The sequence below is a fragment of the Centroberyx affinis genome, unplaced genomic scaffold (genome assembly GCF_046629955.1).
Source record: "Centroberyx affinis isolate AG114_WGS23_722 - 3 ecotype Tasmania unplaced genomic scaffold, CSIRO-AGI_Caff_v1 ptg001139l_1, whole genome shotgun sequence".
Lineage (NCBI taxonomy): Eukaryota > Metazoa > Chordata > Actinopteri > Beryciformes > Berycidae > Centroberyx > Centroberyx affinis.
The window spans coordinates 97,145-169,233 of NW_027279675.1; the positions used below are offsets into that span (position 1 = coordinate 97,145).

Below are 72,089 nucleotides of genomic sequence, written 5' to 3' on the forward strand. Positions count from 1 at the left end.
CCATCTTTTACAGCTTAGAGGCAAATTCCGTTGCAGGCGATGTGCTGTTATTCCTGCAGACATGCTCCCTGTGATGGAGGCTCTGGTTACAGGGAGCTGCTCCTGGATCACACACATAAACACACTCACACACACACTTACACATGCACAGTACACACACGCACGCACACACACACACATTCCTCATTTTACTCAAGGAAAGAGTAAAACGGAAAGAGATAATTGGTAAAATCTCCAGAATTCTAAAGCGATGAGATAATTGTGGAATTATTCCTCGCTAACCCACACTGTTTCTTCTCTCTGGCTCACTCTCTGGACCACAAATGCCTCTGTGGCATTCAAGTCTACTCAAGTCTCCGTAACGTCAAGCTTTCACATCGTAACACAGTGTATTTTCAAAGACTGGCAAAAAAATAACCATTAACTAGTGGACATCATTAAGCCGATTAGCGTTTTCCATCCCAACATACCTGCCTTTGAACCAGAGTTTGTATGATATTCAAGACTATAAGTGGAGCCTAACTGTTGTGTGAGGAGTTGTGTGTGTTAAGACTCTGCTCTCTGCTCTCTGCGCTCTGTGGTGAATTACAGCTGACCCATGAAGACCCTGGGCCCCGCTGCTCCTACCTATGGAAACCCCCGTCATCTGGATCACATCGGGCTCAAATGGAGAGCAGAAACCCTTTGTCTGACACGAGCAAAGAGGAGGCTGGAATGAGCGTCTACTGAGGTGTGTGTGTGTGTGTGGGGGGGGGGGGGGGGGGGGGGGCATTGAGGCTGGATGTGTCAGCATGCAACACAATACCCCCCTGTCTCTCTCTCTCACACACACACAAGAACATTTGGCTGGAGTAAATAAATTAATGAATAAATGAGGACATGGCACCTGTGGTCATGGCTGTCCATGTTGAGGAATGCTCTGGTGGCTCAAATGTCATTGGTGACCTTTGACCCTGGTATCTATAGCAACAAAGATTAGAGTAGGAAGGAAATTCACAAAACTTGATTTGCACCTCTCACTAACATAAATTCTAACTTAATTTCCTGAGCATGCAGTGACCAGAAAACAAAAAGCACATACTAATAACAATGTGCAGGATTTTTTTTATTTATTATACATTTCCCATACAATGTATTAGTGAGAAATCTGGAACAAATAATAGTAAACAATATATTTCTATAATCCAAATTACAATCATATAAATCTGTATGTGTGTGTGTGTGTGTGTGTGTGTGTGTGTGTGTGTGTGTGTGTGTGTGTGTGTGTGTGTGTGTGTGTGTGTGAGAGAGAGAGAGAGAGAGAGCACGTGTGTATGTGTGTTTTGTATTGTATCATGAGTTTAAAGGTGAAAACTGCTTTTTAATTCATTGGTTCCTTGTAAGTTGAGACCCTTAAAGAACTTATTGTGTGCATAGTTTCCACAAGCTGCTTTTCAAAACATATGACTAAGAGACCCAAGTCTGTCCTGCACTCTTCCTTTGCAAGATAAAAAAAACTGTGTGTGTGTTTCACTGGGTCATCTCATTTTAAAAATGCAGATTTCAGTAATTAATAAACATTTAGTTTGTAGCTAATTTATACTTTAATCGACTGTGGCCGTTGCCCCAGTCTCCCCCTTGTGCTGTAAATATCTGGCGTGCCAACATCAAATGAAATGTTGAATATTTCAAAATTGCTGCACTGTCACAAACATTTGTGGTATAGTAAATATGAGCAGAACATCCACAGGCTTGAGGCATAGCATCCACTGCAGCAAACAGCCTCAGCTCTTCTAACCTGGCAAGTTGCTGCCCCCTGCTGTAACACTGCATGCATGAAAGTTTTAAAATGCGTCCTAATGTGAAATATGTGGATACATTACTACAGTGACAGAGGTCATAAGTATCATGATCAGTATGCAGAAGAGTAGCACTGTTGTTTTAGAGGGTAAATCCCCCTTAGGAAGTGGCACATGAGAATCTAATTATCTTCTATCAATTGTAAACATGAGTAACTATATAGGTATAAACCCACAGCTATAACTTTTATGCTAAATGACATAAATGTGCCCCTATCCCCTGGGAAATTGCTTTGAGTAGACTTCTCTTGTTCTTCCATTCACACAGTTTTTCTTTTTTCAATGACATGGCATCCGTAGCTTGTTAATGCTCACGAATCTACAGATGTAACTGCTGGACATAGGAATAACAAAATATTTTCTTATTGATATGAATGTAGTTTTTATTCTGCATTTCAGTGATTTACAATGGTGCCAGACTTGTGTGATACATTGTTGAAAGAAAGAAAGAAAGAAAGAAAGAAAGAAATTTGACTAATCTAGGGCACTCAGATTACACTTTCCTTAACTCCAGCGGTATTCCTCCTCTGGGTTAAATACTCCTGATAGTTCAAACACAGAAACCACAAACAAAAAGAAAAGTACTTGACCGAATGAAATGAAACATAAATAGCCGATAAACACGATATAATCCCCATTATGTATTCTTACTGGAGTCTAGCTCCTTGAGACTGGAGCAGGCTGCGACAAAAGTGCTTTTCTGTTGAAGGAGGGCTGAGAGATTGCTAGTCACAGGTGTTGTAAACACATACTGCAGGACGCTGCATGCTATGAACATGCTGTGGCAGTAATCATGCTGCCGTATGATTACAGCAATCAGGAGAGTAAAGATGGTGTTTAGGGAAATGGCACTCCAGGAGCTGGCACTTCACATTGCCATAGAAATAAAATACCTTGTAACTTCCAGCTGGGTGCAGAAATCATTTTCCAGGGCGGGACTCCCATATAACTTTTATTTGCCATATGGACATTTTGAATGCTTGCCTGTGGGAATGAACAGTTACATGGATTTTTTCATCCTGGATTCCTGGGTGTTGCAATTTTTCATGGAAAAATTGAGAACAGAGACAACAAAACGTGTTTCCTTTATATCTGAAAGTAGTTTATTACATAGTAGGCGATTAGAAAAGCAATAAGTGTATAATGAAGACAACTGATTCAATCACAATAAGGTGTAAAACACCAGTGGTGTACATTTAATTCCTCTTAATGATAACAACCACACTTTGTATGGTTTGAGAAGTGCAAGGTTGATAGTTCTGCTGAGATAGGCAGTCTGGTGCTAAACTGGACCCATGTGGATTTGTGAATGAGGACCGCATTGCTATCCCATATTATTGTTTTAGAAAACACACAGAGACACTCATCCAAACTGAAATATTATTGAAGTTCACATAGGCACAAGCACAGATATATATATATCCACAAACTCACAAGCAATTGTATGCACACACACACACACACACACACATTCACTCACACACACACACACACACACACACATAGACACATACACACTCTCCCGCACACACATAGACACACAGAAACACTCACAATCACTCTGCTGTTTAAAACTTGTTCTGTTAGTGCATTCGTCATGTGATGCAACATCCTCCTGTTCAGGACAGGTTGCTCCACCAATTCTCTGTGACACTCAGCACAAAGTTAGTAATTTTAGTTAGTTTGTTAGATTATTAGTTCATTAGTAGGTTAGTTTGTTAGTGTGTGGGGAGCGATTAAAAGCTCCTCAGGTTAGTATCTGTTAATTTAACTTTAGAACATGTTAGTAGCTTGTTGAGGGAACAAGACTGTCTGGCTTGTTCACAGTGGTGGAAAAAGTACTCAAATCTTCTACTTAAGTAAAAGTAGCAATACCATAATGGAAAATACTCCAGTAAAAGTAAATGTCCTGCATTAAAAATTTTACTTGAGTTAAAGTATAGAAGTAAAATGAACTCAAGTTTCAAAAGTAAAAGTACTCATTCTGAAGAATCCCTTTCAGTGTTAAATTGAGGCATTAACCTGTAAGAAGTACTTTAATGTTGTAGGTGGTCCAGGTGGTGCTAAGTTTAACTACTCCATAAACCGTTGGGTAGTTTAACCTCTAACAATGCATCATATTTTATAAGCTTATTGTATGTTTTGCATGTAAAACCTTATTCTGCAAAGTAACTAGTAACTACAGCCTTCAGAGTAAAAGTATAAATGGAAATACTCAAGTAAAGTGCCAGTACCTCAAAATTGTACAGCACTTGAGTAAATGTACTTTCTTACTTTCCACCTCTGCTGGTTCATAATAACTGAAGAGAGTAATTTATTGCAATCATAATTTGTGGCCCTGTAGTTCAGTTGGTAGAGCATGTCACTGACACTAGCAGATTTATGGGGTTTGATTCTCACTAGGATACTCATGGTACTGTAATGCATTTTGGATAAAAGCATCCATGAAATGTCATATCATGCTCTGTTAATAAACAATGGTACCACTCATTATTACAGTGGTACCACACAGGGTATTACAGGACATGCTTTGCTCTGATCGAGGAGTAACAGAAAGAGACGTGTGATAAGTCTGTTACAGGTTATCAGGACTGAAATGTTTTAGTCGGAGAGAGAACGGAGATGTTAGTGAGAGCAGAAGTCGGGGTGGACTGGTACAGCCTCACCGTTGTTAGTATATTCACCACACCAAGTTAGTAGCGGAGACGGAGAGGTTTGCTTGGCTTGTGTCTTGCTGCACTGCCTGTGGCGACGACAAGCCAGGCACTCACCTTCAAAAGGTTGACCACACAGTGTGCAGGCAGAAGCACACATTTGGTCTCTGAGGAAACAAATCCGGCCTGTGAAGTGTGACATGGCATGGTAATACCGTTTGGAATCAGATAAATATCGAGGGGATTCTGCCAAACACAAGTATGTGGTCAACCCAGTTTGATATTGGCAGTCGTTTCTGCTCCTCTTTTTCATCTTGTGGTTAATAACATTTCCCATCCCAAGTCCTGAAACCCTTCTCACCATGCCCACTTACACATTTTGTATTTGCTTGTTTCTTTGTTGTTGTTGTTTTGTTTTTGTGAATGACACGTTCCCAACCAAACTTCAAGGTCAATCTGAATAGCCGATTTCTAGGAGAAGAAGGATTGCAGGATCATGAGAGAGGCTTCTGTGCATCGGACTGCGGGCATAAAGCAGAGGGTTAGTCAGGTCAGTGTGTTAGAAAGAACAAGGCCAGCCATCAGCATTCAGAGTACAGGTTAGTAATAATCCATCTGTTAGCAGACATTAGTACTGTTAGATATTAGTGAGATATTGTTAGTAATGATCCAGACCTGGGTAAAACACTGTTTACAAATAATTAGCAGCATTTGGTTCAACTTGCTGAAATATCACAGAGTGGGGTTTAATGCCAGCAGGTGTCAATCACAGAAAAGTATACTCCTTTACTTTTCAAATACATTCCTGTGATTCCTGTGTCTAGATCACAGGTATTGTTATATGTGGCAAACCCCACCCACCTGGTACTTCACTGAGGTTAAAACAAACGCTCAGAATCATTTGTCATCAGTATTCTGACCATTGTCCGTTACGTTCAGTAGATAAGGAATGCCAGAAGAACAGCTTAAGGCATTCTGTAGGTTTGCTCACTGAGGTAAAACAGATAGCAGCTCGGGGATAAGGCCCAGTACGATTCAAGTGCTGTCTGTCCACACACAAAAATATGTTTTATCAGACTTAAAACAGACAGGAACCCACACACACACATACAAACACAGACGCACGTACAGTACATATGCACGCACATGCACACACATACATGCATACACACACACACATACATACACACACACTACAGTCAAGTCAAACATTGCTGAAGAGCGGTATATAAAAAGTTGTCAGCAAACCAGAATTAGCAGGTATCGGAAAACAAAATGAACTAATAAACCACATATTCTCAAAATGTGACAAAACTACTTATTCTGGACATGAAAACAGACTTCTACTATTAAGACTGTGGCCTTAAATTGTCAGAGCATGGGATAGATATATGCTGGCCTAATGAGGAATTAACAGACAGGACTTTGCCATTAAAGCACCACTTGGAGTTAAGGTGTCAAATGTAGGGGGAGGTGAGCAAGGTGTTAGGCACAGTAACCAAGGTTACAGCATGAAGAGGACACAGCACACAGCACCAGAAGAGGCAGGAGAGAGGTGTTCGCTGACTGCAGTGTCAGTGCTTTCATCAGCCAAAAAGAGTGTGGGAGTGGATGAAGCTAGGTTAGTATTATTCACAGACGGGGGAAAAGACACCCCCCACTCACACAAATTTAAAGGGAGAAGGGAAAGACAAACACTGCGGCAAATCACTCTGGACTCCAACGGCACCCGTTTGCTATTTATGGCATGAAATGTGGTTCTATTTAGACGAGAGGGAAATGTCCGAGACGGCTCTCTGCTAGCAGCCGTGGTGGCGTTTGGAACACCTCAACTCCTGTTTGAGTAACACACAACGGCAGCAGAAGTCGTCTTTGCGGTACATAGCGGTCCGTCACACAGCGGGGGAAAGGTTGGTCCTTCATCGTCTCCATCTAAAAGCATGGCATCGGGCGTCAGTCACTGCAGGAGAAATGACATGCCGACTGTTACAGTCATGAGGAAACAGCAACTAAGAGAGAAATACTGAGCTGATTGATGATGTGATTTTTTCTGATTCCCATCACCAACAACTCCTCCTCAGCACTCTCGACATGAATACACTCCCACATTCCCTGTTATTTTTGTCCTCGCAACTCAACTGACAAACACTTTTTCAGGATAATCCTGCGTAATGTTGAGTAATGAACCTCAAAAGCAGATTATGCCAATCTGATTTGGTCACGGTCTCCACTTTCAGCTTGGTTTATCTCTCCTCTTAACCATAATTCTGGAAAGGTCTGCCGCAAATGTGGCAGAGATTTATGAATCAACACTTAACTAATCCCTTACGTTCTATCTGTCCACCCCCGTTTATCTGCACTCTCACCCAGCACAGAGGCTTTACACACATACACAGAGATCTGGACAAAAGGCAAGAGTCCTGTAAAATCTGGCACTGCCGGTATATTCATCCGGAGTTATATGACAAGTCACAGTAGAGTTAAAAGTGAATAGAAGGGAAATAAAAGTCACTGCGGTGTAAATCTACAGCATTGGGAGAAATACTGTACCAGTGTGTGAAGCAGCACAGCAGAGGGCAGCCTGTGAGTGATGTTGCCAGCAGTCCAGCCAGGTCCAATGAGAGCCCGGCTCTGCCTTTTCTTCAGCGTAACTGGAGAGGAACACACAACACAAAGCAGCAGAAAGTGGAACGCAACCCACCTGTCCTCCCAAGCTACCCAAGGATTGTTTGTTCTCACTGTTTTTGCTTATTCTTAAGGGCCTAGGTCAAAGACTATTAAATAACGGGTTGTGAATCTGAATCTGACACACTGAGACTCACTGCTTAAAGATGACCCACTTTAAATATATTCATATTATTCAGCTAACTGGTGAAACAATGCATTTAAATCCCCCTGCTGTATTTCATCTGATACTGGGTAACAGTGCAAATGTATCACCCTCTTGATTTTAATAAAGAAAATCCAGCCTGTACACATACCTGTCCTGCTCTAGTTTCCCATTTGGATCCTCCCAGTATCCTGACTGTTGATATGCCAGCTGGTCTGTAGGTGTATCCAGTGCGAAGTCCACCTAAAAACCAACAGCACATTGAGTAGTTGTCAAACAGATTGCAATCAATTATAAATATCTGTGGTTTCTGTTGATGTAGATGATTCACTGTGCTTTTGCTTGCTTTAGATGTTGTATTTTGCTTTACCGCACTCTAAAAACATAAAGGAAATACAATCATGGAATTAGCATAGGGATGTAACATCATAGCTCAGGATGACATTAAATCTGTTAATTAGACCTTTGATTTGTCTTGTTCAATCCAGAAATATCATGGCTGCAGCTCAAGCTATATAGGTCTACCTGACCTGGAGATGGACGACAATCTACAGCTTATATATATATATATATATATATATATATATACACACACACACACACACACACACACACACACACACACATAGCCTCTATTGTCAACAATGAAATGTAAACCTTAAGTCTAACCTGTATCCTAGAACATGATAAATAAGTTGTCTATATCAAATAAGCCTATATATCACAACATATAACCTACAACGATGTTAGGTTACAAGCAAAGACATTTGGCCCATTTATCGGGAGGCAGTTGAGCGAATCAATATTATTATTATTATTATTTGGTGATTTTTTATTTTTTTTTTACATAAAAATTGATCAAAATTGTTTTCTTCAAATGGTATGAAACGTTTTATGAAAAAACACAAAAACACAATAGTAGGAATTCGGATAGCCTAGATAGCCATTTTCCTACCAGTGATCTCCAGGTTCAGAATGCACCTGTCCCGCAGCATCAAATGGTGCGACGAGAGCGTTTGGTGCCACCATCAGACCTTCTTCCATGCTGAAGACAAAGCTGTCGAGCTTGCAAACAGACGCCGTCTGTGTGATTTTCGCCTTCAAAAAAGCGGGACCGCTCGCCTATACCCTGCATCCACGTTACGCACTAACATAAGCCGCGGTTAAGCGTCGTCTATGGCCGCCGAGCTGAGCCAAGCAGATCTGGGAGTGCCACAAACAGCTGCGCACTGACGAGTCCAGAGAAAATATAGGCTAAGTGGAGACGGAAGCTCCGGAACAAAGAAAAGTGTTTGGTTCGGAGGAATTAAAACAGTATACGCAGATGGCTTTGAGTAGGCAGGGCTACCTAGACTTGAATAGTCAATAGTCTCGGTCTCCAGCTGCCACAGGTTTACGGTCTTTTGTATGCGCCCTTCATCCACCATCTGTGTTCCCCGGGCAACCGAGCGGTGGGACTGCCTCCGGGCATCATCTCCACCAGGCACACAACTAACACACAGCACACAGGCTCTGCTAGAGAAATCACCACAATATTGCTGTAATATTAGTGTGTCTGTGATGCTCAGTTGTGAAGAGTTAATAGTGACCTCCTTATTGTACTTTATGGTATTTGTACGCTATGGTACATCACTATACTATTTCTATAGGGATTTGTAGTGTGTACTGAATTTATAGAGACTTTATCGTGGTTTGGGTTTTATTATCTACTATAATATCGCTGTGATATTCCTATAGCGACTTAAAAGTTTTGCTGTGATATTTGTGTAGAATATTCTTCTAAAATGCAGCCTTAGATGAGTAGCCTATACTTCTTTTTCATAAGGTATACACAGCTTATAGAGAGGACGAAGAAAGCTCGTCATAAGTCCACTAAAGTAGTCTCCATTTCGTTCAATCCATAAGCTGAGTAACAACAGGCTACAGGCTACAAGACAAGAGGTGGTCTGTGTGTTGGAGCTGTTTGGAAAAGAACTATAATCCTAGAATACATTTTAGAAATACATTATATGGTCCTAAATATAACAGCAAATCCATAAGCCTTAACTGGCCTATCATAGAGGAATAGCCTACATAGGAGATAAAAAGATATGATATACCATAAAGTCAGTAAGTCCACTGGCTGTCAGACACACTATGAGTCTCTACAAGAGGATAATAGGAAGTCCAGTCGAGTCGTCGTGTTGGCTACACTTGTAAATTATTTTTTGTGATTGATCAATAAAAGGTATAGGCTAGGCTTAATTAATAATAGTTAATCAATAGATTTAAATACTTAGTTAATAATAATAGCTATAATAGTTTAGGTTAGCTAGGCCTACTATAAAACTTCAGCTCTTAGATAGATAGATAGATAGATAGATAGATAGATAGATAGATAGATAGATAGAAAAGGGGAAATAAAAATATAAACTAAAGAAATATAAAAAAAATCACACTGAAAACGGGACATAAATAAATAGGCTAAATAAAATAAAAAAAAATCAATAAAAGTATAGACACATTGGGAAATAAATATATTAATGAACAAATAAATAACAAGATAAAAGTAATATAGTAATTTAATTCCTAACTTAGAGGAAACTATTTTTGTTATACACTAATACACATTAAATAGCCTATATTTATTTATTTTCCTTTCCCTTATGCTAATAAGATGAGTTGGTGGGTGTGGTCAGAGACTTAATTTTATTCACCATCTCTGACTGGTATTGTAGATTCAGGAGTAGAAGGCTAATCAAGCACCTTGAGATTTCGTTGTATTTTAAAGTGTGCTATATAAATAAAAATAAAATTATTATTATTTATTAAACCAACAAAGTCAGTGAAGATTCAGCCATTTACAAACACTTTCAGATGATTGTCCTGCAGCCAGAGCAGCTCGACCAAATTCTCAGCCAGTAGACTAACTTCATGGGAAAAAGCAAATAGCGACATTTATTTCAGCTTTGTTTGCCAAAGGACAAGTCTCTCTAGCTATCCTTTGCCTGTACCAAGTCATCACTTGTATCCTAGCTAACTAGTTTTGTATGTAAACAATATAAACAGTGAGAGCATGGTAAAGGCAATGATCTACACAGGCAGATACTGATCAACCGTGAGTCAGGTAGGACTATGGGTACAACCATGCCTGTATTACCGACCGGGCACATGCCTCGGGGCCCCAGACCACCAGGGGCCCCAAAATGTTCTGAGTCCCGAGGAACGGACATAGTCTTTTCAATAAATTTCAACATTTAACAATTTTTTTGGTCCTGCATTCCCACCACCTGTCACCTTGCCTTCTTAAAGCCACAACTTGCAATCCAAATGTAAACAAAGGGAAGCCCCACCACCTAAAACTAAAGCTTGCCTTGTTGTTGGACAAATTTTATCATTCTCAAATTGCGAAATATGCGAGCTCTAGATAGAAGGTATGGCAGTTTGTAATGGCTAAAAATGAGTTTCAGATGACTTTGAACCTGTAGAAGGTAAATGTTTGTATTGTTTGCGAACAGGCTGGTATCTTGAGTTACTATGTGTGGGTGTGTACTGAGAGGACGGGGGGGCCCCAATAGGACATGTGTGCCCAGGGGCCCTGTGGTTGGTTATCCGGCCCTGGGTACAACCAGTACAACCCACAAGGATTTAATTGACACACCCTCATTAGCATTATGTTGGAGATAAATAAACTCAAATGCAATAAAATAAATTCAATACATGCATGAAAAACAAACAAAACAATTATTAATCTTATAATCATATATTTCCTTTTATCTTTGTGCTTTAAATTTAATTAGGCTATTCATTTATTTCCCAATTTATTTATACTTGATAAATAAATTTAATTGATTTATTGATACATTTATTCACTTACTTCTTTTTCTCTGTGCTTTGACAGATTGATTGATTGGTTGATTGGTTGATATGGCGGACTTAAACCTCCACAGCTAGATTTGGTAATTGGTACAAAGGTTGTAGGTTTGTAGGTACAAACCTGTATACCTGTCTACTGTAGGTTGATGGCTACACAACTATAGCCACAATTCATAGGTCCATTTCTCTCATAATGTAATACTTCAAACCTATGACGATATTAATATTTTTTTTCTGCATGTTGCTGTAGACCCCCTACAAGTTCCTCAAGCATTTTGGGAACCACTGTTACAGTAGATAATAGGTAATCAGGAAACATATAAACAAACTTTCCAGTCCATGTATACACTATCCAGCTGGGGGCGATAGTGTACGTGAGCGCGTACTTAAGTTTGGCCTCGCCGAGTTGCCTTACAACAGTATTAACAGGCTGCTTGGCAAACGAGAGACAACATCACCACTGTGCCTCTGTGGTTCGTTACCTCCATGCGTTAGCTGCAGAGCGGCACACAAGCGGCTACTTTACATTCGTGAACTTGCAGTCACAGCACGCTGTGATGCTGCGTGTTGTGAGTGTAGTTTAGCTTCCTGCTAGTCTGCTACTTCATATTCACTAGCTGTCTGGCTACTGTGATTGAGGCAGCCGCACATGCTGTGTATGCATCAGTCGGGTCCTGCAACACTCTCTGGCTTGTGCCAAGTCACCGATCAACTCTACCTGAGTAACGGCAGGGCGGCTAACGATGCCTCCCTGGTATCTCGGTTCAACATAACCTGCATCATCAATGTGACCGAGACCCGGAGCGGCAGCGCGCCTCCTCCCGGGCTGGAGTACATCCACCTCCCGGTGGCCGACTCCCCGGCCTCTCCCCTCGGTGAGCACTTTGATGAAGTGGCACGTCAGATACAGCAGGTCGCGGAGCGCGGGGGCCGCACGCTGGTGCACTGCAACGCCGGCGTGAGCCGCTCCGCCACCCTCTGCATTGCATATCTGATGAAGCAGCGCCACATGACACTGCTGGACGCCTACAGATGGGTGAAGTCTTGTCGGCCCATGGTGCGGCCGAATATCGGTTTCTGGAAGCAGCTCATCCGATATGAGAGAGAGCTCCGCGGGTGCACCACGGTCCGAATGGTGGCCTCCTCCATGGGAGAAATACCGGACATCTATGAGGAGGAGGCCAGGAATATGCTGCCACTTTGAAGCGATATGCTGTCATTCATGTAGGAGAGTGGTTCCGAAAGTATGGGCCTTGAGGGGATTTTTGACATTGTGCACAGTTTAGGAATATATGGATGTGGCTGTTGTACTTGGTTCAGTTCTCCACCAAATATCATCACATTAAAAACTTTGGGACAAAATCATATCATATTGAGGACTTTGGTATGAAAAAGCTTGGGTAGCCTTGTTACCGAGGACGATTTTGTCTACTCAACTGAGGTCTTTCATGTTCGTGACAGCTTTTGATTGTGATGAGTCCGCTGTTTAGTCCTGTAAATTAATGACAGGCCCTAATCTATTCCCTGGTAAATTGTTATGGGCCTGCAGGATGACAGGCTCAGTGTACAGTGATTTACAGTATGAGGTGAGAACTCAGTAAAGTAATGAATCAGCTCTACAGCTGAAGCAGTTGTGACAGTGAGGGCAGTAAATGGAAACAAATCATTTGAGGCAGAAAGTTCAAAAGGCATTTATTTTAAAATCAATGTCGATCTTCAGTCCAGCATACACAAATGCAGTGTGCAAAACCACATCTACATTTGAATGACAGCAGGATAACGGATATGGATAGCCATTCCTATAAAGTAAAATAAATACCACTGAGCAAGCCACTAAATTGACTAAAGCCATTTAGTTATGAAAATGAAAACATCTAATAATTAATTTTACAGGTATGCAAGAACAATCTAACTTGTGTTATATATGGACTATGTTCTATTATTCTTTCAAATTTTTACCTTCTAGCAATTTCATTGGTGGAATGCTTCCCATGTTGAAGAATGTAAAATACTTTATACTAAGAGCTGTGTATTGTGAGAAATCAGATAATGGAAATTATTGTTTTGTTGCATATTTCATAATAAAAAAAAGAAAATGCTATATTTATTAACTTTCAGCAGAAACGGCTTTCCATAATATTACAACAATAGTGAACATTAAGCTCTGTAAGAAATGGAACTCCGGTAGAAATATAGTGGTGACTCAGGGAGCAGGCACGAGAGAAAATTACACTGACTCAGTTAAACCATTTGCAATTTGGCACAGGTCAGTTATCTCCTTGGGAAATGTTATCGCTGTGAACATAAACACACACAGCTATTGTAGGGTAAACATTTAATCAAATTCAATAGTGATCAACGTATGCCCACATCCATGATTTTTCCCCAATATTGCACTCTCAACTGTCAAAAAGTGCAACTGCTGGCCGGTTTCCCCAGACAAAACATAAGTTTTTGTTAAAAAAACAAAAAAAACAAAATCAACATTGGATCCTGGAGTTCCCTCATAAAACAGCAACTGATACAAGGCTTAATAAGGCTATAAATTAATCAGCTATAGAGATGTTGGACACCCATGTAGGAACCACACTGTCTCAGAGTTTACAGATAATTCAACATTTCAACCACACCAGTCCCAGCACATTGAATTGCACACAGATTATTGTGCTTAAAATGTTAATAATACAGTCTGGAGAAATAAGAGGACGTGTGCATGTGTGCCCAACACCCCACCAGTGGTTGAATCATCATTAAAATGTTTAATGTCAGTTTGAGAGTGGGCTTAATCTGTCTGTTAAATACAGAAAAACATGTCCCCGCCTTTCCTCCTTAGGGAGTTACAGTGGGTGAGCACTATGCTAGCCTCTCATTAGGAACACAGGTCACTATTACATTCATCTGGCCAACACCATTTGGTCGTGAAAGCAAGCAAACATCCCAACATTGTACTTCAGTAAATCCAAATGCAATTTTTATACTTGTAAAATAAATGCTAATTTTATCTGATACACATTAAGAAGATCCTTCGTCAATGGAATGGTGCAATGCCAATATCTTACAGTAATTCAAATGGCTTATTTGGGTACACAATGCAATCACTAGTGTACTGTACAAACAAGGTTGGAATCCGAAAAGCTAATAAATTCATCTGCTACTAAAATATCCTGAGTCTGTACCTTAGTCAGGTCAAATGACAAAACGTGATTGCCTAACAAGTGGCATAACAACACGAGTGCAAAAACAGCATGCTTATTTTACCTCTACTGATTTTCACTAATTCCCTTAATAAGGCAACAGTGTCATCTGCATAGTCATGCAATAAGCATCTAAAGGTACAAAATAGTATTTCCATTTAAAACACAGAAAGTGAAATCAATACAGATTACACCAATGAAAATATCTATCACCAATATCCACTTGCCTTCTTCTAACAACCCACAGTGTATTTAGCTGCACTAGGCAATGGCTTCAAGACACAAGTTCACATCTGAAAGAAAAATGGAGAGAATTCAGTACTCACAAAAACATTTAATGATATTGATTTCTGAACTAGAGGGGGAAAATACATTTCTTCCTATCAACAACTTACGTGCTGCTCCAGCTTTTGGTATTCTGTGGATTTGGGCCGACGTGCCGATCTTGATTTCTTTCCTTCCAAAACATAGGCAATTATCTGACAGAGAGAGAAAAAATGAATAAAATATTAATCTGTGTCTATTACACAGTAACAGGTAGTGCCCACCTTCCCTGAAAAGGCCTGAAAAAATACATATGTACATCATGCACCAAATAACTACCGCAGGTCAAATCATAATGCTTCCACTGGGACAGCATGTTGCTACGGTCCATGTTATAATTCAGAGACACCAGTGAGAATCAAACTTTTCAACAATATATCCTGATGGGAAAGACCAGACTTGTCCATTATGCAAACTTGTGCCAGTGGCATCATACATTACTAGACAGTTCGGTTAAAATGGGGAAAACGACATTCAAACAGTTGTACCATGTACCTGTTTGCCCCAGATAGTGCATTTACCATTGCAAATTACAAGATGACCCCATGTGCCAAATACCCAGTTGTAGGCAAATTACTTGGACTGAGTTCCAAGCGCATTCAGGCTGTCGGCAGTTCCATAAATAACAGGATAAGGAAGATCTATCTCAAGGTGCACAAGCCATTGTGCATCAAAATATACCAAGTGTCTGGCACACTGCATGGAACTCTCATTTCAGGTTCCTACTAGACTGTTCAGCAAATATTAAGTTAAATTATGGTCTGATTAATTTGCTGCATGCTATTCATAAACAGGTCTGAAATGGAAATAGGCTCGTACTTTGTTTGTTTCCTAAAATATAATTTCCAAATTGTTAGAACAAAAAAAAGTATGTATTAGTTCTCTGATGACAACCACGACATTTGTCAGTGAAATTTGGGTCAGCGGAAATATAGAAAGTGGGTTTACTCTACTCTACTAACCTATGGACAATTTAAAACCATGATCACAAACCTCCCTGCCTCAATGTGTAACTGTTTTAATTGATTTTCTTTATTGTCATCTATGTCTTGCCCTATTTATTTAATACTTTGAACTTGTTTGTAACTCGACATCATTGTAAATGAGGGCAACCTCAATGGTTATTCGAGTTTAAATAAAGGTTTGAGATGTGACTAGTTGATTTATAAGGAAGTAGGAGTAAAGTAGAAGTAAAGTCAGAGTGAAAGTAATTTTAAAGGTCATATACCTTGCGCTTGTTGTGGTAAGCGATGTAGAGCACTGCCACCAACACAGCTGTAGTGACAAGGTAGGCAAAGAAGTGACTGCTTTCTGCCTCATCTTTTACTCCAGATAGGTTAGAAATAGAATTGTCTCCTGACTCTTCCTTGTTGGGTCCCACTGCAGACTTTTCATTCTTTTTTGGCTCGCCATTCTTGGCGACTTCTCCAGGCTTCCTGGGGTTTACAACTAAACCTGATTCTGGTTCGTTAATCTCCCCTGCTTGTCCTCCCTTCTTAGTTTCTTTCGATGACTGATCTTTGGTGACTTCTATTGGTTCTTTCTTTCCTGACTTTTCATTCTCAGGTTCCATTTCCTTTCCACCCTTTGACGTGTGACCTGCTGGCGCGTCTGCACTGTCTGATGGCAGCTTCTTAGCAGCTCCCCCTCCAGGCTGCTTCTTGTCAGAGTCTGCTTCTGTGTTGTCCTTGTCTCCATCTGCTGCTACTGGGATCTCACTGGTTTTCACTGTCTTTTCATCTTGCTTTTTATCCAAGTCTGTTTCTACGTTGTCCTTGCCCTTGTCTCCATCTGCTGCTACTGGGATCTCACTGGTTTTCACTGTCTTTTTATCTTGCTTTTTAGCCGAGTCTGCTTCTGTGTTGTCCTTGCCCTTGTCTCCATTTGCTGTTTCTGGGATCTCACTGGTTTTCACTGTCTTTTTATCTTGCTTTTTAGCCGAGTCTGCTTCTGTGTTGTCCTTGCCCTTGTCTCCATTTGCTGCTACTGGGATCTCACTGGTTTTCACTGTCTTTTTATCTTGCTTTTTAGCCGAGTCTGCTTCTGTGTTGTCTTTGCCCTTGTCTCCATCTGCTGCTACTGGGATCTCACTGGTTTTCACTGTCTTTTTATCTTGCTTTTTAGCCGAGTCTGCTTCTGTGTTGTCCTTGCCCTTGTCTCCATCTGCTGCTACTGAGATCTCACTGGTTTTCACAGTCTTTTTATCTTGCTTTTGGTCCCCTGGTTCCCCTCCCTTTTCAGGCATTGGAGGCGTGTCCTGTTGTATTTGGGCATCAGGGGGTGTACCATTGCTACCTTGGGAAGGTGCTCCTGTAAGTGAAGAAAAAAAAAAAAAAAAAAAAAACAGCAGAAAATATGTAGGGTTTTTTTTCTTCAGTAAAATAGGTTTCTGTGCACAGCCAGGCAGCCATACACATCCTTTGCTCTTTAAAAGATGCAAATGGTAAGGCTAATTTGAGTCACATTCCCTCTCTCAAACATATTGAGATCAGGGAAAGCCATTCTGCACAATAAAAAATGGCTGGGTAAGATCAAATGATGCACCAATATACTGTTATTTTATCCCTCCGCCCCGCCCCAAATCATCCATCCCTGGCACTACTCCTGAGTTCATGCCTCAAACCCTAATATTGATAGTTATACACCTTATTATGTTAATCTACACCCATTAAACAAGGATGAATTGTCACTTTTTGCTTTCATCACAGACTCCACGGCTGTAGGTGTCAGCTTGGCAAGTATTTCGGAGCCTCTTGACGGTGTTGAGCGTCTCAGAGGTGATGTATTACATCAGTGGCTCTAGCTAGGTTTCATTTCTATCCAACACTACAGCAGCTGATGACCCAGCATCTTCAACCAGCCAGGAGAACCAGCCACTGAAATCAGCTGTAGTGTTTAGTTTGAATGAAACCCTGTGTATGCTATTGGGTCTCGATAGGACATGGTTGAGAAACATAATCTGCACTGGCAGGAATTATGGAGGAGTTCAAACCTGTCTAACAAGACAAACTCCCATTGTTAAGGCAGCACAAAAAAACCCGGAAGACACCCCATTACAGGTTGTGCTTCCACGTTTGCTGTAAATATATGGCAAAGAGCCATTGGATAACAATGGATGTAGCAATAAAATTTAAATTTTCATCAACGTTGAAGCTGGCAATGCTGTCGGTCATGAATCTAGAAAGAGCAAATGAGTAAATATCCAAACCTGCTGTCTGACACAAAAGTCCACTCACCTCTGGTGAAGCTGCAACACAAAACGACTGTGAGTATCACGAAAACCCTCCGCATTACGTCCTCGCACACAGCAACACACAACAGATAAATTTAATTTTCCTCCGCTTGCGCTCACACTGCGAGAAGGATCCGCCGTGACAAATACAGGTCGACAGTTGACAAATCCTGTTCCTGCTTCCGTGTACACAACCGGACTTCTTCAGAGGTGAAACGTCAGAGCTGACTTCGTGTCAGCGGCTCGTTACTGCCACCCACAGGCCTACTGCGACACGACAGGGAAAATACCCCGGAGACGTTACTGTTGCTGTTGTGCGACTTTATCGGCAGATGGCAGTAGTGACATGCTGAGCAATTAGAAAAAAAAAGTGAAACATAGGCCTATTATTTTAACAGGATTCCGGTGTGTTCGTGTGTGTGTTTGTGTGTGTGTTTGTGTGTGTGTGTGTGTGTGTGTGTGTGTGTGTGTGTGTGTGTGTGTGTGTGTGTGTGTGTGTGTGTGTGTGTGTTGGGGGGTGGGGGGGGGGGTGGGGGGGGGTGATAGATGTTGACACTCAAGATGTTGGAATTTTGCACATTGTGCAACTATTAAGAATAACAAATATTACAACAAACTAGAAATAGTTACTATTATCCTATATGAATATTATAGGCATATTATAGTAATGCAATTTATTAAAGAGATACAAAATAAATATAAATAAATATAAATAAAGTACAAGACAGTCACTATAAGTTGTGAGTACCATAAACACACTTAAAATCACTATATGAGAATACTATAGGAATATTATAATGATTTTTCATTCAGGTGATGGGGCCCATACACATCTCAAAATAAAAGACAAAGGCTGTTTCTCTCAGCCTGAGGGTGTACAGTAGCTTGACTTTGCCCAAATATTGAGAGATCAGATAATCATCAAAATGTTAATTGGAGGTGTTTTACATCTCAGCTGGAAACGGGGGACCTGTGGATTCCTGTAATGAATATGTCTTAATTGTGGCAGGCTATTTGACATTTGAAAAGTCAGATGATCCCTCTCATTCTTGACACCCATTTGCATTTCCATCTTTAAGGTCAAATGGGTATGAATAATACATTAAGGAGGTTCTTAAGCTCACAGCCAGCCATACCTATCGTCACAAAGACACCAGCTGAGTCTTGCTAAGCTCAGTGAATGTTAGAGAAACAATCAATTAATATCACTTTGGAAAACCACACATGAAGCAAACACATACCATTCCCCACATCCTGGTATTAGTAGGACTATTAAGGTCATGAAATCAATGGAAAATACAATATTGGCCTTCTCTGATTGGCAATGTAGTCTAGTTCTGGATCTGAAGACAATGACATGAACCTATGAATGTTAATCTGCGTTATAAATACGTCCGATGGCTGTGTCTTTCTGTTTTATTCAGCGGATCACTTGCAATTTTAAAGATTTTAGCGACTTCTCAAATGGCCAGTTGACAGTTCTTAGTTCAACGTCACACATGTGAAATATCAAAGGGTTAACCTGGAATAAATTCAAGATCAAAGGAAGGCCCAAAAAAGAACCTTGGCAAGAGATTGGAAGAATTTAATGAGCAAAATTAACATGTATTAAATCTGACCTCGTGCTTACATGGCAGATGTTGAGTAGAGAGGCAACCAAATACATTATTAGGTAAACAGTGATGTATTACAATTTGAGAGGTGCATGTGAACAACATACTTGCTATTTCAATTCAAATAGAAGTCTATTCTATTCCTTTCTCAAGCATGAGCTTCCCATTAGCAACTCCATGTCAAAACTGAACAAGAAGCCCATGCTTTTAAATCTTTCTTGCTTATGTACTTGTACTAACTCATTAAAATACTGCACACATGCAACAGGATAAACAGATTTTCATCTATAAAGTTTTGTTGTAATGGACATATTTTAATAATTCTCTTCAATGAAATAACACTCAAGGTAAAATAAAAATAAGCAGGGGGCAGGTAAGGAAATGTGCTGGCAGAAAGACATTGCTTTGCTTCAAAACAACCTGGAATAACCGGTATATTTGAAGTCATTCGCTTGGAGACTCATAGCTTCATAATGGAGGGATTGTCTTTGGAGAATTGAACATTGCAATAGATGTATGGCCTTGAGGAGACAGATTGGCTGGCTGTTTTGACAACTCATTACCTGTAATTTCAGTGACGGATTGGTGAAGTGGCTCAGAGTAGGCAGCCATGGCACCAGAGACTATGGCTTCTGCCTGGAATGATGTAAGACAGAAAGGCAAACAAGCAAAGACTTATTATGGCTAATGATTTGCTTAAAACAGAGTGGGGAGACTGACAGTTTGGTGCCTCACCGTGGGGCCAAAACGGAAACAGATCCTTAGTCCACCTGTCTGCTGTTTTAAATCCACAGCAGGAAGATGCCCGACTGAGAGAGAGAGCGGTAATTTTGTCTGATGACAATGACCTTTGAGGCTGTCACAGACGGATATAGGTGGATGATAATAATATTTGAGTACAACTGTTCACCATTACAGTTTAATAACTTAGCATTGTTACATTTCTTCTCATTTTGAGTAAATTCCTACAAATGTATGACATTTGTAACATCATTAGTATAGCATCTATAACTTTAAATCAGTTAGCATAGACTCCCAAAAAACTGGTCTTTCAATCAGCATGCTGTTTTAGTTATTGTGGATAAGCTGATTGTGTCTAATGGTGCTACGCTCTGTGCTATGTGCTAACTCAGCTTTATCTGTCAAACTAGCATTCTGAACGGGCCAATCAGTTCAAAGACAGTTGAACAGCAGCATTTCCCAGCGCTATAGATCCTCATAGGTGAGATCCTGGTCAGGTCTAAGGCTAATATCTGCGGGGGGAGTCCAGTGTGCTCATCCAGGCCGGTCCCCCCCGCTCCAACGTAATTGGTCCATCCCTGGCACTACTCCTCATCTCCAAAGCCACCAAAAACTGTAACCTACCTTGTGTATTTTTCACTAATTGAATTGCCTAATGAGGTCCCAGGGGCTACATCCCATTACCTCTGAGTTAATTAAAGCCTTAGCAGTGTGCCAAACGGTGAATAAAGATGCAGTAAAAGTGCAAGAGGAACAGGGAGAGCGAGCAGGGTTCGGTGTGCCGGGGAGGGGGCTGACCTGCTTTTTTGTCGTTGTTATGGGACTCTATATTCCAAGAAGGAACAGATGTCTATTATTTTTTTATTTGTATTTATTTTTGGCTTCAAATTTTGTTACCCTGGTTCAGACTCTCATTTTCCAGTGTGGTTAGCCTAAATTCGGCTTATTAAACATTAAACTTGATTGTGACTCCCTGCCACTATCAGCAAGGTTTTCATGAAGATGTTCCTTGTTTAGAGCTAGAGGGACAAATAATGCTACCAAAACCCAATTATGTCTGCTACCAAGAATCTCTGCTGTAGAACAAAATCAGGAACAGAGTGTAAAGCCTATAAAAGTAACAGGTGTGTCGTGGACTTTTATTCATTTTCAATGTGACTTTAATAAAACTGTAAAGCTCCCTATGGCTACATTCTAAATACCTACAAAAGGCAGCTATTATCAACTTGTAATATGTTGTGGTCACAATTATGGGAATAATAACCAAAACCACAATACCTTGTTAAAGAAAACTCTCCTTATTAAGTCACTAAACGTGGTCTAAAGTGCATGTGAAAACAGAGAATGAGACATTTCTTTTAAGAAACAATTTCAAATGTTTATTTAACATGTCAAAGAAGGGGGCACACACTTGAGAATTGAAAAGGGGGCTGCAATTATTGGCCAGTACTATGACTTAAAACTTAATACTAACATTAATCAAGTTTTGGCTAAAAAGAGAATGTGTTTTTGTTCCTTTTTGTTTTTATAAAGAAACTTTATGTACATTGGTTCTTTTATACAAGAGGTTCATTGGATAAATGCATCAAAAAGAAACCAGTTCTGCAGTAAACTTTACAAAAAATACATTTTGTTTCATTGAGAGATGTAGAAAAGGAGACGATCAAATATTGACCAATAATATTTCTTCCTTTTCATTATTTAGAAAAAAAGTTGTTCTAATACCTATTTGAAAGAAAAGCAATATACAGCACAATAAATGGGGAGAAAATTGCTTTTTGCAGATTTAGTCAGTTGATTTGGTAACCAGGGAGAGGGGCTGTGACTGGAACAGGGCATGATGGGAGTGGAGGGCCGCCTGGTGGAACGGGGAGGGGGGGGACAGCATGGAGGGGTGCAGAGAGGTGAAGGGGATCGGCCGGGTGAGGATGGGCGTGGTCGAATGGCTACCTGAAGTACCAATTGGGATGGAGATGGTGGGCTGAGAGGAGGAGGAGGAGGAAGAAGAGGAGGAGGACGAGGAGGATCCAGGAGGCTTCCCAGATAGGAAGTGGTGGTGCATGCGTCCCTCCGGCTTGGTGGTGAGGGACAGCGGCTGGGCCTGCTCCGAGTGGGTGGCGGCGGGAGCGGCCGGGGAGGCCAGTGCCGCCGAGGGAGTGGCCGGCGAGTCCAGCATGCTGCCGTGGGACGAGGCGGGGCTGTCGCACATCTTCTCCGAGGGCAGGTACTGCACACACTGCTTCTTGGTTCTTATCGAGAAGTCTGGGGGACAAAAAAAAACAAAAACAAAGAGGGTAAATTATGGATTTGCTGTTGGCTTAAAATCTGGTACAAGCCCCTCAACGCTGCCGGTGACATAACTGAACGGCGGTTATTAAAACAGTGAGGATGATTGAGTGAGTGAGGATTCAAATCTGTTTGAAAACAAAGTTCAGCACGGGTAGTGGAACATGGTGTTGAACATATTCATATGGTATGCATGTGTGATGCAAACAAACAAAAAAAATCTCACCACGATCAAACAAACATGTGACGCTGAACATTAAAAAACGTGCACTGAAATGAGGCTGGAGCGCTCTGTTAGACCGGATTGCAGACTGCAGCGGTCTTGCCATTACACAACAGCAGACATACCTGCCACTATTAGCACTGAACCTCATATGCTGCTTGTCAAAGTATAGAGGGAGGAGAGAAGTTAGTATAAAAGTGTTAGTGAAGGAAAGGATCCATGCCAAAAATAAAAGAATAAGTAAAAATAAAAGCGTTGTGTCACAGGTTGCTTGGACCCATCAGTTGAGCTTTGTAAGTAAAATGAAGCTCTCACTGTGTGTTATTTTCAACAGGAGTTTTTTTTTCCCTATCCCAATTTGACAAGACCCAAAGAAGAAGGTCAGAAAGAAAAGGCCCCTTACCCTCTGGTGTTGAGTCTGGCTTATTATCTCTCTTCCTCTTTTTCCGCTTTCCCTGTGCAGATAAACAAAACAATGTGGTCAGAAAAAAAAACAAAAAAACTGTTCACTATCAAAGTGAAAGTATACTGCCACACCACCGCCAACTTCAGTTTATGAGAACAAAAGTGTTACTATAATTACTCATGCAATCAAATATGACTGTTCCGAATGAGAAAGAGGGGTGCTTGTGTAACCCCACTCTTCTTCTACTCATTGTCCTACTCACATAGTTATCTCGTGCTGACCATCCTGGGTAGAGCTGGGAGTGGAGTTGCCTCTCTTTCCTCGCCAGCTCGTAGTATTTGGCTTGCTCCTCTCTGGATAGGGAATGCCACTGCAGACAAAGGCATAACCGATATCAAAGGATTGCTAAAAACGTGGACTAACACACACAGATGCACACACACACACACACACACACACACACACACACACATACGTCTATGTCTATACTCTGCTTACCCGTCTTCCCAGGATCTGGTTGATGGCAGCGCTCTCTTTCAGAGTGCACTCCGCCACTACTTTGGCCCTCATCTCCTTCATATACAGCATGAAAGCATTCAGCGGCTTCTTGATATGAGGCTTCTTGTCCTCTTCTTTCTTGGGAGGCCCGGGGGATTTCCTGCTAATCCAACACATTTGACAGATACTGTGAATGGGCCGTGACCGGTTTGGAGGCATCGGCGAATATGAGACAACGAGGGTAAACATTGTGCGTCAACCGTAAAGAATCTTTTTAATATATAAGATGACTGTATGTCTGTGTAATCGTTCTTACGCGTTCATCGAGGGGCTGATGTTGTCTCCGCTGGGCTCCTGCTTGATGGCCGGGGAGACGATGGCAGGATGGGGAATGCCGGTCTGGTGGAGGCTGTGCGGAGGATGAGTCACCATGTGGGGGGAGAAGCGGCTGGACACCAAGCTGAGGGCAAAAGAAGGCAGGATTTTAACATTCGGCTTTAAAAGTGAACCTCCGCTAATGTGACTAAAAGGGTTTGGACCAACTTGCCACATAACCTCCCTGCCTTAGCCTTCAGGTGAAATTCACTGCGCTTACTATGTCTGTCTAGCCTAAAATTCATACACACAATGAGTTACATGCTTGGTTTTTGTTCAAATAAAGACTTTTTCAAAAGCCCCTTTATTCAGCCGTGGCTAGAGAAAAGTGGAGTGTGTTGTTACCATGGTGACAGCATGACCATGACACCTGAAACCACTTTCCTCACCACGTTCCAGACCATGGAGGGCGTTCGACAGCCGTCTACACAGAACACCTTCACAAAGTGTCTCTCTCACTTTCCAATTGTTAATACAATGGGGCATTGTAACGGACAAAGGGGGAAATTAAGTCCCGCACACCTCAATCACACACTCTTGTTAAATTCATGCTAGATTGGAAAATTCCTGTTTTGCAAAGTCTTATAAAATGTTCCGCAGACTATCATGAGTCACAACACACAGCCTTGTACTTAAAGCTTAATGTGCATCCAGAGACACCCGCCGTACCTTATGCTATATGTGCCTCTAGCTGCATCACAGACCCAATGTTACCTCAATTAAGTAAGCTTTTCTAGGTAAACATCAGCTACTGTTAAAGGTACAGGCCTATTTACATGGTTAAAGATACTTTGGTAAGGGGTAAAAAGCAACAAGCTCAAGCCGTGTCCAGATGACAAACGCACACACACAGATAGATAATGATGTTTTCGCTTGTTTTGACCTCTCACTCAATATTCATATTTTGATTGTGCACCAATAAACAGCCCTACATCAAGTAGGCAGTCTCCAAACAATGCAATCTAATAACTGTCTAATATCTAATCTGTCTAATAATATTTCCCTAATATCTGTGGGAATGAAGGGCTGATATGATATTGCGCTTTAATTTCAGTTTCACCTGAGATGCATTTTACAGTTTTCCCTACGTTAACAAGGTGGTGCCATCACTTTCCTCTGGGAATAAACCTAAGCCTGCTGTATTTTTATAGACTCGGTGCCTGATAAATCACTCACTGCTGATCCAAGTGATGGGAGAGCAGTCGAGCTCAAAATGTCGAAAATATTGCCCGTGTTAACATTCATGGAAATAGCAGTATTATGCAGGCTTATGTTGTGTCCATAGGATTTAACCCTTAAAATTCATAATCTGAAAATTATTTTTGTTTTAGCTGTACCTGTCAAATTACCATCGCAAGCCACGGAATGCCATTTCCATCCAAATCAAATTCTCTGGTTAACATTTTAAATTAATATTCATTTTGAACTCTTCAAATTCTGAGATGCAGTATTTGGCATGCCCTAATTTTATTTTGAGGCATAAAATTGTATATTAAACAATGGGGTGTTATTCTGGTGTATTTAGGAGTGTGTGGGGTGTCTCTCTGATTGTTTCAGTCCATCTTATAGTCTTAGGCTGGAGCTACTAATACTATTGATCACAGAGGCCCTTCTGAATATTTCATTTCATACTAACACCGGAAGGTGCGCTACAAATCTTTCCAATTTTGACAGAGGGTCAGAGAGTTAAGTCTGATGGGACTTGTAGGTTCAGATGAGCTTTGATTTGTCCTAATCGATTCTCAGCCCTTTCATCTTTGTGTGTGTGTAGTGGAGTGGCTCAGAACATTGGCCTGACCACAGAAGTTTAGCTCTGAGAGAAAAGACAGAGCTGTCTGAAGAGAGGGGTGCTGAATGCCAATAATGTGTTCACTCTATTTAAGAGGCTCAACTTGTCTCTGATAGACTTAGACCTCTCATTCCTTTGTAGTCCTGACACCACTGGCTGGCCCTGATCTGATGATCTCGTGTCAGAAGTGGAAAGTACATCGGGACTGTTAATGTTGGGCAATTTTGCCTGAAACCCCATTTTACGTCTCTGCCAGAGAGATATCAAGCACCGAAAATAAGATTCAGGCTATTTCCTCAAACTATTGCCTCGACAGTTTAACAATGTGAATAATGGCAGTTTTAAATTATTCCACTGCTCACCGGCCATTTACTTCACCTTTAATACTGTTTAAAAGCCCTGGCAAAGAAAGCTCGAGAAATGTGATTACAGCACGTCATTTAAGCAGCAGATATTAGATATCTCCCTTTGGGAGGGTGGGGGTGTTGCTGAACATGAGCCACTCACCTGGACATGGACGCATTCATTGCTAGCGCTGGATAGGGGTGACGGAATCCCCCCGGGGGGATGGAGTACATGGGCTGGCCCTGCCTGGGAGAGAGAGAGAGAGAAAGAGAGAGTGTGTAAGGTGGATCAAACACAGCTGACAGCTAACCCACCAGCACTAATCCTCTACTCATCAACTCAAATCCCCTGCTTGCGGAACAGCACCGTTGCAATTGATTACAAGCCCGTAGCAAAACCCATAAATGTTCATAACTCTTCCTGGTAAACCCAAATATTTTCATGTATTATTGTTTTGATATGGTACACCTGTGCCTAGATTAGGGAGCATAAAACAGTAAAAAAAAACAAAAAACAGTGGCCTATAGTGAAAACTGCGGGTCAATTTGATTTGCTGGGTTAACAGTTGTGTGACAGCACTCAAAGAGTTATAGGGACCAAGGCACTGGGAGGGTTGAGGGTGCGAACACCTGAACATCCTCAGAGTGTTTTACCAGACACCCAGCACTCGTCTCGTCTTACCAATTTATCACTCTTGCCAAAATTTGCATGCCTTTCTATTCATTACCAAAACCAAGCCTCACTTTCCTTACTTAACCTTAACAAAATAGTAATTGTGCTTGCCCAAACTTTAACACACCCTAAGTAGTTGTTTTAAGGTAGCCACTAAGCTAATAATGTTCATTAGCTAACATTAATAGGCTACTTCTGTGATAACACCACTTCATAGCAGCTGACTAAACAAGCAAGGATATAAAATATGTCCTGCATACCTGGTGTAATTAATTTCTTAGATAAGGGCATGTTGATATAGTTTTAGAAATCAACATAATATTCTGAAATTTTAATTTGCTGTACCAATAGATAGATTCTTAATTATTCAGAACAAAACACATGTGACTGAGTGTGAGTGTGAAGTGCTGACAGTAAAAGTAACTCACTGTGGCACCAGCCAGCCCAGAGGGTGTGGGATCTGACCCACGGCACCGGGAGACAGGGGGTAGTACGGAGAGAGCTCCGATGGGTGAGGCGTCCGGGGAATACCTGCAGGTGTCAGACAGGACGACAAGCTTTAACACACACACCTGCCGATGCTATTTTCACGGGGGAAGATAGCCCGACAAAGCCGCGTAACGATGTGAATCGAAGTCTGGCTTAACAACACGTCCATCCGTGAGGCAGCTTACCTGTCTTTGGGTCTAGGATCTCTGGGGAGAGGTGTGAGGGCGGCGTGCCGGGGGAGAAGTGTTCGTTGCTGTAGGTGATGAGGGGAGTCAGTGGGTGGACGTGGTGGGCATGCTGCACCACTGGGACCTTGTTGGACTGTAGTCGGAGAAAAAAAGAGAGGAGAATACAGAGTTTATGAGGCTTGTGTCGCATAACATTCAAAACATAGTGACACATGACTGAATCTGATGTCGGATACAGTCACCTCTGTGTAATACATGAGACGTGACGCGTATAGCTCAGTATCATGTGAAACAGTCAGACATATCACCCTCCTATACATTGCACAAGATCATTAGACGAATAGGAGCCATCATGTGTGAATGCCCTGCACGGTAAACAACACAGTCTGTGCGTGTGACAGGCCCTGTGATGCAATCTGGACCGGCACCAAGGAACACTAAAAAGCCTTGCGGACACATGCCAAGACCATTACGGTCATTTAGTGGAGGAGAGAACTGTTTGTTCAGTCCAACAAGAAAAACAACAGCGCCACCAGTCCAAAAGTCACACCAGCAACCCACAAACAAACACACACAATCAGGCTAAGGTAAACTGAATACCCATAAACAACTGGAAACATTATCTACTGCACATTTTGTCAGCAGTCCATTGATGGGAAGCAGTCACCCTGGCTTATATCATGGGAGTATACTGCCACTTTATAGATGAACCTATCAATTAAACAGTTGTGAAAATACTGATAAAACTGTATAATCATGATAGGGGGGTTGGGGAATAGAAAGTCCAGGGATGAAACTTTTTCCTACTTCCTTTTTCTTGCAGCAGTCACATTATTGCTTTAGCTATTTTAACAAAGCTTCACGGTGCACTGACAAAGTGCAGATGCTCGACTGTGGCCCGAGCGCCGCGTACGGACCTGCGCAGGGTTACGAAGACGAGGATGATGAAGACAATAATAATAATAACCAACGTCTCTACTTTCATTAGGCAGCGTTCAGCCTCACAGTCATTTCCCCTGGCTGCCCTGCTGAATAGAGCGCTTGTTGGCTCAACTTGTCACATGGGAGGGTCAAGGGGTGGGGGGGGAGAAAGGAGTCTTGTTCCTCCAGCCTAACCTTTCTTCAATATCCCTCCCCACCCCCTTCTCAACCTCTCGTCTCTCCAACGTGGTCTGGTAGGGAACAAGGTTTGCATTGAGACTTCTGTACACTCTCTTGCTTCACGCTGCTTAGAATTGTTCCAAATCTTAGCCATGCTTTTTCTGCCATTTTTTTAAAGGAAGGTCCAACCTTTTCCTCCTTTTTAAATCCTCAGCAAACTTGTTTCTCCCACGTCTAAAGCACACTTTGATTCTGGTAATGCCAGATGCAGTGAGGAAAATATTTACTAGTGTGAAACAAGACTATATTAAGATCACTTCACTCACAGCAGGGCTTTATGTTTTCTCTATACCTAGAGCATATAAGGTCAATGCATATGATGTGCAAAGGAACAAGATTTCATATGACATAGAAAAGGCTTTGATATAGCTTCATGGCAGAAAAAAATGTTGACTGACGAGGTCGAAATCCCAGGTCCCACATGTCATGTATATTTGAGTTATGCTTTGTTGTTCTACTTCATGTACAATGTGCCTGAATTTTCCCTATATTGTGGGGGCTGTTTGAGACCTCTAGACCTGGGTGCCAACACATTTTGGGAAGCAGTTCAGTGAGAATTCGAAATGATGCCTATTAATTATTCATATTCTGGAATACACCAATCGTGTGTTTGCTCTGAACAGATTTCTAAGTTCAGAGGCACTAGTTTCAACATTGCAACTCCAGTCTGCCTTTCAGTTAGGCAGTCCAACGGAATATGGAGTAAAATCGAGTGCACAGGTTGTACATATGCAGAACTATTTTCACCTGCATCCTACCTGTTGAACCCATCTCCAGAGAGGAGTTTGTCCATTACAGACAGAGATGGTTACCTCATCAAGCGGATTCCTCTCTTTAAATCAGAGCAATTTGGTGTGGGTTAAATTATGTGAAATCAAACCGATTATTTCAAGTTCATTCAAATTAATGAAGTTCTCCAGAGGCCTGTGAACACAAAAAGCGGTTATGTAAAATTGAAAAACTAGACTAATGGCTCAATCGTGGCTTAAAAACTAAACACTAATGCATCAATAGCTTCATTCAGTTGCTTTATGTGTAGAGGTAATATTCATCCAGCCCATGACAGCTTCATATGCCTGGTTTCATGATCCACAGGCAAGGTGTAATAAGGAAACCACATGGAACACGAGCCGTGTTTTAAATATAAACAACATCTACGTGACAGGACGGATAAAGAGCGACCTGGAACCAGATGGTATCTACATTGACAGACAGAAATCACGCTCTTTACATAGACGGACTTGTTGAAAACTGGTCTGCAGTATAGCATAATACCTCACAACTAGCATGTAACGACACTCACGACTGGTATTAGAGCGAAGTGGACATAGTAACAGGACGATGAAAAAAAAAAAATAGCAAAAAGTTGCTGAGCCGGTGCAGAGAAAAGATGTCTGTCTGTTAAGAGGTTTTGAAGCTAAAGAGGCCGAGGTGGCAGTACCTCGCCTGGCTGTCCAACTTGGAACACCGCTAAGAAAAGCACAGTCCTTGGTCAATGTGGGTGGAGGGGTGGATTTCATTCAAGCAAACATGTTTTTGGATCCTGCACATCTGAATTGAATTACTAGGCAAACAGCCGATGGGGAAGAGAGCTTAGAACAAACTGAATAACCCCGTAGCTTTGTGTGCCTTTCTGCTAGGCGATTCTGGGTGGGAGGCTCAGAGGCCTTTCAAAACTCCAGGAAAGACAGGGTGAAAAGAATGCCTGGCATGCTGAGAAATCCAAGCCTTGTTTGTCAACGCCAACAGGAAGCGGACGTGAGAGGGGACTGACCGTGTCGTATGCCTTTAGAATCAGCCACTCCGAAACTATGCCATTCATCACAGGCAACTTGGGATTTTACGTCTGGTCACCGCCTCTGAAAAGGTCAACGGCAGTAATATTCCAGGTTAGAATAATATAGCACACTGCAGTGTCGTATTACTGGAGTGGGTCAGCGGTGGAGTGAGTGTCCACTATGATCATTAAATGAAGTGAGAGGGCACACACAGGCAGCACAGCATGTGTGGACACAAACACGGACCGATCTCAGTGGGACGTAGTCCAATAATGAGTATTGCTACACTCATAAATCTACAGTGACGTATTATTTTCTTTTAAAATTGGCACCGATATACATTATCTCTACTTGAAATTAATACTAGTTTGCTTAACTTCACTCGTGGACTCATTCTGTGATCCTAAATTTGAGACTGTTCATGTTCTGAATTTGAGTGGAATCAAAGCGCTGGTTCCATATTCCATTTCTGAAGAGGATCTTGTCTCTGCAGTGGCCCAGCAGGACTGCAGACCTCCGATCAGTATTCAGTTCAGGCCTCCCAAAGCCTTTGATTTCATGATGGATCCTGGTTGTTCACTGCCTAATGCAAAATGGGAAAATCTCACAGGACTCCCAGTCAAAGGTCTGTTGGAAAAATATGGGTCGAAAGCGAGTATATGTATCACTGTAAGAAAAAAAAAATCATTTTCGGTTAATATCTTGGCAAAAACTGTCGTACGGTCCGAAGAGTTGAAAATTGCAATGGACACTTGAAGAGAGACAAAAGGCATCTCTGGAATGCTGCTCTAGACCTTGCCACTTCAATTCACTTAAACAATCTAGTGACTAAGTGACTTATGACACGCTGACAAGGCCAGGTCCCTCGTCGCTGTGATTACTCTAGACAGTAATACAATATTGAAACAAAGAGGGGGATTCTCCTGTGCCTGTCAAGTTAAGACTAGCCCATATTTCAGCATTGAGTGAGCCGTGATCTGATAAGCGACTGTGGGACAGACACTCAGGTCAGTGCTACCTCATTAGAGAGTCACAGCTCCTTTTAATCCAGCATAATAGTACTAGTCACTATAGTCAGTAATGGCCACATAGAATGGGCCCCATGGACAAATCAGCATGAGCGACTGAATGACCTCAGTGAAGGAAGTATGCAGCCCTGACAGCATTATCAACATGGCGGTAATGACTGTGAATTGGTACGTTGTGGTGATGAGTACTATATGCACATAATGGAGACAGCAGCCCCGCCTCTCCTCTCCTCCTCCCTCTCCTCCCTTCCTCTCCTCTCCTCCTCTCCTCTCCTCTTTGGTCCAGCTCGGCCACTACTGATGGACTGACAAGTTTCCCATACTGCATCACCTGGCCCTGCAGCGCCTTTGATGTATTATTCATGAAGAGGCAGCCCTCTGAACACAGGAGCTGATATGGGGGTTTCGGGGTGCCGTATGTGTGTGTGCGTGTGTGTTTGTGTGTGTGTGTGTGTGTGTGTGTGTGTGTGGAGGGGGCGCGTATTCATAGAAAAGCTTGTTCCCTTCTTCCCAATCCTCCCACCCCACCACCGCTACCACCACCGCCGCCATTACTACCAAAAGCAATACCAACTGAATGCTAAACAAACCTGTCTGTTGAATAATTGAGGATCTCAGGCCAGAGCAGGCTCCAGATTAGCATACAGGCCTTATGGACCCAATCTGCACAGTGACAGGACAGCCTTTCCCTGGACCTTCGCATCCACAGAAGGCTCTGATTTCTATTTTACATCCTCCTCTCTTGTTCCACGCGGCCAGCGTGAGCGGAGAAGTCAAAGCACACGCACTTCACCGATAACAATGCGTCGCTCTCTGTAGGCATTGGCAGGAAACGCTCTATGATCTCATTCAGGAGAAATCGGAATATCAACATTGTCATCATCTGATGGCTCGCTGTAGTGCAGCCAGTAGATGATTTATTAATCAGCAAAGGCGCTTGACTGAGCAGACCTGTCAACCGATAGACTGGAAAAGCCTTATCGGTAAGCTAACACTATGCCTGTATGCACATGATATATAAGATATACATGCGTGCCTACGAGCAGATTCCGCATAATCAATAGTGGATAAAACCATGCCAGGCCATCGTGAAAAAAAAAAAAACCCACAACGTTGTCAGATTTAACACATGCTTGCGAAACGGCTGCAGGAGTACAGGTCTGCTTCAGGAGGGCCTGCCGGTGTCTCCTGACTGCCTCTCCTCAGGTCTCTCTCTGGCTCCTGTTGGCCCTGGGCAGTAATCCCCGGCCCCCTGTGTGTGCCCATCCGCTCCCCCTGCTCTCATTAGTGCAGTGTTGGGGCCTGGGGAGCCTGCAGGCCTGGGGAGCCAGCCTGCTGCTCCCCTCCCACTCCCTCTCTCCTCTGCTGGAGTAATGAGCACATAATCAGCCTGGCTCCCTGTCAGCAGCACACCAGAGGGGCATGTGGGCTTCTGGCCCAGTGTGGGGGGTAAGGGCACAGCGGGGCGCTTCGCTCTCTGTCCTCCCTGCCCAGGGTATGCCGTACTCGGTATTAGAGCTTCCCATCACACATCAAATGACCCTTTGGTCACACATCACCAGATCTAGCACGTTGACTTCCTCTTTGTGTTCACATGATGAAAGCTAGCTGTTATACTTTCGCTGAGCTTTGTTGCTTCTTAAAAAGAAGTATGGGTCATAAAAAGAAATAAAGATTGAATTATATGAATTCTAAGATAAAGTCGTCCCATATTCTTTATCTGGCAATTCAAGCGCTTCATTTGAACTATATGTCCTATTACCTTCCTGTCCTTGACGATTCATTTGGACTTGAGGTGCCCATTCATTATAGCAGTGCCATTTAATCACAATTATTAAATTCTTGTATCCCTTATTGTCCACATCTCCCTGCTAACTACCATGACATATTTGATATCATCAAAGAATTTTGTAAGCTGTACTTTCATTGAATCGAGCAATTCAGATATGAACAAGCCAGACTATGCTGACGACAATGTAAAGCCTATACATGTAAGTATAGGCTCCTATACTGTATGTAGATATAAAAGGGTTTAAATAACATTTACCACAAGCATTTGGATAATGGGTAAAATATGCAGGAAAAGACCAAGAAAGTTTCACATACCTATGGAGACTAAATGTTTTACTAAACAAAAGTTCAAACAAACATTTAAAACAAGAGAGGCAATTAAAATTTCTCCCTGAAAACAGTTAAATCCCTCATTCAATTTCTCGGTCATAATCTACAATGTCTCTGTCTCTATTGACCTTCCTGGTTCAATGATGTTCAATAGGGATAAAGGTCAAACAAATAAAGACAACAAGCTGACACAGAGCCAAATGAAGTTTCATGTAAAGTGAATCCTGGAGCAGCAGCCATGGAAAGACAGAATGGAAACAATTCAACTCAACCTCCTCGTCAAGTCGTCAACGCTCTCTTTCATTTCCTCCAAATTCAGTTGCCATTATCCCATTCATTGTTCTGACTGTTTTTCTTTTTTTTGCTTCCCTACAATATGGACTCATGCATTTCATAATGTTACACATTAAGTAAATAAATTAAAATCGTTTGGCTGGAGCAAAACATTGCACAGCAGCTGCTGTGTCCCACAGACAAATCAACCATGCTCAGAGAGTCACTGACAGGTCAGCATTTATTATAATAAAATATCTTTAATTGGCTTCCAATTGAGACTGAAGTCAGCCACAGAGCAACCCTGGATTCCCATGGGCAAACTCCATTCCCTACACAACAGTTTCCCATTGACTGTGTTCAATGAGGACTTTGTCATGTGCATCATTGCAATTATGAGATCCAGCGAATCCACCACAACCTCAAGGCACGTCTAGCCAGGATATGTAAGGTCAACAGTTGAGTAACAGCGGCTATTTGCCTGCAGTGTAGTGATGTGAACATGACTTCCCTAACAGAGAACACTCTGATACGATCAAACAGGTGATACGCTGGATGCTCCACACTTCACAGAATGTTGAGCTATGAAACTGCTGTTTATGTAACGTTATCAGCCGCGAGCACACCTTCTTCAGCAAAACCACACACCAAACAGGTCTGCTGAGGTCCCGCATTGTCTAGCCGGAGTGAGACACCATGATGACTAGTTCTCACCTGTGTGAGAACTTGAGTGATTTATGGAGGATTGAATTATTGTGGTATGAACAGGCTGGATGGCTGTTCGGTAGTGAGGCTGCGGGTCCTGGGAGCTGCTAGGGGTTGTGGGGGTAGCTGTTAATGGACGGATGGCAGTGTTAGTGTCTGCTTACCAAATGCCCTGGGGTTGGAGAACGGGAGTCTTTTAGTCCTGCAGATCCTGGGACGTCCAAAAGAGGCCATTTCATCTGCAGGTACTGTGGGTGAGAGAGCAAGGAGCTGTGTGAAACAATGCACAGGTAGCAAAACCAGACATAATGTGTAGACTCACAAATAAACCAAACATACAGCATTCAACAACATGCATTCAAAAAAGAGGCGCGATCTGAGGTTCTATTTTGCTATGAGACAAACTCACTAGTATTTGCTATGACTGAACTGTATGGGTTTCACCTTTTCCTAGAGCGTATATAAGTGGTGTGAATGGCGTTAAGCCAGCAGAGGAACTCCGACAGACACCTGTATGAGACCCACATTGCTGCTGGAGCCAGACAGTGAGTTCTGGCATGGGGGGAGACAGTAATGTGAACGCAGCGGACTGGTGGAGGACTGTGAAATTGCCGTTTGTCAAGGAAAAACAAGAGCCCAGCTGTGGGCGCCCATCGCTGAGCGGGTGGGAAGAGACAGCTGGAAGGAAGCCCCATCACCAGAGCAGTGAAAGGCTGGGCTGGGAACGCTACGCTAACTCCTGTCTATCCTGCTCAATTGGTTTGGCCTTTTGACCCAAGCCAAACCAGCCCCAACACCCCCCCCCCCCCCCCCCCCTCACTGTCACTATTTTTCATGCTGTTATCAAAGTTATCATAAGTGGTTGTGCACAGTGTTTGCTTTTCCTCCTTCTCGTCGCAGAGCTTTCCTAATACATTCATTTTTACTGCGGCTGACGATTCCTATGCCGCCTTTGCCATGGTGCAGGATCTGCATACTCAAAGAGAGGCTGTTACTGCTTGCTACAACAAGTTGACTTTTTTTTTGTCCTTCAGCAATGGAGATAGCATGGAGCCAGAGCTGCAAAAGCTCAACCATCTGGTTTATGAATCAGTTTAAATACCGGATACAGCAGATTGTCATGCATGTGGATTTTCTCCCTGGTACAATTTCAAATTAATTAAAAGGGTTTTATATTATAGCTTATGTTTTGTTATGTAGACACACTGTAGAGACATTAGGGTATCATACTTCATCTCTTTAAGTTGTCTTTTGGGCATGGAATTGTAGTATGGGTCATAAATTCTGTTTGTGAGATGCAGTTGCTCCATCTACAGCTGTTGATATGCAAACTATCATTTCATTTATTTTTTTTATTTAGCATTGCTTATATGAATTCCAGTAATGCACAAACAATCTGACATCCACCCATAGCAAACATTTGTTGAATAGAAAAGACAAGAAATAGTATTTGTCACTTAAAATTACTGACTAAACCGGCATGGAATATACAAAGTTGTTCCTACTTTTAAAAAGTTGGTGCAGATAAACGATGACAAATAAGCAAACTGGAGGAGTCATGCATTCAGGTTTTGATTTTTAAAGCTTCATTCATCACTCGGGGGTTTGTAAGGAGGAAGGAAGCTTGGATGGCCGCGGGTTAAAAATGGAAAAGACATTATAGCAGGAGGGGGAAAGGGAGAGAAGGGAAAAAAACATTTTCAGGAATGAGTTTGTCGGAGCAGGCAGAGGGTATTGTTTCCTGACAGCTGGGGTCCAACAGAGCACCGAGGGAGGGGGAAGGGGACCCTTTTTCCCTTCGAAAAGGGGGGAAATTCTTGGAGTTGACATCAGCCCTCTTCATTTTCACTATACTGCTCAAGGCTGAATCGTAGGTTCCAACTAATGGGCCCAAGTCCATACAACTGTCAGGAGGCAGTTGCTTTTAGAGGCTGCTAGCTCCCTATTGAAACTTTACTCTGCTCTGTGCATGGTGCCTAATGAATGCTACTCTCCGGAGAGAAAATCCAAAACAATGCAGTTTTCTCTGTCTAATCTATGTCAATCATGAGTCCTTCCACAAATGAAACAAGCGCTATTGTGAGCGTTTGGTCTAGCCTGGCCATGCCCACCCCAACTCTCCCACCCAATCCAGCCCTTATTTGACAGCTTCTGCCAGGATTGAGGAACATGCCCCCAGGCACTTTTTTCTAAGCGCCTACTTTTTTTAATTGCCAGTGTGCCCTATGGAGCAACTGTTCACAGACTCCCTGAAACATCCACCCAGGTAATGCCACCGCACACTGTCACATTAGCTCCTACCCCTCTAACAGTCCAGACTACAGCAGCACACCACTCACTAACACATGAGAGGGAGAGGGAGGGTGTCTGGGTACAGTCCAGAGTTGTTTCAGGAAACAAAAGGCGAGGAATCGCGGGCCATGCTGCTCAGCGAAAACTCGCAGTCTCAGTTTTAGAGTGAAAAAAGAACAAAAAGGGAAGTACAAGGGAAAAAAAGTTAGACAGGACACTGGAATAAGAGCCAACACTTCGAATTGATGATTCAAAGGGCTAACACATGGCTTAAGTGTTATTAAATGTTTGTAAAAGATTGAATCCACAGATAAACTAATATCAGCAATTACATTTTGTATTAAACTTCAGGACGTAGTAATGCTTTGCAGATGCCCTTATTTTATTAGAAACAAACACAATTTGAACAGACATATGGTTGGGGCCCATAGCAATGTCTGTTTCAGCATGGGAGCTGGGAGCTCTGGTAAACAGAGTCGGACTGAGTACTGAAAGAACTGTGTAACTAAAGTGAAGTTTAGCTGATCCATTTTCATAGCTCTCTAATTGTCTTCCAGCCTTCCCCGCTGCCTCCAACACTCAGAATAGACATCAGTAGAATGTGCTACTTTTAAAGGACCCAGATGCGACAAAGGTGGCAATGATGCCACAGAAAATTTCCAAAAAGCTACGCTGGAGCCCTTTGGTTTTTCGAACAGAGAGAATACAACATATGCTCTGGGGCATGTGGCCTGCCAGAGCTGGGTTCTAATTGTTACACTGCTCTCACAGAGCTGAGGAAAACACGGCCAAGTGTCTTTGTCATCTCTGAAGTGTGTGGTGCCATAATGCAGGCCAACATCAGAGCATGGAGAAGAGACAGATGTCTGGACATTTGCTGTCAAACTAAGTCAGACACTCTGCCAAAGGGACAGAAAAAATCCCAAACTTTCTTACCAACTCTCTGCCTACTTCAGAGCAGAATTACATGCAGCGCGGGGGAGTGATGGATGTCAGACAGTCAAACTTTCTTGTTATACAGATATAATTGATTATAACAGTGTTATTAAATATTAATAGTGCAATAATTATGAGAATTATGCAGAAACAACACATTTGCAGAAGTTGTCTCTACATAAGCCTCATAATTGTGACTGCAAATATTTAAAAAGAAATAGAATAAAAACATTTGTATATATAATTTAAATATAGGCGAAGATTGTATATTGCATGTTACTTAAACATCAAGAGCAAACAAATAGACTGCTACAACAACTAAAGGAGTGAATATTTATAAAGACGATGCCTAAACCTTGTGCAATGGCTTCACCCCCCTTCCGCTGAATAGCGGGGCAGCAGGAATGCCTCCATGGATTGCTCCAGCAGATAATGTCAATCACCTACTGTGTGGAGAACCCCTCCCCATTGTTTTCTTTTACCCCCCAACAGAAAACAAATGGGCCACACAGCGTGCTGTTTGGCTAAGGTGTTAATTACCCTCCCCTACCCATATGAACAGCAACTTCAGACAATAGCCCTGTCAAGCCCGACACAACAGTCCCTCCCTGGTTTGCTCTGCCGATATCACCTGCTCATGCCGGGCCATTGACACCTCAACCTGATCTATGCATGAAATACAATTAAGGCTTTCAGGGCAAAGACAATGTGATAAGTAGCCCCCGCCTTGTCTCAGGGTTTGCATTAAGACCCATTGTTTGCCAACATTAGAGGCAATTACATTGACAATTCTTAAGCAAACCTCGACAGTCATTGTGCTAATTAGTGTTTAATTGATGGGGAAACGACAAGCAGCTGAGCTGGTCAGACCTGCATTGCGCTCTTCTTTTGGGCCACTGCAACTTTCCCAAACGCAAGCAATGTCCCATTCTCCAGTCCACTATGAAGCGGATTACTGAGGGAGGAAGTTATTCATTAAAACAATCTTGTGCAGCTGAAGAAAGACACAGGGAGAGAAAGAAAATAACAATAGCAAAATATTTTGGTGACAACATAATTGGGGGAAAAATAAATTGATACCTTCCAAATAAAGACCCCCTGTATTTCTATCTGAGATATAAATCATAATAGACTATTTGAGCTTAGTGGGAATGTGCTTTGTCTACCTGTCTTGGACATGATATTAAAATCAATGATAGTAAGGTGAAATCATGAGGATTTTTTTTTTTTTTTAGAATAGATCCTGTTAAAAAGACACCGGCACTCGTAAAACCAGCAGAACTACTTTTGTCCTTTTGTCACTGATCACTCAAGTCATTTTTACTGTTGGAGAGAGAAATACTAACACAGAACACAGTCTCAGGTTTATATTAAATTAACCCTGAGAAGCCCGTGGTCCTGCAGTTGGGCTAGCACACTGCTAATGGCTACCACATTTGAAGTGTCCATTAGTCCATAGAGGAGTGAAGTTAAGTGACTATGACAGGGGCACTCCCTCAGTTCGCTGGGCCTCTATTGTGACCTGGTTGGTCGTCCTGCACTCTTATTCACAGCCAGTAAAAAACTGGGTCAAAGGTCAGACATCCAGAGTGCAGTGGTTTCTATGGTAACATGGCCTATTAAGGCCAGGCTCATTGGCCTCTTAACATGCTCTTGTACACAAAAGAACTATTAGTGCAAAGAGGGAGAGAGGAGAGTGAAGAGGGGAGGCAGCGTGAGGGAGGTCTGAAAAACACAGTGGCCAGGATTTTCCAAGACTCTCCACCAGTTACACAGAAAGCCTGTCAGTCCATCCAAATTCTGTATGTGACATCCACAAGTTTTCAACACACTGCTGATCTAACTAATGCTAAGCAACTCCAAAAAAAGTTTTAAAGAGATATTGTAGAAACTATGCGCATAATTTATTATTTCAAATAAAATGTAATTTGTGTTGCAGTAGTATGTACACACAAAACTTATTTATAGGCAAGCATTGTGTAAGAACTCCTTAATGTAACAACATTCCAAAGATTCAACTTCACTAAACTCAGTGAGCTTCAGTGTCATATGACTGCCTCATGCATATTCTGAACAATGCCAAACTGGCCAGCAACGAGTTTATTTGAAAAGTCTAGTGAGTGAATTTACTGCTGTTTCAGTAATAAAATCGCATTAACAGAATGCAAGGCCAAGATAAACCCTTCCTAAAAAGCTTCTTTAACAGTCTAACCCGAGCTGTGAGCTGCGACTTCAGCAGGAGTGTGCCTTTTTGCAGCTCAAGCAATTATTTGTTTCAGGGTTTATTTTTTTTCTCCTTTTGCTTGACATGATCCTGAGTTACTGCTTCCTGTATGCAGAGCTTTAGAGTGTTACAATCCAGCCAATATTATTTAAATGAAGCCGCCTATTGTTCCTATTCTCTCTTATTTACTTAAAGACAATTTTAATCCGATGTAGCTACAGAAGACAAGGGCTTCACTCTCACCGAGGTTAAAGTTAGGAATAAGTGAGTAATTGTATTACAGAACACAACAGCGGGTCAAATAAAACTCACTGTATAATTAGACGCACAAGAAAATAATTATGCATCTGGTAAGAGCAAGGCCATCTCATAAAGACAGAGAGGAGGCTGCGAAGCTATTCAAGTCAATTATGTGAAGTCAGTTATGTGGTTTCCCATACCTGGGAGATCTGCTTTCAATTGTTACACACTGCTCCCCCTGTAAGTCAATGTCACCGCGATCTAATGTCAAGACAGGCTACACCGCTAATGTCAGAGATGTCTGCCTTTTTCATTTCCTTTGGCATTGTTTGTCCAGTTGTACAGGAACACAACTTTTTATTGTTTGGGGAGTAGCCTAGTCTCATTGAAATTCACAGCCGTAAACCTCTGTATAATTAACTCCAGAGCATGTGGTGGTTAGCAGTGGTTGGCTGGATGTTTACAGTAAAGCTCAACATAGAAATCAAGTGTGTGTGTGTGTGTGTGTGTGTGTGTGTGTGTGTGTGTGTGTGTGTGTGTGTAGTGCAAGTCTACGCAAATGGCACACAAGTGAGACCTGCATTTTTCATTTATGACCAAACACAAATTGACTGGAGACAGCATGGGTTACCAATATAATGCAGAGTGTGCTGACTGCCAAGGCAGTTAGGAGGCAATAATAAGTCCGCCATGCAGCCTCGCTCTCAACAGGGCAAATACCACAGCACAGTAATCACTTCTAACCTCTAGGTAAAAACATAAAAATACTTTTTTTTCTCTTTTTCCAGAAAGTGCAGATAAATATTTACCGCCCCACCCCACCAAGAGTAAATTTGAGTATTTCTGCCAAAAGTGCTTTTTCTCCTGACAGGGCACAGCAGGAGTGATTCTATCTTTTTTGGGGGGGGAGGAGGAGGAGGAGGAGGGTGGGGGGCTTTTCTTGGGTCTTTTTTAAAACTTCCTAAGAGCAGCTGACAGAGGCAGGAGAGGCCACGAAGCATCTCGAAGGGAAAAAAGTCAGTACGAAACACTGGGGTGGGCACGGGTGGGTGTAGGGGAGAGGGAGAGAGAGAGAGAGAGAGAGAGAGAGAGAGAGAGAGAAAGGGCCTAAATTAAACACATTTGTTTCTGCTCTCACATACCACAAGTCTTATGAAAACAGAGGGCTGATTGTGTTCACTCTGCAAGTACCTCCCCTCTCGCCTCACCCTCCACCCCTCCTCCCTCCCCAACACCACCCAGCTCCACGCCCCCACCCCCCCCACCCCTTCCCCCCTGTCCTGAGCAGCAGCGGCGGCGGCCCCTCCCCCCCACACACAGCTGCCTGCAGATGCCTCCTGTGTTTGCTCTCTGAGAGCAGGCACAAATCTCCAGGCCAGCGGAGTCTGGGCCCTGCCTCATCTCACTTTTACGGCCTGACATCCCTATCACCCCACTGCTAACCCCGCTCACTCCACTCTCCACCCCCCCCCCACCCCCCCACCACCACCACCACCCCCCTCCCCCTGCCCTCAAGCTCTCTCACACTCAAATACACGGACACATTCACACGCCACAGGTACGCAAACACTCCTCGCCGCTCGTTCCTGTTGCTCCGCGTCCCCTAAATGCGTCTCGACTCGAAAGGCTGTTAGAAACGAAACACAGAGATTCAATGGGCCAAGTCGTTTTTTGAGTGCATTTACAGACGCTTAAGGAGAGCTGACAGAGAAATTGTAATCTGCGTCAAGTATATTTATAACAGAAGAAAAAAAAAAGTTGCTTTTTGGCTACAGAGAGGGGGAAGGCAGAGCTTGCTCAGTGTTGAAATCAGCTGAATTACAGGTGCTGGAAGTAATTTCATTCTCCCGCCGTCTGCCAATTCTCCAATTCTAGCAGACCCTTCCACACCCAATCAGACAAAAAAAAAGTATCACATTTTCAACGACTTTCAAGGTCTTGACTGGTCCAATTCAATGACATGACATCAAAATAAATCATTTGAGATAGGACACTCGCTTTACACAGGATCTTCTTGAAATGACGAATCCTTTTAAAAGTAGTTACAAACTGCTGCTGCAGTGTATAATACACAGGACAACTTGCCACCATGACATTCCCCAGGATTAGTTATGCGTATTGTCAGTGGAGTGGAGGGAGGTCTGGACGGGTGCCAAAGCATTTCTATACCTGAAACATTTGTAAAAGTCATTCCCTGCAATCTAGAGGCTTCAATTTCATCATGCTGTGCAATTGAGGTATTGAGTGCTAAATCATGATAAAGTGGCCTACGTTTGGCTAGAAATTCAATTCACATTCACATTCAAGGCCTTTCCTTCCATCTTCAAAAACTTTTAAAGGCTAAATTCACAAACTCACAATTTGCTAAAAAGATTTTCAGGTCCAAAACCGCCTTTAGAAGGGACACAAAGGAAGATGAGATTGGGTCACAAGGTCTCCTACCTCTTCAAGGTTCATCAGGTCCCTTGAAAACAAAACAATGGAGTAGAAATCGTATGCAAGGAACCTTCACCCTCCTGAGAACATATTTATTGAACAAAATTACTTGTCACAGTTTGTGGAGAAAGAGTGGAGGAGAGAATTTGTTCTAGTGTTTTCTGACTATTCACATCATTGATTCATATAAGATGTACCAGTTTTCAAAGTTAAAAAAGGCCAAAATGTCTTCATGGCATACAGCGCACCGTTGCGAAGTCAAGGCTCAACATGAAAACAATATATTCAGTTGCTGCTATCTCTCAATTTCAATACAACCTAATGAGAATGGCAAGGTGATTATGATCAGGGGCTGCTGCAAATATCAGATTCCCAGCGACAGAGTTGAGGAGAGGCCCCTAACTATTACACAGTATTCAGGAATGCAGAGCATGAACCACAGTAACAGGGAGCTGAAGACAAATGTTCATGTCTATCCCATTTTGGACATTGAAGTGTGGCTCGCACTACATTACAGAAAAGGTTTTTACGAACAGCATAAAAATAGGAAAGTTTATCTTTCATGGAGAGCTGTCCCCGTGAAGCCAAATCTGCGCCACAACGCAACAAACCTCTATTCAATCCAAACTGCACACTTCTGCAAACAATTAGTGATGACCCAAGAACTGTAAGCTGTGTCAGAGAGAGGGAGGGAAGGAGAGAGTGAGAGAGAGAGAGAGAGAGAGAGAGAGAACGAAAGGGGGAGTGACTGGAGAAAGGGAGAGGGGAGCTTGTGCACAATTACAGCAGGGATTTATGGCCTGAGAAACAATTTATAAATCACAGCGCCTGAGCTAATGTGCTCCAGATTGTTCTCCATGCAGCTGCAATTTTGGTCTGCGTGAAACGGCATAATAAACCTGGCTGGAAGACATGTTTGGGTGGTGGTGGGGCAGAGAGAAGCTGAGACTGTGGGTGGGGGCTGAGGAGGGCGAGCGTGTGGGCCTGCAAACTTTCGGAGGTGTTTTGAACAAAGAGACTGAGAGCTTTTTACAGAATTATTAACCTCGATCGACAGAGAATTAAAATGTCTTTGCACAAACCTCCCAAATATGACTTCTCAAATAAATAATACCAATGAAAAGGAACTTTTGCAATGATGTGAGGTATTAGTGAGAGGCCAGCACCACAGCAAATGAACTTTTGCTGTTCAACGGAAAATGCAACTTTTCCAAAACAAAAACTGAACAATGATACAGTTTCCACTAAGACACTAAGCGCAGGATTTAAGCCGGTGTTACTGCCTCATTGTGAAACTATGAACTATGCCCTTATAATCACGTCACTGCCATAGCTGAAGTGAAAATGAATTTTAGATAGGCGATTATAATAAGAAAACACAAATGTTGCAAATTGATCCCTTTATTGTCACTGCAGGCTGGTGTGGAAGAAGGGATCGGATGTGCTGAGGGAAGCCTGGGCTTTTGTGGCCACTCAGCCAACCGGCCCTGAACCTTGACCTCTAACCCTTCACCCTGGGGGGCAAACAAAGCTCTGAGTGACATCTGAAACTAGACACTCTATGGGGAGAGAGTGTCTGGACGGGACTCAAATGACCCATTAACTCTGCAGAAAAGATTTATGGCTTTTTATTCTGCTCTGCAAATCTCTAACTGAAGAGTCACACAGATCTGTCAAAAATAATCAAGCTAACCAAACCAATGAGAGGTCTACACCAAATTTAATCTTGTTTACTTGCCAATATCTCCATCTTGCATGGGGATAAACAAAAATGTTCTATAATTAACAGCTTCACTGTGGTGGCTTCAAGTAGAGTTGCGATTACCAATGATACACACGTGTGCGCATGCAGTTACAGTGTGTACCAAAATAAATTCTGCTTAATACAAACAACATGAAGCTAATCTTCAGTCTGTTTTGAAAGACTTACTAATGCATATTCACCACCCTTTGAAGGATTCCATACAGTGGATTGCGTAAACAGGTCGGGCATTAGTATATTGTAAACAAAAACAGAGAAAAAAGTTGATGGTAAATGTGCTGTGGTGAATGCGAGCCTTCGTCGCCAGAATGCTGAAAGCCACTGTAGTATTTAAATCAGGCAAGGAGGGAGGAAGACTGGGCCAAGCATTCTGTAGCTCAGCTGTGAGGCTCTAAGCCGTTGCCCTAGGGTCTTTGTCCTGCCTTTCAGGGCAAGTCTGAGGTAGTCAAAGACCCTATTCATGACCGGCGCTCCCCCTGCCAACACACCCATACAGCCCCAGTCAAGTCAGCCGAGAGCTATAGAGCCTTCCCATTTCACACGAGAATCAGACCTGCCCCTAAAGCCTGCTTCAGGGATTTCCAATAGCCAGCCCCTCCAGCCCATGTACAAATCAAACAAAAGGGCTCCTTGGCCTACTCCATGTCATATAGGGCTGATTAGATCTTTTTTTTCTAATGTAGCTACTCTAAATTTGAAGCAAATAAGTCAGTCACATTTGTAGGGATTTGGTATCTAGCCATGTAAATGGATGAGGGATTATATCAGCGGAGGTGTGGAGCTGCCATCCAATGCTCCTGACGCTGATGCTGTTGCAATGAAGAATTGTTTGATATCATGTGACTAGTAAACATTATCATTCTGGTCGTTTTGGTGATGTCGAGGTCAGCTAACAATAGCAAAAAATTTCAAACTAAAACCAAAGAACTGGAAAACATCTGGCCGAACCAAATGAGCCAAAATAAAATCTCCAAACAAAAAACTTAATCAAACTGATCATCTGAGGCAGGCAAAAGGGGAATCCCACTATCACTTAGAGAGTCTCTGTCTAAGAAGCACCATGACAAGACCCATAACCACAACCATTACTCACAACTAATCAATAACATTAACTCCTAATTTTAAATTGGGCAAATGCGGTCAGGAAAGAGCGATCTTCGGTGGAGGCTGATGTAAAAATATCAACCCATCAGAAGTTTCTACTGTTTCTACTATTTCTTCTAACAGGAGCCACAAGTCTGGTTGGAGATAAGGAGGCTACACATTTTAGATGACTTGTGCCTTTGCTTGGCTTTAATCAAATTTGATGCTCTGCAGAACATTGTGACTCCTTAACAAGTACAATTGGTTTACAAGGGTAACTGGAGGAAGCAAAGGGCACCCGAAGGCTAAGTTATTATCAATGTTAGAAGAACAACCACACGGACAAGTGGAAGAATATCCGAGCTTGAGATGTATGTGTACTGGTTTGATTGGCATAAGCACAAGTGGGACTAACCACATACAAGCAGATATATCTCTTATGCATTGTACATGCACCATCCAAAGAACATTGTTTAAAAATTCATCCGTTGTTCTCCCCCAATGCCTCATCATTTCCCCCTGTGGTAGTTTTTAGCCAAACTTTATAAATGCAATCATATGGTAATACATGGCATGTTGCTATATTCATTAAAAAAAGAAAGTTCCCTATGGCTCCCTGTAGGACTTATTCTAGTCATATAGGTAATCATATAGGCAATATATAGGTTACTTCTGTTTTTAGACCCATGTCTAAGTTCAGATTACCGAGTGGCACATCAGCTTCAGCATAAGGCTGGGACTCTCTATCTATGTTTTCTTCATCAGTACTGATTCTTTTGTAAATGTCATGTTGTGGAAGATTGATCCACGCTCTGAGTGCTTGACTAAAGATGAGCTGCCTTGAATATAAAACATAATAGAGGGGAAGAGGTGCGGTGCTCTCTCAGTAACAAAATTATCATCTATCCATGAGTTAAAACTAGTAAAGACAACTAATCATAAAATAAAGTGGTTAGGGTATGATGTAGGTCGCGCGTGTTTGCAGGTGCAGTGTGTTGACTTGACAGGCGTCCGTCTGGGGACATGAGCCGCACCAGCAGTCCAAACTTACTGCTCCAGTGCAGGGAGACACTCAGTGGGAAGCAGCCAAACTGATTTATAACTTCAACAAGAAGAACAGCTGCTCTGCTCACTGTCAACTAACCTCATCCTGGACGGATAACCATCCACTTCTTTATTTAGTACGCCCACTGGAACCTTACTGACACTACACACATATGACATGGCCTTTAACCAACCGTGTGCACAGTTTGCCTCCTCTTCTTAAATGTTCCCCAGTAGGCTCAGAGGAAGCGTGTTCATGCCCTGTATGTGAACTTAAGTGAAGCCTGATAAAAACCTCAGTACTACTGATGCTACATGTGCATGATCTGATAGCCTCCTGCTGCTTGCTGATTGGGCCGTGAATGTGAGGGAATGGCAAAGCATTGCGGGCTATGGCGGAGGAGCGCTGCTCTGTGGGAGACAGAATCCCTCAGATAAGTAAGTGCCTCAAGGTCTGGAAGCTGGCCCACCTCAGGATAACAGGCAAAGGAATAGCGGGACCCATATCTGCCCCAGTTTATGCTCCCACCACCACATCTCATCAACAATCTCTCCTCTTCCCCGCTCTCTCCCTCTCCTGCTGCCTGCACTGCTTAAACTGAAAACAGCTGTTTGGAATACCAGACTGATGAAACCCTATTTAGAGTTGTTGTTTTTTTTCTTCCTGCCGTACAATCACGTTTTATTAACATGGAGTGAAGAGTTTAAGGTACAATTAGAGAGGGCAAACATTTCTTTATGTGAGCTAAACAGTAGTGGTTATGGCCATGCAGGGGCCACATATACACATAATACACGGGGCAGTCCAATAACCGAGACACCCTGCTCCCATCAGACAGCTCCAAGTCTGATCACCTGGGAGTGAGATGGATCACCCTGACCCGCTGATAAAACCAGACGCCCAACCTCGCTTCTGCACCGTGACTCCAGGTTAATACCACAGAACAGACATTACTAAGCTGGTATTCACATGATACATGATCTGTGCCTCCACCCCCGCCCATACTTCCACCTCCCATAACTTAAATTCATGGCAAACTTTTCTTTTACGTTTTTTGACAATTAGCAGCTGCGCGGCACTATATGGAGAGTCAGTGCTTTGGGTAAATTACAGGAGTGGTCATGGCTAAGCTGAGACACCGACACTGTTGAGTAGTTTCCATTGCAACAACCTCAACTCCTCTGACTCTGTGCTCCATAACAGCCCATCCCATGACAGAAAAAAAAACGAGCATCTGCTACACAAGGACAGTAGAAAGCAGACTTGCATCAGGAAATGCCTCAATACATAGCTAGTGATTTTTTTTATATCTATGAAACAGTTTTAATATGAATGAGCATCAGGTATACTAGAGAACACCAGTGTTTTTGGTGTTTGGATGTTGAGTTGAGCTGGTCTACAACACAACATATCTTCGTATTGTCAAACTGCTTCATAGCAATCACGTTTCTATTTAGGAAAGCAGAAAGTTAGAAACTAAGGTATGTTAGAAACGTGGTCACCCTTGGCCCAACGTCTCGCAACTTAGAACACAACAAGTATGACCACATTTTTCACGGGGAAAAGCAACGTACCAAACCACAAACTCCGCAGCAGCTCTGGCCAAACACAGCGAAAGAGAAAAACACATAAATTGATAAAAACACATTTGCACACATATTCATCTTGGCACATCAAAGGGATTCATTGATGTCACTGAACGTAGGGAGTCTGCGGCTGGAGAGGAGAGAGGGTGGTTATCCTTTCCTCAAAGGGTGCTGAGATGCTCCTGATGGGCCCTGCTCTTGAGAAGCCAGAGAGTGCTATAAACAGAATTTCTAATGTCAGGCGGGAGGGTGGGTGGGTAGGTAGTGAACTAGCAGGCTAGGGGTAGCGTGAGGAATTGACGCCAGCTCATGCTTTCCGCAGAGACCGAAGAGGGAGGGATACAGACCAGGACTGACACCATTTCACACAGTTCTACACAAGTGCCGTTAGGAAGCGAACATGAGCATCCCCCGGCCTGGAGATGAAATGCAAACGCCAACCCCGTGTTCCTGTGAAACCCAGGAGGAACGGCTGGATAGGAAGCTACTAGGAGTTCGGTTAGGTTCTACAGATTGTGAAAAAAGCACACATATTCCCTCCAGGTATGACACCTCCTGATATGCTGGGTGAATAGCGAGTGATTTATGCATCAAGCAGTGTAAAGCGTAACATTTGTAACTGTAAGATATTCCTTTATATTTTATCATGGCACTATAATTAGCACTTAATTGCTTTGATTTATGTTGGAATAATTAGAACCTGGTGCTGACCTTAATTCCACCTTCATAATAAAATAGTAATTGTTCAGACATACAGTTGCGTAAATACATAACAATTATAGTGTAACATCAAGTAAAAATGATGTTACTGTAATAGAACATAAATAAAAGTGTGTCCCAGCATCTCCCCCTCTTTCTAAAACTAAATCATGATTGATTAGATATTTCAAAACAAACTTTTGCAGAATTTAATTTAATTTCCTCAAGTCTAACAATAAGTCCACTATCAAAATGTATCACTCCAGGCAAGGCCTTAGCCAGCCATGGCATTTCTGAGGCTGCAGGCGAGCTTTTTATAATTGAATAGTGCCACTAAATTGATGTAGATTTGTTTGCCTTTGAAGAAAAAATCTTTTCAAAACTATAAACCTAGTCAAAAATGTTAGCTCTGTTGACACAGTCCTTGGTTAAAAAAATATTTGCAAGCTAACATTCAGATTACTTTCAGCAGTGGCATACAACACTGAGGGTTGTCAGAATGTGAGCCGGCACACTGTTCCCTCTGTTGCAAAGTATCCACAGACCCTCACCTGAAACCCACCACCCCCCCCCCCCCCTCACAGACTTACTCACACACACACACAACGTACAGCACGCATGGATGCACATGCGGACATACACACGCACACACACACACCAAGGTGAGTGGAAAAGCCAAGTGAGCAACCTGATGAAAAGATACCTCCACACAAACACCGTTTGCTTATGCAAGGAGAGGCCCTTTTATTCAACAGGACAATGTGTATGTTGACTTTTCTTTGTCTGCACATTTTTAAGCACCAAAAGCACCAGAAAGAATGGAAAAAGAAGTCAGGGAGGCATGCAATTGTAGCTACTAACATGTTCTGACTCATACAAGCTCTCCATTCACGGCTCAATCTCAAACAATTTTCTATTCAACAATCATGCTCGGGAGTTTGAGTGTCCCACTGGGTATTTGATGAAGATATATTTGAGCGACTCACCTCCCTCTCGCTTACTCGCCACCTCTCACACACAAGAGGCATTTCTCTCTTTAGTGATGATGGTGATGATGTACTAGCAGAGTTATCTAAACTGCTGATGAGGCTGATAGCGGTGGCGTCGAGCAGGCCGTGTTCACCAATTAAATCTCGCACCAGCCCGTCACTATAGGTACAAAGCAGCGAAATTGTAGCGACGAATCGACCCCTCAAAACAATAAGTGGGATTTGTCAGTGTAACCCCGGAGGAAAAACCCTGTTGGCCCTCCACCCCATACCAGGCAGAAGTCTGGTGGAACATCTTTCCAAACATAAAACCTCCTCCTCAACTCTCTGTGGATTACAGCGGAATGTCAGAGCAGAGCAGGCTTTAAATCAGTTATGCTCGGCCCTCGGGGGAACTTTGTGCTGATCCCATGTAGGCCTGTCTCTCATTGCTCATGATAGGGTTGCCACATCCACATTTAAAAGTTGGGCCTCAAATCATTCAACATGTAGCACATCACGTAGTGAAGTCACCGCACTTAGGCAGAAAAGACGGTTGAGCACAACATCTACCTGTTACTCAACACTGCGCTCGTTATATTTTATGAGTGCTGTCAAGTAAGGAATATTAATGTGTTAGTGCAGTATACTGTATAGTATACTGTTTCAAATAATTTGAAAAGTACATTTATTTATTGGGATGTCGGACCAGAGGGGGGAGTTGTAAATAGATTCAAGGGGGACAATGTAAAATTTTAATCTCCCTCTGTCTCTCGCATACATGCACACACACAATACACACACTGTTGTTTCTACACTCAATTACAAAAATATTTACATTACACTCAAAGCTGAAACTGCAGTTCCCCCACCTGGGAATGAGAGCAGTGAATTCTGCTCCATGGGAGCCACCAGATCATCTGTTTGAGAGACATAACTTTTATGTTTCTCAATCAACAGCAAGACCACACACCACACATGTAAAGCAGATCTGCCAACCTCAACAGTGCTTTCCCAAACATATACTGTTCGTTAGGCTGGGGAACGTATGGATTTGAAGAGCAGGCAGGTAATGACACAACTGCATTCCTACAGTAACTATAGGCACCATCTATCTCACCAACCAATTAGGACATCCTGCAGATACACAGAGCAAGTGTGAGTAACTGTAGAGCTCATTAGTTAACCTACCTTGCTGGCCAAACGTTGGTGCAGGCTGCTGGTAAATATTCTCCACTTAATCTGACTATATCGAACTCCATCCACAAGTGTACACACACCAAACCCTGATTGCAAGCCTAAAAAGGCACTAAACTCAACATCTCATCAATCAAATTCAGCATTCACACTAAGCCATGAGCAGCGAGTACACTTGTGTGCAATATGGAAAACACACCGACAGCTTAAGACGACTGGCTTGGTATGTATCCTAAGTATGCCAGCCATTGTCTGCCTGCTTGTTTTCTACCATGAGGACATGCTGATTGACACAGTCAGCTCACTCTGTCCCATTGACCCCATTCTTTCCTCCCTCTATAATATGGAGGATTTAACCTCCAAATTTTCAAGCTTTAGCAATTATTTGTTCCTTTGCCTTGAGCGACGAGAACAGTCGTTTTTAATTTTCAAGTTTGTTTTCCTGGACTAAAACACAAGGAAGTGCGAGCCTTTTCTTCCAGGCAGCTCTATGAGAAACAAAGGCAAAACAAAGCGGAGACGAGATAATGGGTTACTAACATTTTCAGTCAATTACTTCAGTCTATTAAAGTGTGTTCCTTGAATAATATGAGAAACATCTGCCACAGTTTCAAGCTAAAATCCTTCAAGTAATCAATATTGAAGAAACAGAAAATGAGGTCATGCATCAATAAAAACGCATTTTCTGTTACAGCGCAAGAATCTCGCTCACATTTGTTATTCCTGCAAAACTCTGGTGGCCAGGAAAAAAAATGACATAGAGGATCTCCACAGTGGTATGTATCACCTAGTGTGAGGAGTAGCCATTTAGTTAATGAGCCCCGATGGAGACCTCCAATGAAGCCATCAAGACTGTTCAGAATAACAATGGTCAACTAACGCCTTTCTAATTGAATGGAAGGTACAGCGAGGCAGGGGGAGTGGGCCTGGAACAGTGAAAAGGAGACAGAAAAAAAGGGGAGGGAGGTCTTTTCAGTCAAATGCCTGCCAGGCCCTAACGAAAGTGCTTGTTTTTTTGGGGGGGATGTGACAGGGATTGGGGGATGGACAACATCACGCTGCAGCAGGGGTTATTTCAAGCAACTTTGCATAGACCCATTTTTCTTCAAAATGCGTTTTAGACCGTTCGCACCAACATTGTGCGTAACATCGCAAACTTAATGTCTTGCATGTTTCTTTGGAATTAATATTCCACATGACCATGTACAACCTGTTCTTTGACCTAAGTCACAAGGTTGTTGTTGGTTTTTTTTGTTCAAATGTTATTGCAGTGATCATGTCAGTGTCATTGTTAATTAGTGTGAAATGAGTGTCTGGTCTCAGTGCATAATTGATTTGTTGTTCAGGCACGTTTAAAAATGTGATGTTTACTGAAGTAAAAAATGAATAACATAATATCAATAGGCAAACCAATTCAACTATTGGCAACATTAATTGATCTTATTGATTAAAACAACTTCACTGCATTATGGAAAACCAATATGCAACAGATCCTGATGAGTAAATCAATTTAAAGCTCACCATCAACAGCTTTCACTCATGACTGACAACCATATCACTGAGATTTTATAAGACCAGTCTCTCAACTGCCAAAACTGCTGTCATGTACACTGCAGTGAAATGCCTCCCATGTGTGTCAAAGCTAGGTATTACATTGTTGTTACTGTAGGGTGTGACTGCATGAACAGCCTATTTTCAATTTTTGAGGAGCATATGAGTGCAATTAAAAACCTGTAGTGTCTCAAATGCACTTGGAGCGGATGGCCAAGTAGAATGCTATAGGATACTTTATGTCAACATTAGGTCTGTAAACTAAAGAGCTGCTTCCCTCATGAATAACCCAAATAGGAAAACAATCTAATTGGAACAGGCCCATATGAAAAAAGAACTCTTGTAATCCTATAGTACATTTTAGAATGATACTATAAACTGTAAAACTATAAGTCCCTATTGGAGTTTTACAGTGATACCATAGAAGATAGCATGAGTAAGAAAAGGTCACTATAAACTCACTATTATTAAGTAGCCTACTACACACAAACTATAAGTTCCTACAGGAATATTAGCCTATAATGTTTTTTCGATAAGGTGGCCATCATAAATTATCCCAAATAAAAAAAAATCAACGACTGACTTTGAGCCTAATGTGAAGCTGTCAAAAAAAAAAACAAGGCTTTTCAAGGGTGGGTGGCAGGGAGAAATTTATATCCCCAAAAGAACAAAGAAGTAGTTAGTACTCCTTGAGAGGCCACTCGGAGGGAATATGGCGGTCTGGCAGTGCACAGGCAACTTTTACGCACGGCCAAAGTTTTTCTGGAGAGTGCGCGAGTATTGTGGAAACACAGTGAACAAAACCATCAACAACAAAAAAACACACTCACCGTTCTTGCACTCGGAGACAGCGAGCCGTTGGACAGGTAGGGGTTGGTGAGGTCTGGGATCATGAGAAATGGGTAGCCAGGATAGTGGGGACTCTTGAAAAAGCCACCATCTTGATGCCTTCTCAGTGCTGCGGGGATATAAAAAATAAAATCAGAATTAAATATGCATAAAATCAATATTGCAGTGTAGCAACAGCTCATAGAGCACGAAGTCTTTTTTACCTTCACTGAAGTAATCTCTCGTTTTCTCATAACTTTCTGTGTCGGGTCTGGTTTGGGGGCGCCGCTCTGCTTGCTGACAAGGGGAGAATATACACATGGAGGGGGGAAACTAGTGAAACTTTCAACAGCAAGTTTATTAAATACATCCCTCTTAATGGTGAGCGGTCTGAGCAACAATTCGTGTGTGCAGTGCCCTTACCTCGGAGTCTGACGAGCTGCTGTTGTTTTCCGACTCGTTCACTAAGGAGGATTTCACATCATCCAAATCCCTTTCTGCTGATACATTTTCGGAGATCTTTTCCTCCTGCTCTCCTTCGTCTTTAAACGATATCATTTCATCGTTCGCCCCCAGATCATCTCCGCCTCCGCCGTTTAATTGTGGCATTTTTGCAAATAAAAAGCGGACAGTATTTAAAGGAGAAAAACAATAAGCACTCGCTAGAACAATTGACTTTTTATCAGATTAAAGTAGTCCAAACGAGCCACTCAAACCATATACTAAACTATCTGCAAGCAACGGTGCATTTTCAGAACTCCGTTTTCATTCTCTGAGCGTTTTCCCATTTCTCCATGACGAATCTTCCAATAATCCACCATAAAAGTTAAAACATGGGCATAAGCATGAAATATCTATTCGGTTTGGCGTCAGCGGCCGGATGCGCAGTAACTTGGCAAAGTTTTGTCTCCTTCGCAGTGGACAACTTGTGGCCCCTGTATGTCTCTCCTTGTGCTGCAGAGGAATGGGACTCTCTCCTCCTATAGACCCACGGGGAGCAAATAAACTACAGTCAAACCGACTGGTAGGTTACTCAAGAACAACAATGACGTCCAATTTCACCTCCTAATATCCATGTGTAAGAAAACAATGGCTCAGACAAAAAAAAAAAAGACGAGACGGTCAGGCTGCAGTTTTCTTCACTTCTGACTCGATTGTTTTTCCCCCAGAAGTTTAAGCCGACGCTTCGCTATTTTCCCTAAAGCTCAGAAACTGTCAAAGTGAGATTATAGCCGTTGCAAAAGAATTGAATTTTCAGCTGGACGAAGTCGCTCTTTCCCTCCACATTGCTGCCGGGGAATGCGCCCTGAAAACTACTTGGTTGTTCAAGTGGAAGAAAAGCGCAGCTCGTCCGTAGAGGAGGAGTTTGCGCTGAAAACCGACACTTCATTCACCACCATGTAGATCAGCTATTCTTAACCCTCAAGCCACCAACACGCAGCCAACATGCGACCAACACAACAATAAAATGATCGAGAAAATTGTAACAGAATCAACTGGTTAAACAGGTTTGTACGCAATCAAATGGAGGCTTTTGCACGTTACAGTGACAAAAAATACTCACAATAGATATTTAAGCATGAGACTATTTTTTTTTGCGTAGTTTAAGGTGAGCAAAGTGTACACGATTATTGATGATTATTATTATTATTATTATATATTATTATTATAACTTCCTACATGTAATTATACCAAAGTTGTATTATTATTATTATAATTATTATAATTATTATTATTATTATTACTACTTTATTACTACTACTACTACTATTATTATCATTATTATTAGGCTATAATAATAGTAATGATTATTGTTGTTGTTGTTGTTGTTGTTGATGTGGCATTAATTTGTACATATATCAACAACAGTCTATAAATCATGAAGTGAATTTTCTCCATATTAGTGTAAGAAACTTTTGGCTCTGCGGTCTATTAGTCATCTTAGCGCAGTGACGAATCCTGCAGGCAAACACAAGAAATGGAAAGGAAGTTCACTCTCTTTGCTAACTGTAACCCAAACTGGAGGGACATGGCACCGTCATGAAAGCAATCAATCTGGATATCTCTTAACCTGCAGGCCCATTGCAGTTAAAATATGAGAATAAGCACATACAATACAATACAATACATATATGTTGCTCTAATCATGCTGCATCAGAGTTTGAGTAAACCTGAACAGCAGTCTGCATTGTGTCCAGCACTGCAGTCATGGCCATGCAATATTTCATATCTAGAGTCAAGGCTATACCACCAGAACCCGTGTTGCCTACAGCCGTGTGATAATGACAGGCCAGGTTTAGTGAGAAAGTCATAATTACACAGTGCCATGTAAATTGTATGTCTGTGAGTCCTAAAACAATACAGTGGGAAAGGCAGAGCCCAGCAGCACCTGGGATAAGCACGGCCCATTATAGCACAGCTATAGGCTTGACACAGTGAGGCAAGCCTCATGCAGCAGGTTGAATCTCCAGCCTGGTTCATTACCTCTCTAGACTGAAATACATGGCTGCATTGTTGATTTGAGGAACAGGATTGGGGACCTGATTTGACAAACAAGAGAAGGTTGTGTGGCTTTGTTTTTGTTCCTATGGAGGAACCTGCACATAAAACTTCATCAATAGGCCTACTTGGAGGATGTGTTTCCACCTGCATGAGAGAGAAATGCAGCACTGAAATCAAAGTTGCAAAGTTTTCCTTCCAAGATGCAGGAAATTGTGCCCTATTATTCTGAGTCTGTCTCTTTTAAATGTTACCCCTCTTTTATAACCTCTCCCCACCCCACCTTCCTCACCTTTTTCAGTGAAAGTACTATGGACTTCCGATTTCTCTTTACTTCTGATGCAATTCGACAGGCTTCCCCTGTTTGAGAAAAAACTCATTGATGTTGTCGACTGCGTGTCAGCAAGCTGAGGGTTGATTGACAATTCAGCAGTGTCTCCACGGGCCTCATTAGATCCCCACTCCTCCTGGGTGTTTGTGTGTGTGTGTGTGCGTGTGAGTGTGTGTATTTGTATTCAGTTAAAAGCAATGTGGTTGCGTACTGCTTCGCTATAAATTGCATGCATGCTGGTTACGGACAGTGGGTTTCTTATACACACAAACATACGTGCTTGCGCTCGCCTGTACACACACAGGTGAATATTTGCCCTCAGGGCTACATATCATTGTTTTTCTGGGCTACAGTATGCAGAAAATGTAACAGAGTGCATTTTCCAAATGATGCTTAGGCAAGCTGTTCATTTTGTTCATCCAAATTTATGATGCAACCCTCTTATTTGCCACCAACAATGGAGTCTAAGCTATAGTTTTCTATATGCAAAGCAAATGTAATAGAGTACAAAATATAATTAAAAATATGTATCACGTCAGAAATGTAATGGACTGTGCATATCCCAGCAGGTTTAATTACGTTATATCCTGTGCTCATATACCATACCCTTATGAATGATTAATAAAAAATCAAATATTAAACCGAGTCAACAAAGAAGAATTATAATGACACACATTTGAGGTTGCGGGTGCATCTGCACAGGAATATCTCTCCAACACTGACACTTCTCACACATGCATAAGTTTCAGCAGTGTGCTATTAAGTACCATTGGCATGTAGTAAGCACACTGTTGTCCACAGTCACCTGTAACAGCACACTGAGATATAGCACTTCTGTGATAAATAAAAAATCCTCTCACACTGTATTTGAAATCTTTTATTCCAAAACGAGAGCCACCATTTGAAAAACAAAAAGACGTGTGTTGTTGCAAAATGATTTCTGGCATGAAAATAAGGCACATTATATGGGTTACTATAAAAAAATTATAAGTCATCCTAACAACTTTGCTTAAAAAACATTATGGTTTTGAGGACAGATCAGCTGATTTTGAAATACTAACCGATGAATTTCGGTCTATATGGAATTTAGTCTATATGGAAGTGTTGTGTTTTGGAATGAAACCCTTCATTCTCTCAATGATTTATTCATCGAACGAACTGTGCTGTAAATGAGCTGTGCCTTTTTTTTTTCTTGGAGATTATGATAAGCGAGTATTTGATGGAAATTGAGAGTTGCATTATTCCTTATACATGCTATAGAATTTTTCATCTCCTCTATATCTACCTACGTATCTCCCCCCCCCTCCTCCCTACCACTCCCTTGTTAGCGTGGGATTGGTTTTAACTGGGAGCTGATGAGGGGTCAGGAGAGATGCGAACAGCCACAATCTTAGCCCGGGGGCAGATCGACTGGTGGCCAGAAAATTTATTCAGAGGGTGCTGTCCCTGCATCTGCCTTACTTTGAAGTTGCTCTCTCAACTCTGGCTTGTCGTACGTGACTGTGTGTTCATTTTTTCCCCCCACTAAAGAGAGACTGAGTGTGAAAAAGACGGATGGTCTACTTGTGTGTGTGCGTGTGTGTGTGTGTGTGTGTGTGTGTGTGTGTGTGTATGTGTGTTCCGCTCACTTGTGTCTGCACTTCTGTATGTATGTGTGTAGTGTGTGGGTGTGCATGTGTGTGTTTGAGAGACATACAGTGTGGAGGAGAGAGAGAGGGAGAGAGAGAGAGAGAGAGAGAGAGAGAGGGAGAGAGAGATGCTGTGTGCCAATCCATACTTGCTTTGGAGAATTCAAGGTCATCCTTTCATGTTTTGCCAACCATCGGTCAATCAGTTTCCGATCAAAGTGGTGCTTAATTCAGCAGTAATTCCCATCTCCTCGTCACGTTTTTGCCTCACTGTTTCGGAGGTGCAGGAGAGTTCCTCTTGTCTCTCCTCTGATCTGCCGCAGGGTGTCGAACATATCTTGCCATGCCAAACCCACCTTGTCAAGCTCTCTAATAATACTAGTTAATGTGTGTGGAGGACATGTCAGATCACACATTGCACTGCTGCTGCCTCCATCTATCTCAGTGCAGGAGCTACAAGTCTCACTCTATATTGTGTTTGAAGCGTACCCGAGTTTGGATCTGTTATGTCCTTTCATCAGTCCAAGCAGCCCTTTAGAATGTCTCCATCATCTATTTTAATAGAACTTGGATCTTAATCTACTATTAATATCTACAACACTCAGCAACGATATGGCCTCATATCATTCAATTTGTGATGTTAAACAATTATCTGTATTTATGTCCTTTGTTGCTCTGTAAAGCACACTGTGACCAACCTGTTTTGTTTTATAAATAAAGTGCTTTATAAATAAATTTCAATTGACTTAACTTGAATTTGACTATAATGGATACAAATCACTTAATAGCTCTCACAGGTTGTGATTTATCCATGATATCTCTATTTCTATAAACCTGCCTGTAATGTGATATATAACCATGAAGTGTATACCAACTTTCTATCAGATATTACACAAGGATCTACAGATTAAAAGCAAAACATTCCTCTTTTAAGCTAAAGGACAGGCTCCATTTCAGCTGAACCTCCTAAACTCTCTGCATCACCACTGTGCCGTATTAGCTCAGTACTTTCTCCCCCACCTCCTGTGTATCACCTCCTCAGTCATCGCACTAACTCTGGATGGGAGTGCCTCATGCAATCATGGATCTCGCAAAAATAACCTCATATCCGTTTTACTCCACAGAAAGGTCCCCTTTTCAAGCTGGTATGGGCGTATATGGCATTTAAGACTGTGTGAGGACACGATTAGATGACAGTTTTTACTGCCCAGAGGGTGTAACTGAAACACTAAACTGAGCAGAGAAGGGTAAATAAAAGACTGTTTCAAAGTTTTATTCCAGCCTCTGTTTCTCTCTCTGGTGTTTTGTTGCACTTGTAGTATCTCTTTCCAAAAGGGTCCTGTTTTCAAGACAGTAAAATGTTTATGTGCATATAGAATCACGCTGGATCGGCGGTGGCGTCCTGCCTTAATACAGTGAACGCTGACTGTTTAATTCCATGTGATTCCAAGTAGAATGCTCACTATTTTTTAATTCTACTAGATCCTGACAGAGTGAACACCTTTCTGATACAATATTGTGTCTCCTTGCCTTACGGCCAATCCATGCTGGGATAGTATGACCCTGAACAGGGATAAGCCAGTAAAGACAACGAATGAATGAATAATACAATATCGCCTTAACAAAGGCTAATCAGTGCTGCTTGTGCACGGGTGTCACATTATAAGATGAAAAAGACATCAAACATGTATAAGTCCTCCAGTGTGGATTTACATGGTTGCTAAGAAGTGCTCACTCAGGCCTCTTGACTGAAATACCTGGTCGTGTTTTTCTGTATTGCAGAGGATGCTTTTAAGGAGCATTATTTCTGAGAACTTCAAAGCCTGCCAAAAGCACTCTCCTCTTAGAGTGTGCGGTCGCTTGAAAATGTACTTATATTTTCCAAATGGACAGGAAGAGGCCCTCACTGGTATTGAGGTGATGCTAATGCAGTGTGGCGCTTGTTTTCAGTGAAACTCTGTTTCCAGCAAGGAAGTATAGGCTGTACTCCTATTAATATCTTACAGGCGTATTCTACAGTAACTATAAATGAACCCAATGCAAATTACAAGGAAACATATTGTATACTGTATTTTGCTGTGTCTTTATGGTAATATATCATTATGCTTTATGGTTTTAAAGAATGAACACAGCCACCGAAATGCAAAAAATGCAAAGTACAATCCAGTGGATATTGGCACGAGTTCACCATTTCATTGTGAAGTTAGTAGGCTAAATGCACAGATGAGTCCTTAACTCTGTTATTTACTCAATACAACTCTATAAGTGACATAATTGCTGTCCACAATGCCTGAGTCAGACCCTCTCCAGATGCTGCGTCCAGGCATTTGGCTATCACTGGTTTTATTGATCCAGTTAACATTATCACTTACAAGGCCACAGTCTTCAACTGGCTGTGTTTTCTCAGCTGAGGATGCATTGCACTGCTCCTTGGAGGATTGGAGATTCTTTCCTGTGATGTAAACCCTGTGCAAGTGAGAGGCTGTTGACTTTATTTAATATGTCCGCCAGATTTTTATGAGCATTACGCAAATGAAATGGTTTGCATTATGCGTGAACCATACGTTCCGCAGAGGCATGCATGGCTGTAGACAGCTGGAAGTAACTTGAGCCCCTCAGTCACTTATCAGCACTGGCATCCCTGCCATTTCCCATAGCCATCTTCAAGCCAGAAGAATCCAGCCATTGTTTTCATCTCTGTGGCCCCTGTGTTAACCCAGCAATGCCGTGCTGATTGTTGCAGAGATATTAAAGAAAATGGTAGATTTGTCTTTGTCCATATAACCCTGTCTTGTGACATCCAAGCTTGGTGTGTGTGCGTGCGTGCATTTGTGTGTATGTGTGTGTGTGTGTAAGTGTGTTGAAGGGGGCTCCTACTTGCTGCAGTGGTAGAGAGCAGCTGCACCTGCCCTGTATGTCAACAACAGGGTCTGGAGCAGACACTCAAGAAGAGAGGTGGCTTTCACACCATTGGCCTCACTGAAGCCGCTTACTTTCCAAAGACAACAATGACAACGCTGCTCTGCTGGGGAGCGGCCAGCGCCATAGAGCTCCTCTATAGGCTCGGCGCCGGGTCTGTGTGGCCTCCAGATTATCTCTCGCCTGAGCCCTCTACATACAAGCTTATTGGACTTCCTCACGTCCCCTTGTTTTTTTGGCTCTAAAGTTTCCAGGATGCTTTTTGACTGTCTGTTTTACACATAGAGACAGGATCCCCTGTGGGGGTTGTTAGGAGGTTACAGGGGGGTAGTAAAGAGGTCAGGGAGAAACTGTCAGTCTATTTCCTTTCTCTGGCCTTGGGAAACTGCACCACAAGTCTTTTGCATATTTTTAGCGTCCTTGCTGGTTTTTGTCTCTGTATCCACAGGAGAAGATAAAGTTATTCCCAGTTCATACAGGGCTTTCATTTCTCACATGGATTACTTATTATTAGTCTTGTCTTTTTGTTCCCTTTTTTCCCCCTAGCTCTAGAAAGGACCATGTCCAGCACACAATCTGTCAGAATAATGCACTGGGTCTGGAAACCATCATCTTTATGTGTTGGTGTGTAAAACTCTCTTCCATAGAATTACAACACAACCTTCTGCTGGTAGTTGCTTCACTCTCGTAAGTACCAATTGTGTGTCTACAGCTGTGAGTTTGGGTGTGGGTGGGGGGGATGAATGCTGTGGAAAAATAAGTCCTAGTACTGTTATTTCTCAGTCTCTTTACCAGCCACTGGCAAGGCCATGCTATTGTCCAGAGGTGGAAAGCATTTCATTACACCTACTGTAATGGCTCTACTTGAGAAGATGTTTGAGTAACGCCACTCTTTTGAGTGCCTTCAAAACTCTACATGAACGTTTTGTTAAGCATTTACTCCTACTCTTACTTGATTAAGTTTGTAGACCTAAGAGTAATGAGTACAACGAGAACTGGCATCTCCAGTAAAACAAGTCATAATGGACTTGACTTTCCGTAACTGATACTACAGCTTTGTTGATATGTGTTAAAAGAGTGAGATAATTACCCATCAAATTATTTGGAAGGACTATGTTAATCTGAATAAAATATATCTAGATATATCTGTGACAGCATAAATTGTTTCTGTGGAAAGTACAGATCTTATTTTCTGGTAGATGTGGAATTATATTGAACACTGTCATTAAATGCAGAGGGTGAAATAGGCAATGTGTTTTTGTTGTTAGTACATTGATGTGCTGGCAGTATATTCCATGGGGGAACTGAGTCACGTTGATCAGAGGCATCAGGACTCTAAGAACTGAAAATTGACATGATGGTAGAGGACTCTTTGAGAAAAAAAACAAACAAACAGAATTGTAAGAGGAATGATATCAGATATGTCAGATTATTGAGTAAAGCTCAGCCTTCTCTCTTCTTTAACCAACTTGCTCCAAGGTCAGCCCAGGTATCGAGTGAGTGCATTCAGCAGAGAGTGAGCTCACACAAACCTGCTGGGCAGTCATGCTCATTTACATTCAGACAGCATTTACAAGTAAACCATCTGAATGGTGCCATAGACGATATTGCTCACAGACATGTCTTACCTGCTGCACCACATTTCTTCTTGTGTTGAGTTATCTGTCAGTGCATCTCATCTTACCACCTCTCTCCACCTCACTGCACCTCCAATCCTCTGTGTGTTGCACAGAATGACCAGCCGCCCCTGTGCTGGCAAGAGATAGCTGAATCTTTTTAAAGAAATATACAAAACTAAATTCCAGCCTGATGTTCTGTAAAGCTTACTTCAGCATTAAGCCATCTAGGCTATTATCATTTTTTATGTTCAGGCATCAGTCTTGTCACTGTTGTGTTTAACCACTACATCATCATGCAGTAGGCAGACTGCTAATATGTTCTCTGAAATAGACTGTGGTAAGTGTAGAGCTCTGTTGTTGAGAAAAAGAGCTACTGTAAAAAACATCCGAGTGAAGGAAACCACCTCGAATGCAATACATCTAGAAAGAAAGCATGTTTAACCACATTAACATGGTTTTTACCAGACTGTTGATCTTTTCTACTAATTCCACAACGCAATTATCACTCGGTGAATGGGAATGTATGTGCCAATAAAAATAAGTCATTTCTGTTTTGCTTTGGCCTACCTCTCTGTAATGCTCGACTCTGCAGCTGCACCGCGCTGTGGAAAACAAACAGTGCCGTGCAGCTGGGCTCCTCAAGACAGCGAAAGGGGAATTTTAATCCCATTTTTTTCTTTGGCACCAGTCAGATTTATTTGGTCATAAAGAAAGGAAAAGCACCCCGCCATCTGAGTAGGATTGGGAAGTGAGAACGCAAGTTATGCCAGAGCCCAGTTGCAGACTTAGAAACACAACAGACCAGGAAATTAATCCACAAGAGGTCAAAGTTCTCCAGGAAAATTCAAGGCACACAGAGTCTAATTAACTCAGATAGTGGCACATTACTGGCATACCTTGACAGCCCAGATCGCCCTGCCATACGTACAGAGATGAACACTATGAGTCAACTTGACATGCCGCACTAGGCATTTTTACAGTGATACCATTCACGGTAACAGCACTGACACCATGAGAAGCACAGCATTACAGCCAATGGCTAACCTACATGTGTCCCTCATCGACTTCCCCTCATCCATTCCCTGCAGCATGGTCTGAAAACAAACTATCCGGAGACCCCCAAACCATTTCCAGCTGTCACCTCCCTCCTCCAGTAACTCCTAACCTGATATGATAGGGCGAGATGGGGTGAGGGTCAGGCCCCGAGGAAAATGCATAGTATGTAACTCAAACTATGAGCATTATATTCATAATTGCCTGTGGTTGAAAAGTGAAGATCACCGTGTGTAGCAGCTATCCTCTATCATGTTACGTTTGACTTCTCATTTTACAGCAGACGTTCCAAGTCTTCACAAATACAATTACAAGGCCAAGAACGAGGAACAATACTCTCGATACTCTTGGAAAAACCTTTTTGAACACAAAACAAATGTGAATAGTCGTTTCCATATATACATGTGTGATAGGTACGTTAAATTGTACATACCTGTTTGTATACATCAAATACGAGGTATAGTACATACATGAAAGTAAACCATATCAGCATAATAAATGGGTGCAGATACACAAACATCATATCCTAACAATAATGCAGCGTTTAAGGTGCAGTGGATAGCATGCCATTAGAAGACAAGTATTAAGTTGACAATATGCAACGCAAAGAGCATCTGGAATATTGTTCAAAGCTGTAGTCCTTTGCGCCATAAAAAAGATGAATGTGTCCCTGAGAATGTCCAGAGAATCGCACATCTACTCATCCCATTCCTCCAATACACAGGGGGAGAAGACATGCTGCAGGCCCTAAAGCACTTCGGCTCAACTGCAATAAAAAATAAGAGTATTTCTCAAAAGTCTTCAAAAATATACTTGTGCTTGTGTAGGAAATGTTGTATGGATGCTGTCACACACACACACACACGCACGCACACCGATACACTCCCCAGCACCTGCTGTCTGTTTGTATGCAGTCTCAAGAGAGGTGCGAGAAGTTTCCATTATGGCAGCATGGTGTCTCTGTTTAAGTACCATAAACGTCTGCTGTTGTGAAATGACATATTTAATCTAGCTACAAAAACAGCATTTATACGGCTGTTTATGTGCTATTCTGTTGAAGGGTCATTGTAAACATAAGCATATATCTACACCATGATGGATATCATAGTCATAGACAGTGTTTTAGCTCTGTCTGCAGTTGAGGTACAACATTTGTGAGGTGGAAACGACAAGATACAACCAGTCCTTTCTTGGCTATTTCTCTCTTTAATGATGTGCCTTACCCCCAATTTGCTGGTTAGAATGAATTCCCCATACTTCTATGGGAAAGCATGCGTACTATGTCCTCCATTAAAGGAAATCGCTCCGCTGAAGGAGCTAATAAAGATGTACAAAGGACGCACACAGGGAACAGAGCTCTACACATGAAGAACGAACTAAAGGCAATCAGGATGTTTAGTATGAAATGGTCAGTCGGTCCATTGTGCCTTCAAACCCTGACTTAGTTTCCTGAAACTCTTGAAATGACTGGGTTTTAGAATGAAAGATGGTGTGACAAGAGAGAAAAAAAGAAGCAATTTTAATGTTTTTGTTTTTTAAGGAGGGAAAGCTCTTTATCATGCCTCACATCCAACCTCTTACCTCCCCTTTTGGGCCTTTAGGAGCATCCTGTGACCCCCGACCTCTTGGACAATAGAGGCCAGGACGTTTCCCAGTGAGCAGCGATGGAGCCAACAACAGGAACATGAGGGGTGCTCCTGGGAAACAAACTGTTTATTGTGAAGCAGGATGGACAGGCCCCCGTGTCCCACTCACTTAGGTTCACACACACACACACACACACACACACACACACACACACATGCACTAACACACACCTATGCACAATGAAATGTTGTCAACTGATGGGTGCATATTTTATTACCTCTGTTCTTCATATTCTATTGATATTCACTCTAATCTCAAATCTAATCTCCCAAATCTTCTTCTGCTTCCCAGTAAAGAATGGGAGGGTGACGCAGCTGTCATAATGTCCGCATCAGTCATAGTGGTGGTGCTAATTTGTTTGTGTGTGTGTGTGTGTGAGTGTGTGCGTGTGTGATTGTATGAGTGTGTTTGGCTGTAACCAAAATACAAAGATAACAAGGACATTTCCCTGCCTCCTAGGTCACAAAATATTACTGTATTCTGTGACCATCAAACAAACAAGGTTAAGGAATTAAGCTTTGTACTTCTTTTATTTATTTATTTATTTTTGTTGTAATAAGGTATTCTCATTGTATTCCTTGACGGTTCATTTTTTGTTGCGCTTGACACGTGAAGTAAATTAAACCTTCTATCGTTTGTTGTTTTTATTCAATAAAGCATAAAAGGCCCTCTGCCTCTACTTGGTTTCAAGGGCACAGTCAATCGAGATGCCACTGCTTTTGTCAGGATATAAAAGTGCAATTTCTTAGCAAGACTCTTGGTCCATACAGACTCAGTCCAGCTAATACCTGAAATCTAAGCCCAACAATTTGTGTTCATCATCGCAAAGTGTTAATTAGCCCAATTTTCCAGGTCAATCTGGTCGGAGTCTTTACATTCCAGGACAAAGAAAGCATGCAGACATAAGAAACAATCTCTACATCATTTCATACAACTGTTGCTTACTGCTACATTTCTACACTAGCTGAAGTAGCAGATCATTAGTTTACATCTAGACTGATTTTCTATCTGATAACAGTACCGAGCCCAATCGCTGGTACTGCCACTGCCCGTCTGTTTCAAAGGAAATCCCTCCTTTGTCTCTCAAGGAAGCTCAGCAAACTGGGAAAACCTGAATTTGTCATCAGAATTCAAACAGCTGGAACGCATTTGATAATGGTTACACAGAGACACCACTAAATGTATTAGTCAACACTCCAGACTAGTTATTACCTTAGGCTCTGGAGACTACTCATTGCAAGAACAGCACAGTAAAACAGTTTCCATAGCTGTCAATCACGTTGCCAGAAGTGTGGTGAAACAGACAGATAGAGGGGACTCTGGGGATTGTTTTTAAGTACTTACCCCCTAAGGACTACTGGTTCTTTATGACTAAATGTGTGGTTTTTGCCTGTGCTCCACACTACCCACGTCTGATAAGGACGGATCAGACGTGATAGACAATGGGAACTGGATTCACTCTGTTCTCATCCAATACATTGTTCTCTCTTGACAGAAGGTAAATCCTGATAACCAAAGTATTAAACAAATAACCTAAAAATCATGGTGTAGATTACATGTAGAATATATGACTCACTCTTGCTGTTATAATAACAATACAACACTGTTTAGTATTGTTTCTTACGTAAAAACCATTTTGCAGTAACTGTAACTGAGGACCTAAATAAACTTATTTAAAGTTATCACTCTGTCTGGTCATTTGAAACAGGTGTGGTCTCAGGAAAAAGCTACATGCTTAATAGCTGTTACGCTTGGGACATTGGGATTTTACCCACATTAATGATGTAAACACCTAAATGGAACATTATTATTGTGCTAAAACCACTGCTTTTAAATGAGACACCCCTTGAACGGCCATGCAATTAGGCCAATTTAAGCCTGCAGAGTTCACTACAGCCACAGTTAAAGCAAATAATGGCACTTAATGAGTACATCCTTGAGGCTATAAATGTTTACACTGTTGTATCATAAGTTCATGATAAGTCTGAACATGCCCCCGAACCTCGAAAGCCAAGCAAGCAAATCAGTCATGAACCAGCTGGTTTTAATTTACGACGATACAAGAAGGAGACAAGAGGAGGCTACTGTAGCTCTCAGGTCACACTCTATTTGGATAGACCAGATCAAGCGACTATAATGTGTCACTAAAAAGTCTACTGAGTTTCAAGTGATACTCATAATTGTGTGAAGAGTCGTCTATAGATATTCAGTGTCTGAGCCAGTGTTAATGTTAGGGTTAGGTTACATAGTCTTTGGAGATGGGTTAGGGTTAGGGTTCAACAAGTTACGCTTTGTTGAACCTCTACTTTTTGTCATCTGACAGTATCAACATTGTACTATGCAAATAAAGTGTTACCAGCTCTCATCCTGCACCTTTACTTATTGCCCTAAGTTGTAAAACACACTGATACCCACACAAGCACCAGGAAGATTTGAGGAATAATTCAGGGATCCTCTGGGTCAAAGGGCTGTCAGCTGTCACCTAAACACTGACAAGCAAAATCAAATCACAGCCAAGGAAATGAGCCATGAAACACTGATTGCTCCATACATAATGGCCTTTTTTTTCCCAATTGCTTAGCTCAAGAATTATTGGATTGTGCAGAGTTGCTGACTTCACTGCAAACATGAGAACTGCTTGCACATATTGCCTGAGTGTATAATCAAATCAAGACCATTGATACAGGGAGTGAACAAATATCTCTTAGTATGTGAGAACAATGGATCTTTGTTCCATATGAGAGCCCTCAGAAAGCTTATACACTGACCGAAGGTAGAGCACCTCCAGGGACTCTGAGCGCAGTTTGTGCTCAGCGTTAATTGGTTGTGCTTTTATTGGATAATTCAGACATTAGCAAGACCCATTTAAGATAATTGTGAAAATGATTGTGAGCATATGTGCTTTGTCATGGCAACCATGGGAAAAGTGCGACAGAGAGGAATATACTAAAGTTCAGACACAGCTTTAGCATATTCGCTACAATAAATGGAATGCTTTCTGTTATACAATGGAACGTCAACCAGTGGTGATTCATGTGACCAAAAAGACAGATCGCTAGACTGCTTAGTCCGTGGTTTCAAATTGCAGCACTTGGCTATATTCTTCGTGTGAGACAGGTCAACTAAGCCCCTACCCCCACCCATATCATCCCAGTCCTGATGCATCCACACCTTGGCTCATACATCAGTTTGGAACTTGGGGCGCCAGTCCTGTAACTAAAAACTCAACTACAGGGTATAGGTGGGGATTTCCCTATACAGGTCAGTGATAAGTTACCTAAGAAACAAAGAAATTACCTGCTTATTGTCTTGAAGGTTTAGTCCTCTATCCATATCTCTCTGAACACTCCTGGTAGCAGTTAATGTACCCCATGACTGAAGGGCTCACTAGTGAGTCAGTCACCTACAAAGCCTATAGGTTTAAAGTACACAGTAGTTAGCAAACCAATGCGATTTGAGATTTCAGAGGAAACTACAGTAGGGTGACTGTGGGAGGCTTTGTGAGCTGGGGCTTCAAGCCAACAAAGTGTGGGCTTGACTGTGTCTGAAAACCTCATGCTGATAAATGGCCTCTCCAAGTAGACAAACTCAGAACACAAGGCCCCTGCTGCATAAGACCCGAACTGCTACCTCTGCTGCTGGCTGAATCTGATTACAGGCAGGCCCTGAGGACAGTCAGGTCATTGAGAGCACAGAGATGAGCAAACAATAAGATATTATCTGAAGGAATCTCCAGCTTTCCAAAGGAAAATGGTCCCTCTCAGTGTCACATTGACGATAGGATCCTCAACCTGACATTGAATCAGCCATTTAAGAAGAATGAACACTGCTACCCATTCATAGATACTCACTAAAATAATGAGAGCTCTTTTTTCACCCTTGTTTAAGACATATAAAGGGAAGCTCATGAGGTTTTGCGAGACAAGGCTGTGCAGAAATTGGAGCATGCAGCTGACTCAGATGAATATGCCTTTACAATGATTGGGTATTGAATGAACAATTCTATAGTCTTTCTTCTTACAGTCCTAGAAAATGAGATATATAATACATGTTTCACTTCATAGTACTGTACTGATTCAATGTCATGCATATTTCTACTTAAAACAATTCATTTCAAAATAATAGTTTAAACAAATTCATTGAGTTCCAGCATGCAATATGCAGTCAGTGAATAACATGTAGTTAGCATAAAAAACATGTTCTAATCAAAGCTGTACATACCAGTACATACACAGCTCTACTTCTCTAGTCATGTGTTTTTCTGACTGGCTATCCCTCTTCTTGCTCTTTTCAAATAGTGACATCTTGTGGACACCTAGCCCCAGTTGTGTTGAACCTGTAGGCCTATGTATATTAGTAGGCCTATGTGTGAACACAATAGCTTTCAGTTGCCTAGCAAGCTACATAATCTGTACAGGGAGTTCTGGCAGTGAGAAACTGCTCATTGTTGCCCAGTTATATTCAGTAATGCATCTTATTCAGCTGAGTGACAGCTTACACTGAAAATTAGGCTGCGTTAAGCCAGGAATTGCTCCCATGTAGTCGATTTACTCTCATGTCATGACTGCTGACAACTTAATTTTAAAATATCAATATAGATATGTTATATTAAATGACAACTCCTACTACTAGCTACTGCTACTTGAAATAAGTCTCTTGCTTTTAGACTATAAACATGGAACTAACTCTAGGTAGCCACAATGGAGAGCAGTTGAGGATTTTACCTGGTAAGTATAGCTCTTAGTAGGTATTTTTTTTATTTTACAATAAATTATACTGATCTAACACAATATCTGGCAAAGTGGCTAGCAGAACTGACCGATTTGACAAACGTATACCTACTGAAATTTACCTGGAAACCAGTCTGTTATGGCCCACGGTCCTGCGGCACAACCCAATTAAAACAAAACCTATATCATGATAGCATTGTATTGAGATTGCAAAATAGGAAGTGGTATACAGTGGCTCAGGAGAATTTATTATGCTTATTTCTGGCCTTATAATATAAACTAATGTCATATTTCTTTGCAGGCATGTGTTTTGAACTACAACCATGGAGGGATTTGTCAACTCTCGAGTTGTCTCGCGATATTACCAATCCTGTCTGCCAAGCACCAAGAAGAGTAGCGATGTTAGGAGAGAGGGAGTGAAATATCTAGGTTGCTGTAGTAAGCTAAAGTACGACCAAGATTTAACCAACATTTTGACGTAGAGGTTGCACTTGAAACCAAAAATCACCAAGGCGGTTACATGCTAAACGTGGCTTGCTGATTATACGCGAGGTGTGATTTGAAAGCCCCGGCAACTGAACCCAAATTGTATGTGTCAAGTGCTAACTGTTAGCTGTCAGGCTAGCTAGCATAGCCATTTAAGCAATGGCGTTGAAAAGAATTCAAAAGGTGAGTGTTCGTGATGCTGTTTGTATATTTCTTTCATGTGCACGCCATAGATTCTAGTAAATATATTTTTGTAAAGTGAGGCCCTCCATGAAGATAATGTGTAGCCTTTTCTGTAGTTCGACTTCGCCTTTTAACGTATTTGCTTGCTTTTTTGTGCTCCTCTTAAAAATAACTGACAGACAAAGACGAGCTAACCACTGGTGGCCTGTTGGTGCATTGCTACTGTAGCAATGGGTATTATAGCAGCGCGATAATTATGACAGCTTTTTTGTTTGTGTTTAATATTTGATTTTTCTTACTTAATACTTAGCTAGACACAATGAGCTACCGATAGCAACCTTAGCTATCAATATTGTACCTAAAGGTGGCTAGACAAGCTAAACAAGTTACCCCGGAGAGCTGCGCTAGGCTAGCAGTACATAGTATGTAGGTCTGTGGTTTGATCGGTTGACATGTAGAATAGCTTCAAAAATCCTTAGCTTGTCAGCTGTCTTTATTCTTCAGGTGAACCATGAAGAGTATGGCCGATGATGTTTTTAGTCGTTGCATGACAGCTGTTTGCAAGTTGCCAAAATTGAACCCCAATGTCAATGTTGCCATATATGGGATGGCAAATGGGGCACTGGAGCAGGCCAGGGTGTGTATTTATATAACAGAATAGACATGCTTCACATGAAGACTTGTTAAATAACGGGTGTAATTTAAGTTTAAACAGCTGTTGTTTTTGCTGTTAGTGCTTATAATAATGTCATGAGTAGTATGTAAAGGAGGCAGTGTTTGGCCATGCCGTTTCCATTCTCTGCTGATATAATTACGCTATGTTTTTTTTATTTTAATTTTTGACATAGTCCACTTTCCTTTATTATGTCCACAGAACATAGATTTGTTTCTTACTGTAATTTGTAACTTTGTGATTTATGAGAATTTAGTCTGTAACAGTGGTCTCCATAACCTGACACTGATGAGAGACCAAAACATTTGCTTCTTGAAATCAGCTGTCATAGAATCACTATTTACATAGCAACAGCCATGGTGCATGATAGTGGAGCAAACATGGCTGCCACTGAAATCTGCAATAGCAAATCTTGGCTCAGATTTACTGGGGGGTGAGGAATGGACCTAGGAAATTAAGTTAAGGTAGTCCACTTAGCATATAGCAAGACCTCTATGGAAAGAGACATTGAATGTCAAAGTTGAAAAGAGGCTGGTCTCTGGCACAGAGCTACACTTCACTCACTCACTCAACACTAGTACACTAAACTGGAAGGTCTTGTCAAGTCTGTTTTCTGACTTCACTCGCCTTCCTATGCATTTTCTGTGAAGACCATGAACCGGAACACAGATTTTAGCCTTCTGGAAGCTCTGTTGTTGGTCAATGTTGTCAACATTGTTCGAAGTGTGGCTGATCAGACACTGTTGCTCAGTTGTTAACAGAATGAAGGGACACATACTTATGTAGTAATTTTACTGATTGTGTAAAGTATCATTTTATTTTGAAGCTGAACAGACTCAATTGATTGGAAAATGAG

At 42.0% G+C, this 72,089-nt stretch overlaps 4 protein-coding genes and 1 long non-coding RNA gene across 7 annotated transcripts in view; 2 read left to right on the forward strand and 3 right to left on the reverse strand.

Moving 5' to 3' along the window:
* Nucleotides 1-2,928: 2,928 nt before the first annotated feature.
* On the reverse strand, nt 2,929-8,438 carry LOC139648016 (uncharacterized). Its single transcript, XR_011695558.1, has 3 exons — nt 8,278-8,438; nt 7,043-7,565; nt 2,929-6,452 (listed from the first exon to the last, which is right to left on the reverse strand). It is a non-coding gene; the product is annotated as an uncharacterized lncRNA (long non-coding RNA).
* Nucleotides 8,439-11,619: 3,181 nt separating this feature from the next.
* Nucleotides 11,620-12,442, forward strand: LOC139648015 (dual specificity protein phosphatase 18-like). The gene has a single exon (XM_071524049.1). The coding sequence runs from the start codon at nt 11,827-11,829 to the stop codon at nt 12,379-12,381; it is 555 nt and encodes a 184-aa protein (XP_071380150.1). The 5' UTR covers nt 11,620-11,826; the 3' UTR covers nt 12,382-12,442.
* Nucleotides 12,443-12,823: 381 nt separating this feature from the next.
* tgoln2 (trans-golgi network protein 2) lies at nt 12,824-18,099 on the reverse strand. The gene is made up of 4 exons (XM_071524048.1): nt 17,932-18,099; nt 15,924-17,005; nt 14,767-14,850; nt 12,824-14,664 (listed from the first exon to the last, which is right to left on the reverse strand). Exons 1-4 carry the CDS (start codon nt 17,984-17,986, stop codon nt 14,659-14,661), a joined length of 1,227 nt encoding a protein of 408 aa, XP_071380149.1. The 5' UTR covers nt 17,987-18,099; the 3' UTR covers nt 12,824-14,658.
* A 3,578-nt stretch (nt 18,100-21,677) lies between these two features.
* tcf7l1b (transcription factor 7 like 1b) lies at nt 21,678-54,744 on the reverse strand. 2 transcript variants are annotated; one of them, XM_071524045.1, is made up of 12 exons: nt 53,889-54,744; nt 53,690-53,762; nt 53,468-53,595; nt 34,783-34,866; nt 27,550-27,685; nt 27,304-27,406; nt 26,366-26,449; nt 24,011-24,154; nt 23,695-23,854; nt 23,459-23,566; nt 23,194-23,245; nt 21,678-22,543 (listed from the first exon to the last, which is right to left on the reverse strand). In XM_071524045.1, exons 1-12 carry the CDS (start codon nt 54,072-54,074, stop codon nt 22,068-22,070), a joined length of 1,734 nt encoding a protein of 577 aa, XP_071380146.1. In that variant the 5' UTR covers nt 54,075-54,744; the 3' UTR covers nt 21,678-22,067. The 2 variants fall into 2 exon arrangements, with proteins under 2 accessions (XP_071380146.1, XP_071380145.1); XM_071524044.1 differs by having other exon boundaries at nt 23,695-23,857.
* Nucleotides 54,745-70,294: 15,550 nt separating this feature from the next.
* The window catches only part of ube2d4 (ubiquitin conjugating enzyme E2 D4), a 5,691-nt gene continuing 3,896 nt past the window's right edge, over nt 70,295-72,089 (forward strand). The window contains exon 1 of one of the 2 annotated variants that reach the window (XM_071524047.1): nt 70,295-70,560. In XM_071524047.1, coding sequence (XP_071380148.1) covers nt 70,537-70,560 — 24 coding nt within the window. In that variant the 5' untranslated portion in view covers nt 70,295-70,536. Of the gene's footprint in view, nt 70,561-71,107; nt 71,198-72,089 lie in introns of those variants that run through there. The other variant, XM_071524046.1, reaches the window with a different exon arrangement.

Excerpts from the sequence above, each read along its gene's own strand:
- LOC139648015 (XM_071524049.1), top strand. The coding sequence starts at position 11,827 with ATGCTGTGTATGCATCAGTCGGGTCCTGCAACACTCTCTGGCTTGTGC.
- tgoln2 (XM_071524048.1), bottom strand. The coding sequence starts at position 17,986 with ATGCGGAGGGTTTTCGTGATACTCACAGTCGTTTTGTGTTGCAGCTTC. Across the intron at positions 17,006-17,931 it reads GTGTTGCAGCTTCACCAGAG|GAGCACCTTCCCAAGGTAGC; the intron begins GTGAGTGGACTT and ends CTTCACTTACAG. Across the intron at positions 14,851-15,923 it reads CTTACCACAACAAGCGCAAG|ATAATTGCCTATGTTTTGGA; the intron begins GTATATGACCTT and ends TCTCTCTGTCAG.
- tcf7l1b (XM_071524044.1), bottom strand. The coding sequence starts at position 54,074 with ATGCCACAATTAAACGGCGGAGGCGGAGATGATCTGGGGGCGAACGAT. Across the intron at positions 27,686-34,782 it reads CTCCAACCCCAGGGCATTTG|TCCAACAAGGTCCCAGTGGT; the intron begins GTAAGCAGACAC and ends CTCCGACTACAG. Across the intron at positions 23,567-23,694 it reads ACCAGATCCTGGGAAGACGG|TGGCATTCCCTATCCAGAGA; the intron begins GTAAGCAGAGTA and ends CTTTGTCTGCAG.